The 72089-nt window shown below is 30.7% G+C and overlaps 4 protein-coding genes across 8 annotated transcripts in view; 2 read left to right on the forward strand and 2 right to left on the reverse strand.

Moving 5' to 3' along the window:
• Window positions 1-2796, forward strand: part of LOC114180322 (protein SPIRAL1-like 1) — a 2892-nt gene extending 96 nt beyond the window's left edge. The window contains exons 1-3 of the mRNA XM_028066617.1: window positions 1-16; window positions 1292-1605; window positions 2477-2796. The exon at window positions 1-16 is cut by the window's left edge and continues 96 nt beyond it. Of these exons, the coding sequence (XP_027922418.1) occupies window positions 1312-1605; window positions 2477-2560 (378 nt within the window). The 5' untranslated portion in view covers window positions 1-16; window positions 1292-1311 and the 3' untranslated portion in view covers window positions 2561-2796. The remainder of the gene's footprint in view (window positions 17-1291; window positions 1606-2476) is intronic.
• Window positions 2797-8877: 6081 nt separating this feature from the next.
• On the reverse strand, window positions 8878-16490 carry LOC114181577 (O-fucosyltransferase 30). Of its 5 annotated transcripts, XM_028068070.1 has the most exons (5): window positions 15733-16243; window positions 14932-15471; window positions 9970-11243; window positions 9303-9877; window positions 8878-9215 (listed from the first exon to the last, which is right to left on the reverse strand). In XM_028068070.1, the coding sequence occupies exons 1-3, from the start codon at window positions 15768-15770 to the stop codon at window positions 10184-10186; spliced, it is 1638 nt and encodes a 545-aa protein (XP_027923871.1). In that variant the 5' UTR covers window positions 15771-16243; the 3' UTR covers window positions 8878-9215; window positions 9303-9877; window positions 9970-10183. The 5 variants fall into 5 exon arrangements, with proteins under 5 accessions (XP_027923871.1, XP_027923870.1, XP_027923873.1 ...); XM_028068069.1 differs by lacking the exon at window positions 9303-9877; XM_028068072.1 differs by lacking the exon at window positions 15733-16243 and adding an exon at window positions 16303-16490 and having other exon boundaries at window positions 9022-9215; window positions 9303-11243.
• A 15068-nt stretch (window positions 16491-31558) lies between these two features.
• LOC114181429 (eukaryotic translation initiation factor 3 subunit M-like) lies at window positions 31559-36009 on the forward strand. Its single transcript, XM_028067881.1, is given in 11 exon segments — window positions 31559-31729; window positions 31732-31748; window positions 32773-32902; window positions 33277-33415; window positions 33518-33730; window positions 33919-34057; window positions 34507-34657; window positions 34752-34861; window positions 34936-35033; window positions 35202-35271; window positions 35755-36009. Coding segments are annotated over 11 exon segments (1230 nt in total). The 5' UTR covers window positions 31559-31656; the 3' UTR covers window positions 35845-36009.
• A 21708-nt stretch (window positions 36010-57717) lies between these two features.
• On the reverse strand, window positions 57718-58361 carry LOC114181352. The gene has a single exon (XM_028067778.1). It carries the CDS (start codon window positions 58279-58281, stop codon window positions 57982-57984), a length of 300 nt encoding a protein of 99 aa, XP_027923579.1. The 5' UTR covers window positions 58282-58361; the 3' UTR covers window positions 57718-57981.
• Between the last annotated feature and the right edge of the window lie 13728 nt (window positions 58362-72089).

A 72089-nucleotide genomic window follows, 5' to 3' on the forward strand; every position in this document is an offset into this window, starting at 1 on the left:
CTCAGCATCAACAAAGGTACGAAAATTTCAGATCTCACTTCTTGCTTGGTTACCATTCATGTACTGTCTAATTTCCTTTCTGGGTTTCAATAATCTGTGTTTCATGTGCTGTTTAATACTGTACGATGATAATGTTTCGAGTTAACTCATGATGTTCTTTGAGAAAAAATGGTTTGGTGCTTTAATTCCTGGTACAGTTTTTTACTGCATGTATTTTGTTAGTGGTAATTTGGCTTTTTTTCTGGGTCATTTTTTCTAATGGTGGGGTTTTGCTTTTTTGTTACCACCAGGATTAGATTTGTTAGTTTTTTAATAGTTTGGACTGATGGGTTGTGACCTGGATTGTGAATCCTGTTCTGGGGTGTTCTAGTTTGTGTTTTTCGTGCTTGAATCGCTTAAAAATGGCTTCTTTAGCTCTGATTTGTTGATGGGTCATTTTTCATGAGATCTAGCATCTGATTTCACCGGTTTTCTTATTCAATTTTGGGCCTTTAAGTTTTTTGAGTCCATGCAATTTGAGCATGGCTAGATCAGGAGGGTCTGGCACGGGAATGGTTTTGGTTTTGCTTGATCTGTGCTGAGAGAAACGTCTTAAGGCAAAAACAAATTATGATTTCATTGTAGGGTAGAAGAAACAGGACTGAGTGCCCTTTTCATCTGATCCTCTTCAATAATTTTATGCTCTTGAAGAAGATATGTGCAGATGAAGGAAAAGGATATGGAGATCTATGTCTCTTTCAAAATAAAATGGCTATATAGTTTCAAAATAAAATGTGCACGAAATAAAGAATGAATTAGGAAAATAATAGTATTTATTTATCTCGGATTTACTCTTCTGAGTAAGACGTGAAAAACTTTTAAATCATTTGATGACCACTACATGCATAGATTTAAATTTTCCCAATTCTCAGTTTTCATTTTCCTATTCATTTCCTTTTTGACATCTGCATTTTCCATTCTACATGCTGATGATCATAAGCTTTCAATCCTGTGGTTTTATGATGAAAGATGCAGGAGTATTGAAATTGAAAGTTCATATGTTCTTCATCAATGTGAAATAATTATCAGTGTTCATTCAAAACCAATCACATTACTTACTTTGGGGGCACATAATAAATACTTCACTGATTTGAATACGGAATCAATTGCAAGTAGTTGTTGTTTTTTGTTGATCTCTGATGGCTCTTGGTTCTATCTGCTGCATCTGAGGCTGTTGTTTTGTTATTCTGTGAATTTTGGATGTAAAATTTCTTGTGACAAAAAGTGTGATGCTGCTATTTATGTTGTTTAGACTCAGCAAACAGAGGAAAAATGGGTCGTGGTGTGAGTGCTGGTGGTGGTCAGAGTTCCTTGGGTTACCTCTTCGGCAGTGGAGAGCCTGCCAGCAATGTTCAAAGTGCTAACCAGCCTGCAAGTGGTGCACGCACTCAAAATGCACCAGCACCGGCACCAGCACCAGCACCAGCAACTAGTGCTCCTTCACCACCAGTTGAAAAGCAGCTAAGTCCAGCACCAGTTGAAAAGCAAATTCCTGCTGGAATTCCTGGAAGTCTCAAAAACAATTACCATCGTGCTGATGGCCAAAACTGTGGCAACTTTCTCACTGTACTTCCCTTCCCAACTTATATATTATGATTGTTTTGATTTTAACCTGCCCTTTATTCAATTTTGCTTTATATGTTCTTGTTTATCTCCACTTGCATGAGTCTGGGAAGTACTACAAAGTTTCACAGTAAATTTGATGCATTTTGGAGTCTCCTCCTCTTGCATTTCCTAGTAATGTCCACCAGCTAAAAGTAGTGATGTTACAAGTTTAGTGTTGATAAAATTAAGGGGCCAAACAAACTCTGAAAGTAAAACATGATTTTTTTGATTGCAATAGTGTAATACATTGTGGGAGATCCTTTTAGCATAAAGTTCTAACGAAAAGCTTTCAAAACTTTAGGGACAGTTCATATCTCTTGCCTTGTTGGTTGGAATAGTGACATAAATTCTACCTCCTGTACTTGCTTATCTATAAGACATGATATGGATTTACAAATACTGTACTTTGTGCAACTTCTTAATATTTGCTAGGTTGCAGTACTGCACTAGTTTCCTCCTTGTTGAGTTAACACTCAACAATGATGTGCTTAGATGTTAAAATGTATTATAGTTTTATTTAGAATTTATTTTTCGAGATTTTTGAGACTTTTAGGACTACATAAAACTTTTTGAGGCCTTTTTTATTCCTTGGAGGTCTAAAGCAATGACTTTACCTGTCCCTGGATGTGCTATAATTTAAGCTTTCAGCATAGTGATGTGAAGTGATGTGAAATGATGAGAATTTGTAGAGGGAGAAAAAGAAGCAACATTTAAACATCTACTATTGTTTTTTACTCTGTTGAATTGGTGTGATGCTTTAGGAATGAAGATTGAAGTTGTTGTTAGGGAAGTGAGGAATTGTTGCTAAAGATGGTTTATTTTTGGGTTGCAGGATCGGCCATCTACCAAGGTTCATGCTGCTCCAGGTGGTGGATCTTCCTTGGGATACCTCTTTGGTGGTCCTCCAGGGAACTAATTAATTCATGGCTGTGGTTGAAATCTACCATGTGATGATGTATACTATCATGTGTAAAATAGATAGTGTTGTCATTGCTTTATGTTTAGACCAGTCAAAACTTTCTTCTTCTTCTTCTTCTCTTGACAATGTTGCTTTGTTGTTCTGTGCTATTGTGTGGGTTTCAATTAAGGAGTTTACTGTGCTAATGATCTAAAGTTCTATTATGAAATCAAGTTCAAATTTTATAGTGGTTTTTTATACTCTCTTTTGGGATTTTCAAAGAAAGTAACAGTATTTGTTTGAAAATTTTATGACAGAATAGAGTTAATGGAATCAATTTTTCATGGCAGTTCCATTTTTAAAACATTCAAAGTAACCCTATTTTTTCAAAAATTTATGAACAGATTAGAATTAGTATTTTTACTTTTATATTTTATTATGAAATCAAGTCTCTTTTACATCAGTTTCGGAGGATTGTTTTTTCTCAAAATGTTCAAAAACAAGTTAATTAGTTTAAAATTTTATATATAAGATATAGTTGTTCTTAATGTTAGAAAAAGAAAAAGCTTTTTCTTTCTTTGCCATTTTCTATTTTATCTCTTCTGTCTGTGTTCTCTCCTCTTCCAAATTCCTATTCTTTAAGAACTCATCGCTTTTAAGTTAAAAAATTATGAAAGACGTTTATTTTTTATATTAGAATCTTTTATTTTATAAACGTTAATTTTGAAGTAGTTTTAGAGCCAACGTTTGAACTAATGGTCTTCGTCAGGAGTAATTAACTAAGAAACATTCTCAAGGTTAATTGTTTCACGTTTTTCTATTATCAACAAGATATGATTGGTAACAAATATATGAATTGTATTACTTGAAAAAAAAATTATAAATTAAAAACTCGTGCATAAACTAGTTATTAATTTTTTTTTTGTAATATCTCTAATTTTTTATTTAATTTGTATGTAAATTAATTTTAACTTACGCAGAATAAAAAATAATTTCATATATTCTTTGATGATTTTTACTAGTCACTATATATTGCGTACGACTCTATTTTTCTGAGATTATTAGATTATTTATTATTTGTAAAATTTATGTCATCATTATATATTTTAAACTACATTCATTATTTCTCACTACATAAATTATTGAAAAAAATATATATAAATATTATAAAATTATAAAATATAAATATAAAAGGTCAAATGAAATTATATGTGAATACACAAATAAAACTTTCTAAAAAATTATACCATTAATATTGTGTATGAGATTGAAGATTTGTCCAAAGCTTGGAACTAAGAACATAGAGAAACTCTTTTTGTGTTACTAGGGGAATTAAATAGACACAAACAATTCATAATTCTAGAGTGAATAACAAACAAAGTTTAGCTTTGGAAATGCATGTGGGCAGGTGCGGTTTAGGTTATTTAGAAACAGAGAAATAAAATCATCTTTAAAAATGTTAAGGTAGATGCAATAGATAGATGTTTATTTTAGCTCAAGTAATAACTAACAAATATTTAAAGACAAGATTTTTGTTAAGTTTATGGAGGGAGTTTCACTAAGAAGACAGAATATTACACTCTTAACCCAAAATTTTTAAGACAATGAGTTTTTATTCTTATATAGTGTTGTATTTACTCAATTCTAGTCAATATGAGACTTAGACTCCTACTAAAATTTTTAACAATTTTCATATTTGAATGATGTATTTATGTCTTAAATCAATATGATATAGAGTTGGAGCGTCTGGATACCTTCTAAAATTCTTTATGTACATTGATTTGCTCATTTGAATATATTGAATGTAATTATATATATATATATATATATATATATATATATATATATATTTTGAGTGTAAGAAAAAAAATGGAAAATATGAATAAGAATGTGTGCTATATTGTTTCTGTGAAAAAAAAAATACAAAAGTACGAAATTGAAACAAAACACTAAACAGTACAGTACAATTAAAGATATGAAGGTTGGAAGCTTATGTATATGAAACGGTAGGAATGACAACACCAAAGTGAGGCCTTTTATTTTTATAGCTGGGTATAGATGATTCTAAAGTTGAATCCTTATTTATGGAGATAACTTGTTATTGTCACTTTCTTTTCTTTATCTATTCAACAACTTGTATTTTTTATGTATCCAACACGCAAAGTTAGCATTTTTGAAGTTATTTTTTTTATTGGTACATTTCTATTGTAACATCTAGAACAAAGAGTTTGAACTTTGCACTTGGTCCAAGGATCATCTTTTAGCCTTAAAGTGTGTTTGGATAGAGTATTTTAATGAAGTAATTCATTTTTTTGAAGAATTTAGATTTCTTTGTAATGAAATGCTTTGTTTGGATAGAGAAATTAAAAAGCATTTCAAATGCAAGCATTTTTTTGAAGGATTTCAATTTGCTAAATTAGTAGAAATTCAAATACCCTTAAAATAGGTGGAATTTGAGATTCTTCTCACTCAACCTCACATTGTAGACGATATGGATGGGCACGACGACTCGGACGTACATGACGACCTGGATGGGCCAGACGACCAGAACGTGCCCGATGACCGGACAGGCTCGACTACCCGAACGGGCCCGACGACCCGGACGAACTCGACAACCCGGATGGACCCGACAACCCAGATGGGCCCGATGACCCAGACATGCCCGACGACCCAGACGGGCTCGACGAACCAGACGGGCCCAGCGACCCAAACGGGCCCGATGACCCAGACAGGTATGATGATCCAAACGGGCCCGATGACCCGAACGAGCCTGACCTAGACAGGCTAGACAACCCGGACGAGCCCGACAACCTGGACAAACCCGACGATCCAAACAAGCATGACGACCCAAACTAGCCCTTCCAAATCATTGGGCCCGATAACCCGGACGAGCCCGACGACTCGAACGTGCCTGACGACCCGGAAGTGCGGGACAACGCGGACAGGCCCGACGACCCAGACGAGAACAATGACCCAGACGGGCCCGATGATCCAAACGAGCCCGACGACTCGTACGAGCCAGACTATCCGGACGATCCCGACGACCCGGACGGACCTGACGGTTTGAATGGGCCCGTACGAGTTGTCGGGCCCGTCTAGGTCGTCGGGCCTGTCCGGGTCGTCGAACATGTCCAAGTCATTGGGCCCATCTGAGTTGTCTTGCCACCCAACCTGTTTGGGCTTCCTAGCCTGTCCGGGTCGTCGAACGTGTGCAGTATGGGCCATCAGGCCTCTAGATCATCGGGCCACCCAGCCTGTCTGGGCTTTCCAGTCGGTCCAGCTCGGGTGGGTCGTCGGGTCTAACCAATCCGGTTGCGTAGTTGGGACTGCCCGACCCATATGGGTTGTCGAGCATGTTTCCAAATTTATCATGAACTCAAAACATAATTAAGCGTAAAATAAATATTGTTAGAATTAAATTTTATCTAACAATAAATTCAATTTGTTTTTTCCAAACAAGAAATTGAAATGTCAGGTATTTTAATGTCCTTATCCAAACAACTTATTTAAAAACTGAATGGAATTTAATTACAAGCAATTCAAATACAAAGCATTTCAATTTCTAAGCATTGTTGAAATGCTCCATCCAAACACAAGGTTATGATGTATTTGGATGAGGCAATTCAAGAGGGTGATTCATTTATTTGGAGAATTTAAAATTCTTTGTAATGAAATACTTTGTTTGGATAGAGAAATTAAAAAGCATTTAAAATACATCCATTTTTTTGAAGTATTTCAATTAGCTAAATTAGAAGGAATTCAAATATCCTCAAAAAAGGTGGAATTTGAAATTCTTCTCACTCAACCTCATACTCTAGACTCAACCCTAAACGGACCCGACAAACCCGACAACCATGACAGGCTGAGCGGGCCCGACGACCTAAACGGACCAAGGTGACCTGATGACACATACGGGTTGGGCGAGCTTGACAAATCAAACAGGTCGGCGGGTCTAATGGCCCAAGTAGGACGAGCGAGCTCGACGACCCACACTAGTTTGACGGGCCAAATGACCTAGAGGTGTCAGGCAGGCCTAACGATCCAGACCTGTCGGGCAGGCCCAACAACCTGACCGACCTGTTGACCCGACAAGCCTAATCGACCTGATAATCTAGTCAATCCTGACCGACCCGACAACCTAGACGGGCTAGACGACCCGGGCGATACCGACCAGCTCGACAACCTTGCTAGGTTGGATCGGCCCAACAACACAGACTTGTTGGGTGTGCCCGATGACACAAACAAGCCCGACAACCCAAATGGGTCAACAGGCTTGACGATTTAGTGGGTCCAAGTCGGGCCAACGACCTAGACTGGTTGGGTCGACAAACTTGACAAGCATGACCAACCCAAAGACTGATCATGCTTGTCTAGATCGTCGAGCCAACCCAACCTAGCCCGTCTGGGTTTCCCGGCCCGACTGAGTCGTCAGGGCGACCCGACCCATCTAGGTCGTCGAGCCCATTTCCAAATTTATCATGAACTCAAAACATAATTAAGCTTAAAATAAATATTTTTAAAATGAAATTTTATCTCACAAGAAATTCAATTTCTTTATCCAAACAAGTTATTTAGAAAATGACGGAATTTTAATTGCAAACAATTCAAATACAATACATTTCAATTTCTCAGCATTGTTGAAATGCTTCATCCAAACACAAGGTTAATGTATTTCTTTTTATCTTATATAGAGGATTGTCAAAATGAGTCAATCCTACCACATATAAGGCTAAAAACAAGTCAACTTAATTTAACTAACTTTTTTATGAGTCAAAAATTTTGTAACCCAACTTGACCCATTATGGGTTAGTGGGTTAGTAAATAGGTTAACCCACTTAAAGATATTTTGTTCTTCTAAATTATTTTATATATTTACTATAGTACAATCATAGTGAATTGACTCGACTCATTATTTTATAACAAATACAATCAAAATATTCACTAATTTTACCAAACATTATTATAAAAATAGTTGAAAATTAAAGTTCTAACTTACATGACTTGACAAATTAATAAATTAATATCCAAACTATTCAAACATTATTGTCAACCGACATAATTATAAGTACTAAATAATTATTAAAAATACTTGTAAAAAATAATAAAAACTAAAAAAAAAAATTATTGTTGATGGATTGTGTGTCAACCAATCTTATCTTTTATCTGTTTCGAATCCATTTAACTCGTACATTAAATAAATTAGGTCCAGTTTGATCAATATTTATATATTTTTTTAATCAAATTTAGTTCAGACCCGTAAAAAATCAAATTAACTTAAGAATTGAAACTTATTTTAATATCTATACTTATAGGAACGTATACGAGGATCACAAGTACTCAAGTATATATTCTTTTGCCGATAGAAGAAACAATATATATTGTACTTCATAATCATGTTCTGTGTGTTTTTTGTTCAGAGTAGTTTTAGAACCGTTATGCACCTTTTGTTTGGTGTCTCGATGGAATAAAAAGTAATGAAGAAACTTGACAACAAATTGCCAAATGGGTTTTGTTTTTCTCGAATGATGCAACTCTTCAGAACTTGAAATATAATCTATCTTTACACTTTTTCATTTACATTTTTATTTCAATTTACAGTTTCACTTTTAAAAAAAATTGAAAAAAAATACTACAATATATATATTATTTTGGATTCTTTAATCCGTTCCATTGGATGAATTTTTTGGTGAATGGAAATTGAATGAAAATCAGCGGTGTGTTGATTTTCTATTATTGCCAAAAAAAAATTATCTTCTCCAATTTTCACCTAAGAATATTGAAAGTTCATAATTTCTTGAAAAAAAAAAACAAGCAAACGTAAATCAAGCTATATTTAATACACTTTCAGTTTAATTATTCTTTTAATTCTTGTTTTTTTTTTAAATATCAAGTTAATTTTCTAAACTTTTTTAATTTTAATTTGGTTCTAACTTTTAAAACAAAAAATTTAGTTATTTTAATTAAATTTATTGAAGCAAATGAAAGATAATTGAAATTAAGATTATATTAATTACACCAACAAAACAATTCATTTTTATTACAAGTTTCAGTTTTAAAAATTTTAACAAAAAAACATTAATTTTTTCAAGAATTAGAATCAAATTGAGGTTAAAAAAATGTGAAAAAACCAATTTAACATCTTTGAACAAAAATATAGACCAAATGAGTAATTAAATTTTCAAAGTAAATACTTTTACAATTAAGTTCAACTGAACTTCTAAACTATAGTACAAACACATGCTATAAGTAATATCTGGGTTAATCTCCATTTAGAACTAGTTTTATCTGTTGCTACAAATTGATATTTAATAACAAAAATTACTATAAAAATTATCGAAATAAGAGTATAATTGAAAATGTATCTCTTATAATGCACTGCATTTGTGTTTTTTTCCGATGAGAGAGTGAAACACTATAAAATTACTTGGTTCATACTAGGTTTCTTACACTCTCAGCCAATTACTGTTGGATAAAGGATATGTTCTAGGATGCTATATTTTAATGTGGTTTTCTAATACATGAGATGCTAAAACACCCTTAAGAGGAAATTAATTAAAAGATGTAGCATTTATTAAGCATTCGTTCCTTTTTGTCATAGCATCCTCTTGCAGAATATTGAACTGAGTTGATGCCATAAACATTGTCAAGAAACTATCACATGCTGTGCTCCAATCTGCACAATATCGTGTAAAGTTGGTCATATTCTGCAACTTTTATATCTTTTAATAATTGGCAAATGGTGATCCATAAGGGCACTCACTTTAAGCACCTTGTAGCTTAGGCAAGTGCCTACACCAAACGGGGCACAATGATCTGAACAATTATAATATAAACTAATTTCTTAAAGTGTAAAAAGAGAGTAGCATGCTGTTGAGGTGGTGTAATACAAAAAGTACGCAACTTAAATCAAACTGGCATGGTTACACTCGTGATCTATTTAGAAGACAAAATTTTCCTTATATACTTTTAGAAGGAAATAAGAAAGAAAAATAAGTATCCACACAAATCCTTAGTCACTATTTATAGTTCGGAAGGGACTACACATTCATACTTTTGTAAATTAGCATATGCCTCAAGCACACTACACCTTGATGTGGAAATAATTTAGGAGTGTTCTTGTCTTGCACGAAGTAGCAATTCAACTTCCTCCTTCTTTCATACTTCTGGTTATGGGTATATCAAACAAGAATGGTCACTCTGAATTAACAATTTATGTAAAAAACCAGGAGCGCTGTTGGCATCAAGAGAGTATGCTTGGAAAGGTTAACGCTTTCAGTTTTTGGTAAAAAGAAATTCTGAGGTGCTTTCCAAAAGTGTTTTGTGAAGGAATTACTACTGTTATAGGAAAAAAAATGTTCTTTTCATTAGGCAACAAAATTAACACTCCTTAACCTTTGGGGAAAAAACAAGAGTGGCAGAGTTCATACCTAAAATAATAACAATGCTCTTGACTGTAGAGTGTGTATCTCCTAACAAATGACTGTTGCCTCGCAAAGCTGACGAATCATCAAAATTTGAGGAAAGAACAGATATCTCCGAACATGGCGCGTATTCAACAATCTTCTAGTACAAACATGATTGAACTCTCACCTCATCAATCCTAAAAAGCCTATCAGCATTAACTGCTTTTCCACAAAACCATCAACATTTCTGAGAACTTGAGCCAAATTTTCTCATGAGTTCTATGTTTTCAGCAATTGTTGACCCAGGTGTTCCAACAAAACCCAGAGATGCGCAGCTGCATACAGTCTGCTCAACATAAAGAAGTAAATCTGGCAATCTCTGACTGGAACAATACTTTTTACCAATTGTACTATATGAATTTGAGAGGAACCTCTGGCCATGACCAGCTGTCATGAGTTTTATAGCTGCTCGCTTAATCAGCTTATCATTCTCTTTCAAAAAATATAACATATACTTGTCATTCTCTCTAACTAAATCACCTAAATAAGTATTAGTCCAATTATCTCCCGGAAGATCAGTCATTATAAAAATATGAATTGGTAGAGTACCTTCCTTCCTCAAAGATTCTAGTTTTTGCTTTAATCCTTGAAATGTAGCCTTTTGATGATTCTTAAACTGCCCATCCAACAATCTAAGTTGAGCGCAAAGAAATGGAGCCCTTATGGTTTGCTTAGCAAACTCCTTTCCAGCTATCAAGATTTCTGGGACAAAGGAAAGAAGTTTAGTCTCCTCCTTCAGAGATAGAAATCTCTGATTCTGATTAGACTCACGGATATCCACATATAATTCAGAACCTTTGTATGGGGCAGAGAAAAGGGTTCCAAATGCCAGCAGCGAGGCTGATTCAGCTTCAGAACCGGGTCCTAGAGTCTTAAATACATCCTTCCGTGTCCTAACATATGATATTTTCTTTTTCTGCTTCAGTTTTTCATCGGGTTGAAAAGAATCTAACATGCCGTCTCCATGCCCATCTTCATTGTAAGTCCAAACTGTAGTTCTGCAATCGTCATTGACAGCATATATACACTTTTCAATACTACCATGGAGCCCAGCTAGCAGAGATCCACATTGGTTAAGGCTTTTAGAAACAGGGGAATGCAATTTTGTATCTGTTACGCAAGCCAAATCTAAGCTGATGCCACACCATATCGACACAAAATCCCTAAGATCAATCACTCGAACAAGAGAGGAAGAAACTAATGATGAGATGTCAATAATTTCAGCAATGGATATATACCTGCAAGAAAAATGACTAATTAATTTACACAGAAAATAAAGTGAAATGGGATCTCAAATAAAATTTCAACGATACAGAAACCATGCAAGAAAGGTATTCATGCCCTTAAATTTTACTTCCATTGTTACAGCCAATGATATTATTATGATATAATAGGAAACGTTTTTAGCAATCAAATACGAAATCAACAAGCCAACAACTATTAGAAACATTTTTGCAACGTGAAAATCATGGAACTGTAAAGAACGAAGTGGTCCGTATCTGATTTCGTGGAAATAGCTTAAAATATCACCATTTTTCCCAGGTCCCACAGCAAAGAGAGACATAATTTCTTATAATATCCTACAAACATAGGCAGGAATAGGGTAAGGGGAGAGATTTATCTTGACGGCAACATGAGTATTAATAATGTTTATAATGCTAAAACAATGCTAAACAAATCATAGAAAAACAAAAAGAGGGCTTAGTAATAATAAATATGGTTGATGCATTGGATGGACGCGAAGTGGTTAATATTATACCTCTAAGACCACAGCCTTAACTTTCCTCAAATTTATGCTCAATGAATAATGACCTCTGTCTGTTAATCATTTATTAAGACTTAAGAGAACACAGCAAACTTATTTTTCTTGTTTCTTTTTTCTGTTCTTTTGTTAATTAGAGAGACTGATTTATATTTTATTGATATGCTCATTTATAGAGCTTGAAAGTAAGTACATAAACTGGATATCATGATATCCCATAGTTTTAGGCATAGATATTGGTAAATCATAATTATACCATAATATACCATATTTTTTGGGACAAATATTGGTAAATCATGATAAGATCTCCAACCTAAAAAATCTAAACAACCGAATATAAAACCAAAGCAACTGAGCAAAAAACAACTTAAATAAAAAATATCTATGTTGTGGTTATTCTAGGAACAATTCCAACAAATCTGATTTTTGCAAGTCTCCATGCGGAACTTCTTCTGTATTTCTATAAAGACTTCATCTTTTTCTTGCTCCAATCTTTTTCACATATAATGTAGCTTCACATGGACTTTTAATAAATCCAAGTTTTGAAGATAATCATCAATTATGTCATACCACGCCCTTGGAGCCTCTTTAAGATTATACAAGGCTTTCTTTAGCTTGTAAACCTTGTCTTCTTGTTCCTTGACTTGAAATCCCTTTGGTAGCTCCACAACAATCTCCTCTTGCAAATAACCGTTTAAAAATGGAGATTTTACATCTAAATGGTAAATTTTCCAACCTTTGTGTGGAGCCAAAGCAACATTCTGATTGTATCAACAGAGCAAACGTTTACGAAAATCTACTACAAACACTTGAGCATAGCCTTTCACCACTAATCTTTCCTTGTGTTTACTTATACAACCATTTGCATTTAGTTTAGTTCTATAAACCCATTTCACTCAATGGGTTGTTTGTGTTGTGGTCAATCCAATAACTCTCAAATGTCATTTTTTTCAATCATATTTATTTCTTCCTTCATAGCATTAATCCACTTCTCATCTTTTTCCGCTCCTTCAAATTCGGCAGGCTCTAAGGCAGCAACATTACACCTTTGATAAGTATCAAATAGAGATCTTGTCCCTGTGACAAGAATTTCATCAACTTCATCAAATAGTTGTGGAGTTTATGGAAGTTGTTTTCTTACGGTCTCCTCTCAATTCCATTGATGATCTTCCATGAACTTTACATCTTAGTCATAATAATTTTTCCATTTTGTGTTTGGAAAATTTTGTAAGCTTTAGACATGCTACTTCTCCTCAACTAGATAGCATAGCTTTTAGATCTCATCTTCACCCTGAACACATCTTTGCCCTGAGTGCATCTTTGATCAAACACCCAATTATGTTCAAATATGACTTTGAAGCTTTTCTCCACAAGTTCTGCAACACTCAGCAAATTTTGGTCAATGTTAAGCACATAAAAAATTAGAGATATACTTCAAACCTAACAAGCTTTCAGTAGCAATAGCCCATTTCCCTTTAATTGAGATGAAATCACCATTACCAATTTTCACTCTAGAGGTGATGGTTTTGTCAAGCTCTCTAAAAGGTTTCTAGTCGTTGGTCACATAGTTTGTGCAACCACTCTCTATTAACCATGAGTAGCTAGAAGTGTTGGTTGTAACCAAACATGTTGCAACAAAGAGTTGCTCCTCTTCTTGCTCCTCCAAAGTCACCTATGCCTCTTATGATTTAGACTTGCATATTCTCTGTACATGTCCCAAATACCACATTTTCTACACTTGACATCTGGCCTCCAACATTTTTCCTTTGGACGATTTGTATTTTTGCAATGTGGATAAGGGGAAAGTTCTCACCTTGATGATTGTTGGAGCCTTCGTTCATTTCATTCTTCTATGCCTCTTTAAGATTTAGACTTGCATATTCTCTCTACATGTCCCAAATACCACATTTTCTACCCTTGACATCTGGCCTCCACCAACATTTTTCCTTTGGACGATTTGTCTTTTTGCAATGTGGACAAGGGGAAAGTCTCACCTTGATGATTGTTGGAGCCTTCGTTCTTTTCATTCTTCCATTTATTGTTCTTCTTGTCTTTTCCACCTCTAGAACTGTGCTTTTACATGAAAAACACACTTGTCACATCATTTTTCTCTGCTCTTGAACTTGTAAAGCATTTACCAATTCTTCTAAGGTGATAGTTGACCAGTCTTTTGCCTCATCCAAAGCTGAGATTTTTACTCATTTTTTTTTTTTGGAACAGTAACCAAAATTTTTTGAACAATTTTTTAATCTAGAAAGGGCTTCCCACGAAGTTGTATTTTTTTTGTTATACTCATCAACCGATGAACATAGCTTTTAATTCTTTTTGTCTCCTTGATGCTCTGCTTCTTTAATTCTCTAGCGAAGTTGGACAGTTGAATGCCTTTAGTTCTTTCACAGCCAAAGTATTCTTTCTTCAGATAATCCCAAATCTCTGACAGATTTGAAATTCATAATTCTTTCAGAAATAATTTTTTACAAGGATGAAAAACAACAATTGTTTGCCTTATCTCACCATGATATCACATATTGGACCAAATATAATTTGTAGGCACAAATAGTGTTAAATCATGATAAAATCTTCAACAACTAAACAATGTAAACTGAAAATAAAAACAAAACAACTAAATTCAAAAATAAAAAATATCTATGTTGCATTCTATGCACTATTCTGACACTTTTATTTAAAAGAAGCTATAGTAGGAAATTTTAATTGATCCAGTCAATCTCATCTTAATCATATAGACAAATATATACCCAAAGCATCACTTCCAGCTTTCTTCACAAAAATACCAACTATTTAAATCTTGAATAACGGCACTTAGTGGCTGGCTCGAAAAGTGCTTTAGCACTAGCAGGATAGACACTACTTTGAAAACCCTTTGGTTAATATAATGTATAGCAAATGCAACAAAACTTTCAAAACTGACATTAAATTACTCAAAAGTTTGGACTCTTAAACAAAATATATGTAAAAACCAATAAAAGTCAAGAACAAGTTTCATATATAGGAATTTGTTTGGTCCACTGCACTAAACTGATCTGCTACAGCAGTGCTTGTACAGGGCCAGGTGTACTCTGCATTGTTACATAACTATAACAGCGCTATTTAAAACCCAGAAAATCACAATTCATTAATTGCAATGCATGACAAAATTTACTAACCTTCGACTTTGGACAAGCTCAATCACATGATCCCAAACAGATTTCCGAATATCCTCTGGATCTACAACCCGAAACTTTGGACAGCTACCTAAAGCAACAGCATGGTGATCCAGAATAGGAGGAACCACCAAAGTTCGATTCAGTATACCAGCCATTAGGATAGCATTCTTGAACTCTGAAAGTTGGTTGCTGAACCCGCTGTGAGGTGCATACCACATGAATTTCTCCCCTAAGGTGAGGGCTTGGCTGGAGCATTGAGGGGTATGGGATGTTGAAATATTGGAAAATCTAGAGATCTGAGAACTAGGTTTCACATAATAATGATACAAAAACAAGAAGGATAGGCATATGAGAAGGACAGACACAGGAATGAACGGGAATCTGTAAAGTGGCTTTCTTTTAGACAACATTCTGGTTGTTGTGTTAGGATTCAAAGTGTTTATGGATGAGTACTGGTAACACACATTGATAAAACCCCCACATTCAAGTAAGTTTGCAGAGAACAATTGAGCACAAAAATAATCTGAAACTTTCCCATTCCTGAAACAAATTCAGAATAAAAGTATAAAAAAAGAGTCTGTAAGCAACAATACCTATGACAAGATCAAATTAAAAAAAAAAAAAAAAAAAACTAATGTTATCACTAATGGTTAAACTACTCAGAATTTACAATCTGAAACTACCCTATTCATGAACTAAATTCCAAATAAAAATAGCAAAAGAATGTCCGCAAGCAACAATATCTACAACAAGATGAAATTTTGAAAAATAAACTGATGTTATGACTGATGACTAAACTACCTAGAATTTATAGTCTGAAACTTTTCCCCTCCTGACATTCCAAATTTAAATAAGAGAAAAGAGTCCACAAGCAGCAACACCTAGAAAAGATCAAATATTGAAACATAAATGGATTTTGTCACTTATGTCTAAACTACCCAGAATGTATACTCTGAAACTTTTCCATTCCTGAAACAAACTCTTAACAAAAATAAGAAAAAAGAGTCCACAAGCTACAGTTCCAGCCAAGGATATCGAACTCGCGGGTTGACTCGTAAACCCGTACGAGTCTGCGAGTCATGACACTGTTGACGAGTTAACTCGCATATAAACTCGTTATTTTTCAAACTCGAAGTTAACTCGCTGACTCGTACCAGACTCGCGAGTTTGAGACCGAGTTACCGAGTTCGAAAAACGGGATGAAATGACAGAAAAACATGTCGTTGGCATTCAGATTTTAAGCCCAAATTCAAACCCCAACGACCCAAATCGAAAATCCAATTGTAAGCAGAGATCGAAGCCCAAATCCCAAATGGAAAACCCTAATCGAACATTGACCTATTTCGTGATCTGGATTCTGATCTTCATCACCTTCGACGCCGTAGCTCCGCTCGTCCACGTCGCAGTTCCGGTCGCTTCGCGTCGCAGCTCCGTCGGGTCTCTGGTTCAGCGGCGTCACTGTTCCCTTCTTTTCTTTTCCCTCTTTCGTTGTTCCCTCGTGCGTACGTATTCCCTTCTTCTTCTCTTTCTCCTTTTACTAAACATTATATCTTGCTTTTATTTTTTCATTTCAATTTTTTTTATTTTTCTGACTTTCGTTTGCTGCTGTTACGCGTGTGTGTATATATATAGTTTTGTTTTTTTACTAAACATTATGTAGTTTTGTTTTTTTATTTTATTTATTGTATTTCTGATTTTTTAGAAAAATAAATTATTTTAGTTTAGTCGATTGAAACTGGTTTACAATGTCTGGAAGTGAGATTGGAACTCGGAATAATTTCAAATTCTTGTGATCCCAATGTTAATTCATCTTCACTTTCTATACCTTCTAGACCTATAAATAAAAATGTTATTGGAGCCAAAAATTAAGTTATCTATGTTTTGTAATTTGTATTAACTAATGTATTTGTTGTAATTTGAATTTATATAACAATCATGAGTGTTGAACTAAGTTATTTTATAATTATTGAACTACTATTTACTATTTGCATTAATATGTGGTGATTAAATTTTAAATTGATATGACTTATAGTTTCAAAATTTAAATCACCATAAATATCCAATTCACATGAGAAGTAAAGGTTATCATAATTAGAGCAAAGTTAAAACAAGTATCCCAAAATTTAGATGGGTATTTCATAACAAATACTAAAAATTATTTATTTATCTGACAAAATATGAAACTGAATCAAAATATTTAAGTTTCAAGAGGAACAATTACAAAAAGGAAATGAAATTTCTATTTGAAACTAAGATGCTAGTTTTACTTTATTTAAAATATTAAATATGCTTTTAAATATTGAATTTAAATATAAAATTACGATTCTTTCATATTTAAAACTTTAATATATTTTAATTTTTAAATTTAAAAATTAAATCGATATATATCCTTTTAAACTAATTATATTAATATTTTTTTTAAATAACAAACCTGTTTCATACTAACATTAGATCGTCAATTGATATCAATTCCAATACGAAAAAAAGAACAAATTACTTGAATATTAATGTTAACTTTTAAAACACATGATTATTATTGAAAACTAAACACGTGTTTAATTATTCTTACTATTAATGTCCAAAGCTGTGGTACTTACTATTTCCGTAAATATTTGGTAAGACAAGAAAAAGAAAATCACAAACAAAAGGAGTGCATGTTGGACTTGAAGACTCAAATGCTTTTGACTATGATTGAAGATGTTGTTAATGAACATGTGTCTTAGAGTTTAACTTTTTTTATTGTGTCCTTTACATAATGTATTCATAAGGTTTTTTCATTTAACATACAACCTAAAATAAAAGAAATTTAAAAGAATGTTTTTATAAAGTTAAAACAAAGTATAGCAGGTTTTTTAATATTGTTCGTAAGAGGTTTAGAAAAACAAAATTAATTGTTAGTTTTTATAATCAATTAAATCACAATTTTTTTTAAGTGTTTTCTGATGGGAAAAACAACAACAAACAATATACCAGAGAATGCAGCGGATATAATTTCCCCTAACTTGCAAGAATCTACGAGGAGCAATAATCAAAGAGCAGCAATAATAAATCACCAAAAGCACAAATAAAGACACCAAGATTTTTAACATGGAAAACCCCTCAAATCAAGGGTAAAAACCACGAGTCGTCCAGACCAAAGAAATAGCTTCACTATGATCAACAAGAGTACAAAAGAGTCTCAATCAATAACACAAATTAGTGCCAACACCCAACCAAATAACAAAACAACAAAGCTTTCAAATAGAGAAGAACAAGAGAGGAAAACCTCTACGAATCACTGCTGCAGTGCGAAATTAATATCTCCCAATTCAGACATCGTATCAAAGATCTGACCGATCAGAATGAAGAGCAATGAGTTCCGAACCTGCTGTAAAAATTTCAGCCCGATCCAACGATGAATGAATCCGCAGCGCCGAATTTACTGTGACAGCTCTATGAAAAACGTGAACAAAATTTTCCCTCTACCTCTCCCTCTATGTGTTAGGGCTTTCAGTGTATTCTGACTCTATTGTTCTGCCTCTCTCTTTATTTTATAGCCTCCTCTCCACTAGGTTAAGTGAGACATGAGCTTCTCAAATTTTGGGCCTTTTCTCCACATAGGAAGGGAGCCCAATACCCAACAAATCTCCCTCTCACAACTATGTGGAGATAACCGCCAAACCGACGATCTCACAACAAACTTCCAACTTCCCTCTTGGCAATGCTTTAGTCATCATATCAGCACCATTATCATTTGTATTAACCTTTTCCAACTCCAACAACTTAGCATCCAAAGCATCACGTATCCAATGATACCTCACATCAATATGTTTGGATCTAGAATGAAAAGTTGGATTCTTACCAAGATGGATAGCACTTTGGCTATCAACGAACAATGAATAGTTATCTTGCCTAAAACCAAGTTCCTGCAAGAATTTCTTCAACCATAACAACTCCTTGCATGCTTCAGTAATAGCAATGAACTCTGCCTCTGTAGTAGACAACGTTACACACCTCTGTAGTCTTGATTGCCAAGCCACAGCTCCCCCTGCAAACTTTATCAAATAGCCCGAAGTGGACTTTCTGGAATCAATATCCCCAGCCATATCTGAGTCTGAGTAACCCATCAAAGTAGGTTTATCACCTCCAAAACAAAGCTTCACATCAACTGTACCATGAAGATACCTCAAAATCCATTTCACAGCATTCCAATGCTCTATACCTGGGTTTGACAAAAATCGACTAACTGTACCAACAACATGTGCAATATCTGGTCTTGTACACACCATCACATACATCAAACTGCCCACCACAGATGCATAAGGAACTCTACTCATATTGGTCTTCTCAACTTCATTTGAAGGACTCTGTTTAACACTCAGTTTAAAATGAGTAGCAAGAGGAGTACTCACAGCTTTAGCATTTTCCATCTGGAATCTCTGCAACACCTTCCTAATGTATTGCTCTTGTGATAGATAAATCTTCTTTTCTCTCCTATCACGTGAGATATGTATGTCAAGAATCCTTTTAGCAGCTCCTAAGTCTTTCATGGCAAAAGACTCACCAAGTGTCTTCTTTAACCTGTTAATTCTGGAAATATCTTTCCCAACAATAAGCATGTCATCAACATATAATAACAGGATAATAAAGTCATCATTAGAAAAACTTTTAATAAAGACACAATGATCAGAAGTAGTCTTCTTGTAACCCTGCTCACACATAAAAGACTCAAACTTCTTATACAATTGCCTTGGAGCTTGCTTCAAACCGTATAGACTCTTCCTTAGCCTACACACATAATCTTCCTTACCTTCAACAAGAAAACCATCAGGTTGCTTCATGTACATCTCTTCCTCCAAATTACCATGAAGGAAAGTTGTCTTCACATCCATCTGCTCAACCTCCAAATCAAGAGTAGTAGCTAAACTTAGCACAGTTCTGATGGATGACATTTTCACCACAGGTGAGAAAATCTCATTGAAATCAACACCCTTTTTCTGTCTGAAACCTTTCACCACTAATCTGGCCTTGTACCTTGGAAGCGTAGAATTTGAATCTTGTTTCACCCTGAAAATCCACCTAGTTTCCAATGCCCTTTTGCCCTTAGGCAATTTCACCAAGTCATAAGTGTGATTATCATGCAAAGATTTCATCTCATCTTGCATTGCATCCAGCCACTGTTTCTTCTCTTCACTATCCAAAGCCTCTTCAAAACACTCAGGTTCTCCACCGTTAGTCAAGGTTATGTACTCATCACAGGAATACCTTGTAGAAGGTTGTTTCTGTCTATTAGACCTCTTGAGTTGAACTTGAGGTGATTCAGGTATATCACCAAGATCGTCATCATTATCATGTTCCTCTTGAGCATCATCAATTGGAACCTCTACTCCACTTCCAAACTGTTGATCATCAACATCACCATGTTGCTCATTGTCTTGAGCTTCCGTTTCAACATTCTCCAAATTGTGAGCGGGCAACCTCATCGAATTATCATCAGTGAGATTACTATCTTTCTCGGGTGTGGTCTTCTCCACCTTATCAATGTCTTCAATGGTCTGGTCTTCCATGAATTGTACATCACAGCTTCTAACAAGCTTCTTCTCAACAGGATCATAAAACCTGTAGCCAAATTCATCCTCACTATAGCTAATAAAGATACATTGCCTTGTCTTTTTATCTAACTTGGATCTTTCATCATTAGGAACATGAACAAATGCCCTGCAACCAAAGACACGCAAATGATCATAGCTAACATTCTTACCAAACCAAATTTTGTCTGGCACCTCAGTATTCAAAGCAACTGCAATCAATGCCTCTCCCCAAAAGTGCTTAGGCAACTTTGCTTCCAAAAGCATACATGTAACCCTTTCAACCAAGGTCCTGTTCATCCTTTCCGCTAGACCATTCAACTGAGGAGTTTTAGGAGGAGTCTTCTCGTGTCTAATACCATGCTGCCTGCAATAAACATCAAAAGGTCCACGGTACTCACCACCATTATCACTACGGATGCATTTCAGCTTCTTGCCTGATTGCCTATCAACCATAGCATGAAATTCCTTGAACTTTTCAAGTACTTGACCTTTTCGCTGAAGAGCATAGACCCATAGCTTCCTAGAACAGTCATCAATAAAAGTAACAAAGTAAAGTGCACCACTAAATGATTTTACCTTTAATGGGCCACAAACGTCAGAATGCACCAATTCAAGCAATTCTGACTTCCTTGAGGGTGGATGCTTCTTAAAAGATACTCTGGTTTGTTTACCAGCCATGCAATGAGAACATTTCTCCAATTCTGCATTTCTCAATCCCAAAAGCACATCCTTTTTAGCTAAGCAGTTAAGCCCTTTCTCACTTATATGACCAAGCCTCCGGTGCCACAAAGATGCCTCCATATACATAGCATTCACATTGTCTTTAGCAACCAAAGCTTTAGTCCAATACAATTTAGATTATTTCTCCCCTCTGGCCATAACTAAGTTACCTTTAGTGAGCTTCCATTTACTAGAACCAAAGTGATTGTCATAACCACAATCATCAAGCAACTGCACAAAGATTAAATTAAAACGAACATCTGGAGCATGTTTGACTCCTTTAAGCAACAACTGCACTCCCATGTTGGTTTGCAGGCAAACATCACCAACACCAATCACTTTAGACTCACCATCATTACCTATCTTCAACACTCCAAAATCACCAGAAGTGTAAGATGTGAATAACTCCTTACTAGGTGTAACATGCAATGTAGCACCACTATCAATAATCCACATGCTCTCATCAGATACAAGATTAACAGACTTAAAGTCACGAAGAAGAAAAAGATCACCATCTGTAGCAGTAGTGACACGATCATCATCATCATGGTCATTCTCTCTCTGTTTGCCCTTCTTGTCTTTGTTCTCTTTTTTCCACTTAAAACAATATTTCTGAATGTGCCCATTTTTATGATAAAAATGGCACTCTAAATTCTTGTATCTTGACTTGGACTTGCTCTCTACCACCTTTATGTTCCTTTTTCTGACTTCTCCCCCTAACTTCTGTAATAAGCATCTCAGACTGAGATGAAGAACCATGTGCCTTCCTTCTCATCTCTTCATTAAGAGCACCGCTTTTTGCCATGTGAAAAAAAACAACGCCATTCGAGGCAGAGTTCGTAATTGAAACCCGAAATACCTCCCAAGACTCAGGTAGAGTATTAAGCAACCATAATCTCATAACTTCGTCATCAAACTTTATGCCCATTCCTGACAATTGATCTAGGAGCCCTTGAAACTCATTTAAGTGATCAGAAATAGAAGAATTCTCCCTATACCTCAAATTCATCAAGCAATTTAACAAATACAATTTATTATTGCCCAACTTAGAAGCATACAAAGACTCAATCTTCTCCCACAAAGCTCTGGCATGTGTCTCATTAGCAATATGATTATAAACATTATCTTCAACATATTGCCGAATAAAACCACATACCTGTTGGTGCTCAAAGTCCCATTCTTCTTCAGACATAGAATCTGGCTTCTGTGTAGTAAAGACCGGAAGATGCAATTTTTTGACAACTAATAAATATTTCATCTTGCCCTTCCACAAATGATAATTTGTACCATTCAAAGCAACCATCTTTGCATTTGCCTCCATCATTCAAGCAAGTAAATATAGCCCAACCAAGAGCTCTGATACCACTTGTCAGGTTTTACAGAGGGGGTTTCACTGGGGAGAACAATACCAATGAGATCTGAGCCTAACCACATAAGACACTGACACCACTCTCAACCCAAAACCTTAAGGCAATGGGTTTATGGGCCTTGATCCTTATATGGTGCTCTACTCTCTCAATTCTGGTCAATGTGGGACTTAGACTCACACTTGGATTCCTAACAATCTCTCCCTCAAGGGTGAGTCCCTTCAACCACATTGGTACACTCCCCCTCCAGCGGAAGCATTCCCAACCACGAGTACCCCTTCTCGTACCACCGTTCATCTTAACGGGACACGCTTACCTGGAACCCTTGCCAGGAAGACTTTCGATACAGGGACCTGCACTCGTCTGAGCCAGTTTTTAACCATCGGCTCTGATACCACTCTGATGGGGAAAACAACAACAAACAATATACCAGAGAATGCAGCGGATATAATTTCCCCTAACTTGCAAGAATCTATGAGGAGCAATAATCAAAGAGCAACAATAATAAATCACCAAAAGCACAAATAAAGGCACCAAGATTTTTAACGTGGAAAACCCCTCAAATCAAGGGTAAAAACCACGAGTCGTCCAGACCAAAGAAATAGCTCCACTATGATCAACAAGAGTACAAAAGAGTCTCAATCAATAGCACAAATTAATGCCAACACTCAACCAAATAACAAAACAAAAAAGCTTTCAAATAGAGAAGAACAAGAGAGAAAAACCTCTATGAATCACTGCTGCAGTGCGAAATTAATATCTCCCAACTCAGACCTCGTATCAAAGATCAACCAGTCAGAATGAAGAGCAATGAGTTCCGAACCTGTTGTAAAAATTTCAGCCCGATCCAACGGTGAACGAATCCGCAGCGCCGAATTTACTGCGACAGCTCTATGAAAAACGTGAACATAATTTTCTCTCTACCTCTCCCTCTATGTGTTAGGGCTTTCAGTGTATTCTGACTCTATTATTCTGCCTCTCTCTTTATTTTATAGCCTCCTCTCCACTAGGTTAAGTGAGACATGAACTTCTCAAATTTTGGGCCTTTTCTCCACATAGGAAGGGAGCCCAATACCCAACATTTTCAAGGTTCTCAATATCAAAATCAATTAAAATATTTTATAATTGATTAAATATGTTTTTGCAATTGATGAGAAATGTGTTTAATCCTTTAACATGTGTCATAATTGGAATTATTTCAGAGAGACATTGTAACTAGTTTTACAAATTCAATTAGAATAATTGATTAATACTTTGGTTTAATTTATTATTGTTGGGAATCCAAATGTAAGTCTAAGTTTCATATTGGATAGAAATGAGCATATTGGGGAGAAATGAGAAAGTGAAGTACCATATAAGGACGAAGACCCATAAATCCATTGCCTTAAGGTTTTGGGTTGAGAGTGGTGTGAATGTCTTATGTGGTTGGGCTCAGGTCTCATTAGTGTTGTATCTCCCTAGTGAATCTCCTCCCTCGAAAAATCCAACAAGTGGTATTAGAGCTCCGGTTAGGGGCTTTGTTTTGTACTTTGAAAATGGAAGATAATGATGGTGCAGGAACCATGATTAAATTGGATTCTACAAATTATTCAATATGGAAATCTCGCGTAGAAGATTTATCATTTTGCAAGGACCTGTATGATCCTATTGAGAGGAAGATGGTGTTAAACCAACAGATAAATCTGATGGAGATTGAAAGAAAATAGATAGGAAGACTATTTGTGTGATCAGACAATGGATAGATCAATTTATTTGTCATCATGTGTCAAGTGAGACTCTTGCTTACAATTTATGGAAAAAATTAAGTGAGTTGTTTGAGTCTAAAAATTCCTTAAACAAGACATTCCTTATTAGGAAGCTAGTAAACTTGAAATACAATTAATATGGTGAACCAGTTGACCACAATGGAGATTGTATGATGATGAACTATTAGCATTGTTGTTGCTTAACTCATTGACAGTTGAGAGACTTTGGTGGTATCTTTGAGTAACTTTGCTCCCAATGGAAAATTGACTTTGACATGGTTCAAAATAGCCTCTTAAATGAAGAAACTAGAAGGAAGGGTAGCAATAATGTTATCTTCTCTTCTAAAAATGAAGCTTTAGTTATGGAGTCAAGAGAAAGAAATATGTACATAAAATCTCATAAATTTAGTATTAGAGATATAATGATCATTCTCAAAGATTTAATGATCGTAATAAGTAAAGGGGGAGTGTACCAATGTGGTGGAAGGGACTTAACCTTGAGGGGGAGATTGTTGGGAATCAAAGTGTGAGTCTAAGTCCCACATTGGGTAGAAATGAGAAAGTGGAGCATCGTATAAGGATGAAGACCCATAAACCCATAATTATGTGGTTGGGCTTAAGTCTCATTGGTATTTTCATTATAATTTTCAAACTCAAACATTTTTTTTAAACTAACTTTAAGAAAGAATTCACTCACATTTCATTTATTTATTTTTCTTACAATGCAGTCGCTCTTTAATTAATTTATTTTTCTCATTCTATCTAGTTTTAAAGTGTTTTATTTTTCATAGATTTTAAAGATTATATATTTGAAAAAAATAAAATAAATTCAATATAAAATTGACTTAATTAGTATTTTGGTCTCAATATTTGTAGGGTCCATTCAATTTGATCCCTTATTTTCTTTGTTGTGAATTCCATTCCATTTATTTAAATAAATTCAATGTGGTATCTTTCATTAGTTTGGTGTTAACACCATTTAAAAGGTGACAACATGTGAGTCCAAATCCCTTTCTCCCATTGGAAATCCTTTTTCTTCAACACAACCCTATCTCGAACCCCACTCTTAGTGTTGTCGCCATAGTCCACCTTCTCCTCCAATCCCTTTAATCACCATAACCATCACTTCCTCCTTTTGCTTCAACATGCGACATATAAGCCTCGTTCGTTTCAACTAGATCACCACCATTGTCATTTCAACAATGGAAGATTCTCACCATTGTCACTACCCTAATGACACTCACCCATCTTCCTCCTCCCTTCCCACTGACATACATATTGAAGGTCAACAACAGAAAGTACCCAAGAAAACAAAAGTAACCTTTTATGAAGGAGTTACCTTAGTGGTGAAGAGAATCTTCCATTACTGCAACGACGATAGTGATGGAATGAAGGAGGCTTATGCATCATAGGAGTTGAAAGGGCGATAATGTGGCGATTAAAGGCGTTGTAGTAGGAAGACTGTGATGACAACGACAATGGAAGGAGTATGGCTAAGGATGGGATTGTTCACTAGAGAAAAAGGGTTTCAAAGAGAGATTGAGTTTTAATTAACACATGGTCACATTTTAAAGAGTGTTAATACTAAACTAATATAAGGGACCATATTAAATTATTTTAAATAAAATGAGAACAAAATGAAAAATAAATAAATAATCAAGTTGAAAAAACTATACAAATATTGAAACTAAAATACTATTTAAGCATATATATATATATATATATATATATATATATATATATATATATGAAAAGATATATTTTTTCTTACACAATTTCATTCCCATTGTAATATAATTATTAACTGAATTTCTAAAAATTATATTTATTAACTATGTTTTAAAAAATAATTGCTATTTTAAAATATTTTGTATAAGTATACTTTTTATTATTATCATTATTTTTCTCTATTATATTACCCTATAATACATCGATATTTCAATTTAGGTTAAGTATTTGTTTCTCACACGTATTTGTGTCCGATACTTTAGAATACTTTATTGATATTTATCAATGAAGTATCTAATCTATAAAATCATAGTACACTACAAGAAAATCTTTGAATAATGATCAATTTGAGTGCTAAAAATAATTAGTCACTATACAGTGACTAATTTAGGTATCAATTTAAAAACTAAAAATTATTGGCAACTAAAATAGTTCCAAAAATTTATAATTGGTCATTGATAATTTAAATAGTTTCTATTGTGAATTGATTTATATATTTGTCACTAACATTAACTACCTTTACTACAAACATAATTGGTTTCTAAATTGGTCAATAACATTAGCTACACAATTTATTAGTCTCTAATTAAGATATTGATCTCTAAAAATTTGTTACTGTTATGAATTAATGATTGTCCATTGATTTGATACATTTACTCATATGATTGATACTCATATGATTCATTACTCTTTATGTAAATATTTGTATTAACTAAGTTAATTTGTTTCTTTTATGGATTACATGTTTATTTATAAATAAGACTTTTCCTATCAATAATAATACATAGATGAGTTGCTCCCTATTCTCTCATTCTTTATTCTCTATTGTTTCTTCTCTTCTCTTTTATCTAATATTTTCTCTGTTATTCGCTTTATTTCGTAACACGTTATCAACACGATGCTCAAACCAACTAAGGACTAGTGAAAGCTTTTTTTATCTAACGACAATGCTTTGCGTGTCTCAATCCAGGCTCTTTCTAATCCTTTCTCAATTTATAATTTTACCTTATATTTTTTCTCTTGTGCCAAGAATTGTTCAACTTTATCAATTTTCATCTTCATCTTTTTATTTTTTTTTTATTATGCTGGTGATTATTATTATTATTTTGATGATGATTGTTATTATTAATATTATTATTTTATGTGCTGGTTCTAAACATGCGAAACGTTGCAAAATTTGGATTTGTGACCCTTGATATTACAAGGAAGAATTTCTTATATTGGATTTTAAATGTTGAAATACATTTAGATGCAATGGATATTGGGATACCATTAAATAAAGAAATAAAACATATAAGCAACTAATTTGCTCCTGCGAAAAAAATATTGTGAAAAGAGATTTCACAAATATTATGAATTTATTTCATGCCTATGTATGGCTGGCTAGACAAAGCAATATAGCTTTTGATGAAAAATCATGACATCCGCCTAATCTGCTCCATTCCCAGAAGTGAATGCAGCAATAAATATTAGGTTAAAATACTCCGTTGGTCCTCGTTTTTGTTGCAGAATCTCAATTTGGTCCTCGTATTTTTATTAGTCTCAATTAGGTCCTCATTTTTGTAAATTAGTATCAATTAGGTCCTTTCCGTTAGTAGAGAACTAACACCGTTAAGTAGGTGCCACGTGTCAACTCCTCGTTTTTTTGAATTTTTTGAATTTTTTTTGAATTTTTTTTTTGAATTTTTTGAATTTTTTTTTGAATTTTTTAAAATTTTTTAAAAAAATATTTATGCCACGTGTCACTTCTGTAATTGGCCACGTGTCAATCTAATATGGTGACACGTGTCAAATTAATATATGAATCTCAATTTGGTCCTCATATTTGTTAAATTGATTTGATTTGAGTCCCAATTTTTTTTTTTTAAATTTTCAATTTCAGGCACTCCAAATTTAAACCAAATTTTACTTTTATATAATGTTATGATTATTTTTATGAAAATTGATATTTTTATTAAATATTTTAATAATATTAATTATATTTAATATTAAAATTTTAAATATATTTATTTTAATTTTTTATAAAATTATTTTAAAATTTTAAATTTGAATTTATAAAATTGTTATTTTTAAGCCAACTCTAAAATATTGTTGATATTGAATATTATACAAATATTTCGAATATAAATTTATTAATCTATATATTTATAATTTTAAAATAAAATTTAAATAAAGTTTAATGTAAAATATAAATTTAAATAAATTAAATGTTGTTAAAAATATGTAATAGAAATATCACTTGTAATAAAAGTATCATCATTACATTTATAAAAAAATTAAATTTGTTCTAAATTTGGAGCATATGAAATTAAAATTATTTTAAAAAAAATTGGGACTGAAATCAAATCAAATTAACAAATATGAGGACCAAATTGAGATTCATACATTAATTTGACACGTGTCACCATATTAGATTGACACGTGGCACATTATAGAAGTGACACGTGACATAAATATTTTTTTTAAAAAATTAAAAAAAATTTAAAAAAAAATTTAAAAAAATTAAAAAAAATTAAAAGAAAATTCAAAAAAATTCAAAAAATTCAAAAAAACGAGAAGCTGACACGTGACACCTACTTAACGTTGTTAGTTATCTACGGAAAGGACCCAATTGATACTAATTTACAAAAATGAGGACCTAATTGAGACTAATAAAAATACGAGGACCAAATTGAGATTTTGCTACAAAAACGAGGACCAACGGAGTATTTTAACCTAAATATTATGAATTTATTTCATGTCTTTGTATGGCTGAACAAAGTAATGAACTTTTGATAAAAAATCATGAAACCTGTCCAAATTGGTTCTGCTCCATTCCCAGAAGTGAATGCAACAACATTTGATTTATATTTTCATGATCGTGATCGTGATATTGATTATGGACATGATTATAAAGAAAATTTCAAAGACACATTTTGTCACCAAAAGTGGCACAATAATGAGAAAAAGGGAAAATGAAAATGTGAAAATATTGACGAAAAAGATGAAAGTATATATTATCATTACGGTGATAAAGGTCATTTGAGTTGTACTTATTGTACACCAAAGCATCTTACAAATAATGAGAATAACATAAAAACACATTCTGATTATGGCCATATGGATGCTACTCATATTAAGATCTCATCATTTTCAACAATTCCAGGTACTTGAGGTTCTTCTGGAACCGAACCATTAATTATGTCATGAATCATATAATATGGAACCAAAATAAAGTTAACATTGACGAAACTGTTATTTATAACATAGCGATGAATGTTATTAATGACAATGAGGATCAATAAGAAGTGACCATTGAAGATTGTCGATAAAGAAAAGATTGACCAAAACGAAAATATGCAAAGAAGCATAATTATATTTGCTTGCTAAACGATAGGTTTTTGGACGTATAGTTCGCACACCTAAAGTTGTGAAACCCGTTGGGTATATATGGATTTTTACGCAAAAATCAAATTAAGAATGATGAAATTGTTAGATACAAAGCACAATTAGTTACTCAAGATTGTTCACAAAACCTTGTATTGATTTGTGAAAAAACATATTCACTAGTATTGGATGCAACAACATTGCAATATTCGATTATCCTAGTTGCACAACAAGGTTTGCATTTACATATAATGGATGATGTCACAACCTATTTGTATGGTTCTTTTAAGAATGAAAATCATATTTATATGAAAATCCATGAAGGATTTTATTTGCTCAACAAGACAAATTCTAAAGAGGGTTATTCAATAAAATTGAACATGCTCTTTTATTGATTAAAACAATCAGGACGTGTGTGACATAACTGTCTTATTGAGTACTTATTAAAATAAGGATATAGAAATGATCTTATTTGTTCTTGTATTTATATGAAAAGATCCAAAAATGAATTGCCATAATTATTGTTTATGTAGATGACATAAACATCGTTCGAACTCCTAATGAGCTCACAAGGCAATTGATTACTCAAAGAAATAATTTGAGATAAATGATCTTTGAAGGGCAAAGTCTTATTTGAAATTAGAAATTGGGTATTTAAATAAAGATGTTTTTATACGTCAATAGACTTATATAATTAAGGTGCTTAAAATGTTCTAAATGGACAAATCATGTCCATTATGCACTCCAATAGTTGTGAGGTTGTTATATGTTAATAAATACTCTTCTTAAACCTCATCTTAGTGTCATAGAAACACTAATGTATCTTGGTAATTATACTCGATCTAATATTGCATTTGCTGTAAATTTGTTAAGCAAGATATAGTTCTTCAACTACAAGAAGAAAATTGTTTGGAGTAAAACATATACTTCGTTACTTTAAGGGTACTATGAATATGAGCTTATTCCATCCAGATGATTCAGATTCAGACGAATGGGTTATGTATATGTATGTTATTTTACATATTCTCACAATGTCACAATGGTTGATCACAAACAAGATGTTTGTTCACATGTGGTAGCACAATGGTTTCATGGAGGTATATGAAACAACCATAGTAGCAACATCGTCTAATCATAAATAATTACGAGGAAAGTTGTGAATATGTTTGGCCAAGGTCTATAATTCAACATGTGCAAGAAACTTGTGACTATCCCCGACAAAGATGGAATCAACAACCATATATGAAGACAATAGTGTATTGTTCAATTGAAAGGATGATATAGATATCCAAAAATTCATTCATGTGAAAATATGTCAAGTCTATTTATGAAGTTTTTGCTAAGAAGAACTTTTGAGCAAATGATTCACAAGTTCGGATTTCGTCACCTTAATGATGTAAGTTTACATGAGGGGAAGAAATAGAATATGTGATGAATAATATTGTATTAAAGAATGCAGAATGTTGCACTCTTTTTTCCTTCACTGGTATTTTATCCAAAGAGTTTTTTCCTAGTAAGGTTTTAAGGAGGCACATTCTTTTATCAATGGACACTCAAGGGGAAAGAGTGTTATGAATTAATGATTGTTCATTGATTTGATACATTTACTCATATGATTGATATTCATATGATTCATTACTCTTTATGTAAATATTTGTATTAACTAAGTTTGATTTGTTTCCTTTATGGATTAGATGTTGTATTTATAAATCAGACTCTTCCTATCAATAATAATACACATATAACTTGCTGTCTATTCTCTAATGTTTCTTCTCTATTATCTATTATTCTCTTTGTTATTCGCTTTATTTAATAACAGTTACAAACATTTGTCATTATTCTAAAAATTTTCTTATAATGGTACTTTTATAATGATAATAATTTAAATTTTTTTATGTTGACGACTTTAATATATATAATTTTAATTTAGATTCACACAACAATAATAATTTTATATTTTTTTAAATTTTTAAGAATTATCATATATTTTCAATATTTATTTATTATATATCTATTATATTATTTTATCATTTTGAAAATAGAATTATCGATGTATCGTATATAATATCAGCATCATGATATTACCTTAATTTCCGTTCGTGTTTGGTCTTTATTCTTAATTATTATTAATTAACGCAAGAGTGAACAAAGCAGGAGATTTTGGTTACTCACACCTTCTGTGTCGCGCGCGTTCGTTTGGAACCTCTCAGAGTCTCATCAACAGACACAATGACGACCGTTGTGCCAACCTCAGAAGAAGACGCGGCGCTCTCCGTCGTTCGATTCGCTTCTGAACTCGCTTGGCCGATGCCGGTCCTGAGGTATTTCCCTTCCTCTCCCCCAAACCCTTATTATTTGTTTTCCTTCTTTGTTGTAATTGTAAACGGTTCGGTGTTATGCTTCGGTATGATATTATGGCAAATGTGAACTGTTTGTGGGACTTGAAATTGAATCTGAGTTTGTGAGACACGGTGACTTCAGATGGCGAATTAAAGTATTTGGGGTGTGTGAGAACGCGTTCCGTATTGTCATTTTATGTTGTGGAAGTTTCCGAAATTCGTGTCCATGTTAAATGAAAGGGTGGGAATGGTTAAGTAATTGTTAGATTCGTTTGATAGGTTGAATGGAAAAGAGGATGTATATGTGTTCACACAAGAAAAGATAGAATAAGAAATAATTGTGTCTGTGGAGGTATTATTGATGGGATTCTGGTTGAACAAACGATAACAGAAAATCGGTTACTTTGATTGCATGCTTTTAGTATAGTAAGAAAAGGGGTGACAGGGACCATGAAGGACACTGGAGGAAGTTGTTCAGAGGGATCACATGGTAAATGATATCTCTAAAGATTTGGTTTAATATGTAAACTGGTGTCGACTGATTTACGTTGCTAACCTCACCTAATGGGATAAAAGTTTTGTTATTAATGTTAATGTGGTTTATATTGAGGAGTACTAGGAACACACACTCTCTTGTTGGTTAAACTGCAAAATCAGGAGAGGCACTGTACTGAGCTCAGATATTAATTGAGATAGAGCAACCTATTTTGTAATTTGGAATATGAAATTTTCATATAATGAGGAAATGGTGAAAATAACAATTGTCAAATCATTACAAGCATTCCCGAACTGTAGAAATAACAGAATTGGCAGAAGAATATCCCAAAAGGGTCAAGAGAGAGGAAGAGACAATTCATATAATCCCCCCTTTCTCTTGTAGCCAAATCCGTTTTTATAATCACGTAGTGCCCCACAAGAAATCATTCAATACATGTGTTTTGTGTTGTTGTTAAGTTGGTGCTTGTATTATTTGGTAAATTTAGTGTTTCCCATATTGGTTGGTCAGGTTACTGAGCCACAAGTTAGTAGACTCTGCATGGAGGCTCAAGAGTTCATTGTTATGGGAAAGTGGTTGGAGCTAGCATCATTGATGATTACCTCTGCTGAATTGATTTTCTCAAAGGTTTCTGAAAAAGGTAGAATGCTCTGTTTTGCTACTTCTAGTATTGTATTCATCTTCCATTTTGTCTTGATTTTAGTTCCACCAGTGTTCAAATTTCAGCCATGGCAGCGCATATGGCATGCATGTGTTATGCAATCATCTGAGCTGAATCTTTTGCCAACTTGGCTACTTTGGTTTATTATGGCACTGTTGATGCGTGATCCTCAAATCCTTTTTTCTTGATCATGTTGCATTTGTGGCTTCCTTTTTTGGGCGTTGCATTTCTCATTTTCTTGTTTAGAATCAAATTTTTTGTTGCACAGAGAACTGCTCAAGGTGATAGGATGCCATTAATTTTACCAGCCCAATATGAGTGTGTTAACAAGTTCTGTTATTTCTTAATAGCAGATATAGAGTCCATCTTCACTATAATCTGCAATCTTGTTACAAAGACTGAGAATACAGATGAAGCTATGGAGATTGTAAAATTTATAACGGCAAAAATAGTTCAGCAGCCAAACGAAAAGCCTGCTGTGCGATTGAAGATGTAATATCAGATGCTATATGGTTTAACAGTTTTGGTAATGCATGCTATTGTAACTATTTATTATTATTGATTTAAAATGTATTATTTTTTTTTCTTTTACAGTTTGATCAATCTGTACAATCTTTTGGAGACTCCATACTGCCAGTTTTATGTCTACATGAAGGTATTGACTTTAGCTGTTGATGGGAAAGTCACAGAATACATTATACCTTCGTTCAAAAAGATAGACAGCTTCTTGAAAGACTGGAAAATTGGGATACCTGAACAGAGAGAGCTCTTTCTCATTATCTCTAATATTTTGAAGGAAAATAAAGGGTACAGCTGTAATGAATTCCTATCAAGCTCAATTTTATGTGTTCTCCTTATCTCTCTTTGGAGAGGGAGTACTACTTAAGTTTCTTCCCGTCTGTAGTACTGTTATGTTTTGAGACAGCAATCTTCTATCCATCTCTCAATCTCCATTTTTTAATATAAATAATTAATATTGCATCATTTTATCTCAGCATGTCCAAGGATGCTTTTAAGTTCCTGACCAATTATCTTGCGACCTTTTTGGGAGAAGATGTGCACGTTCTGAGTGAAGCCAAGGAGGTGGCCGCACGTGCAATTGTGGAATTTGTGAGGATACCTGACATATTTCAGGTACTTTTTTCATTGTAATTAAGAAATTGTGATATTTGTAAGGTTTAATGATCTTACTCCTTCAGCTTGCTTACCTACATTGTTCAATTATTTTTAGGAGTTACTATTGCCAGTAGTAATATCCTCACTTGTGTTTTCAGTTGTTTCCTATTCTTAGGTGCTTGACTTTCCAGTCTTTGTGTTTAAGTCTATAATTAGACATAGAGGTATGAAACAGGGAACCATGGTAATTTATTGCTTTGTACTAAATCATGTAAGGTGATAAGAATATTTTCTTCTTGTTATAGGCATATGGATCTTCTGTTTTTCTTTGGGTTGCTTTCTATTATACCCCTCATCATTATTCATTGTACTCTAGATATCTACGCCCACTATTTTCAATGCAATTTTTGTCTTAGACTGCTGTAAGTTCTGGAAGAGCATTCACTAAGTTGATTGTCATGTTGTAGTGCGATTTTCTGGACTTGCCTGCAGTTGGGCAACTGGAGAAGGATGAAAAATATGCTCCATTATATCAGCTTCTTAAGATTTTTCTTACTGAGAGGCTAGATGCATACATAGACTATTATGCTGCAAATTCCACCTTGTTGAAAAACTATGGTAAACACCATTCATAAATCATTAATATTCATCAATAGTCACATGTGTAGGGCTCTGCTCTACTTAATTTTACTGTTACCATGTTGTGTTTTAGGCCTTGTACATGAAGAATGCATTACCAAAATGAGGCTGGTCTCATTGGTGGATCTTAGCTCTGATGGTTCTTGCCAAATTCCATACGAACTTATTAGGGACACACTTCAGGTAAAATTGTATTTGATTTCAATGTTTGTATGGGTCCTTTCTAGCATAACTGAATGTTGCAACTTCCTTTTCAGATCAATGACGATGAGGTGGAACTATGGGTGGTTAAAGCAATAACTTCCAAGTTAATTGACTGTAAGATGGACCAAATGAATCAAGTAATAGTTGTTAGGTATGTTCTACCTCAAATTCTCGTCTCTCTCTGCACCTAACTTGCTTACCCTACTCTGGGGGCAGATGGACATGTTAGCCTTGATGTTTTTTATTCAGTCAGCATCATATTCCCCTCAATTTGAAGATGTATTTAATACATGATTTAATGCAAGTGTTAAATGTGCAGTCATCCTAGTGATCGTGTGTTTGATCAGCACGAATGGCATGCACTGAGAACTAAGCTAGGATCATGGAGGGTAAAAAATTTCTTGTCTATAATTTTTAGTCATCCTACTTTTGTACATCCATTCACATAATGAGTATTGCCTTCAATTTATGATCTGTAATATCATGAGCAATATTTGATTTTAAGATTTTGAAAAGCCTGTCAATTTGAATTATGCTGCAAACGGGAAAGTTTGACTGTTCTGTAAATAAAAATATCCCTGAAGGTATTTTTAATTCATTCCACATATGTTAATTATCCATGTATGGAATATTGGTGGCGCATGCAATTTTAATTATTATTTCACTAGAGTTGTTTTTTTCTGGATTATGTTTGTTTATGCTTAAACTAATATTTTCACAAAATATTGTTATGATGCGATTTGTTCTTGATGATGGGCAGTGCAGTTGATGACATTTTGATTGTTGAGTAATTGGATGAAATGTCATTGCTTCCACACGCATAACAGGTTTCTGATTGGCTATATTGTGTGATTACTTGTTTCCTTTTTCAGGGAAATATTGCAAATGTTATCAGTACCATTCAAGCCAACAAGATAACGGAGGATGGGTCTCAGACAGCCCAAGGTTTGGTAGTTCGGTGAGGATGTTTTCAACCGAAACAATAGTCTTATCCAGGTGGGACTTTTTTTAATTTTAAACGGAGGAAATTGTAATTTTTGTTACATGTTTTTCCGTTTGTTTTAGTTTAGTTGGTAGTGATTCTAATTGTAGTACCCAACTTTGATATAGAAGTCATTTTGATTGAAGTTTTTTTTTTTTTTTCATTTATATGTTATGTTGATCACCTCAAAATATATTATACCTGTTGATTGTGGTCCTAGAATCAAAATATGATCTTTGTGGACATATCTCCCCATAATATGAAAAACTAAGAAGGAAAAGTAAAAAAGAAAAAATAGTTTATATGTTAGTTAAAAATCAGTTATATGTGTTGATTATTGTGGTACTAGAATAAAAAATATGATCTTTGTAGATTAATAAACTGTGTATAATTTTTAAATTTATATGATTCAATGAATAAGAATAAAAGTTCAATGACGAAATTGGTAGCAGTGCCAAAATTCAGTGGTAAAAATGGAAATTAAACCTCGAATCAATGAAATATTAGTGTACGAGAATTTATTTATTTTAAAAGATTTCTTAAAAATAAATGAAGACTTGTTATGAGAAATACTCTATTTACTCAACAATTGTTTATAATGTAACAATAGCTCAAACTTATAAAGACTTGTCAATCTATATTTCTTAACTGAAGAGTTTATTGTGTGGTTTAAACTTGTTTCATGATATATCACTTAAACTTTATGCTTTTACTTTCTTTAATTTTCTCTTTAGTTTTGAATTGATGAGTCATTTTAGCTAAATTTGGGCTTAGCCACCAAAATACTATTTATCAAGAATAAATTTTATTTCATAAGCTTGATTTTAATATAGGTTACTATCTTAACAATCCCTCTAATAGATGCTTATGTATAAATAAGTGAACTACATATTTCAGTTTTTAGTGTATTATTTTTAGGCTTAAATAGTCATTTGGTCCTAGTTTTGGTCAATTTTTTTCACTTTGGTCGTACTTTTGAAATTGTTTTCAATTTGGTCCTACCTTTTGTTAAATGTTTTCAATTAAATCTTTTTCCTTAACTCCGTTTAAATGGTTAACGGAACAGTGGCCAACTTAGTTTTTTTCTGTGACGCGGAGCACTGTTCAGTGATGTGTCTATTAATTTACTGTGCTGACCATTTAATTGTAATTGCAGCATTTAGGGTTTAAGGTTAATTGAATTGAGTTTAGGGTTCTGTTTGTGGAATTGGGGATTTGGTGTTGAATTGGGGATTTGTTCGTCGATTTGGGGATATCCTTCAATTGTCCCTTTTAGATCAATTTCTACCCTCCAATATTGACGCCGATATTTGAAGAATCGTTCGCGGAGGGTTGAAGGTGTTCATTGCGGAGGTAGGTTTTGGTTTAGGGTTTGATTTTTGCTGACTATTGTTTGGAATTAGTGTTAATGATTAGGGTTAATGATTGCGCACCACTGCAATGTCTCTGCAATCGCAAATTGGGGGTGAGCCTGAAACCCTAGAACCACCATGGCATGAATTGTAAGTTCGGTGAACCCAACTACTGTAAGAAGATGAAGATGCCCCACGAGATATTCCTATTCAGTTGAAAATAGATGGAAGACAACCACATTTCAAAATCACACAAACCCTAACTTTCAATTATAACATCTGGTCTATGCATACAGTGGAAACGAACACGTCACTAAACAACAATCCACGTTGTAGAAAAGGACCACGCTGGCCACTGTTTCGGTAACAATTTAGATGAAATTAAGAAAAAGGAGTTAATTGAAAAATTTTAACGAAAATAATGACCAAATTGAAAACAATTTCAAAAGTAAGACTATAATAAAAAAATTGACAAAAACTAGGATAAATAATTATTTAAGCCTTATTTTTATTACAAGGACTCGAACTTAGCATCTAACCTTATCTTTCTTTTTTACTTTTATATTTCCATTGGTGAGCCACATTTAATGTAGACATTATTTATTATCTAAAAGTATAAGTATACGAAAAGAGTTGTTTTTCTGCGATCTGTGTATGACATTATTAATTAAGACTCTCATAAATCTCAATATTATAAGAATATTTAAAATCTGGACGTAAGTCTGACTCATGTGAAATTAGAACTCAAGCTTTTAATTTCAATTATTTTATTTTATTTTATATATATATATATATATATATATATATATATATATATATATTAAAATTAATGCAAATCTATAGAATTGATAAATCATTAGTTTATATCAAACTTAAATTCAGATCCAAAAAGCATAATCAAGACAATTAAATTTAATACTTCACACTTTATTATAGAACAGCTACCTCTTTACATAAAGAGCATTTGCATTTCTCTTGCAACTTTTATCAATTCATGCAATAAGTTACATACAGAGTTAGACTTCAACAATTTGCAGATTTATCAAACAGGCATGAAAACAGAGTTCCAGAAATTCCTGCGGTTAATCCATATTTATTTCTCAGAAACTTTTCCATCTCACATGAATTATTCTATATATCAACATTTGACAAACTTGTAGTACAAATGATACACCATAATACAATCACCATCTAAGCATTAGTTATATTACATACATACAACATCAGACATCATGACAACAAAATAAAATACAGAATTTAAATTCTTTACTGAATTTCTGTGTTGTTTTTCTGCTTTGTCTTTGAAATACACTAATAGATATTGATCTTGATGTTTTAAAATATAATATATTTTTTTAAAGTATCAATATCAGTGTATTTTTAGTGTCTAGCAGAAGACAGTACCAGAAAACTCAGTAGAGAATCTGAACTCGATAAAACAACACTTGATATTAATTCCATATGATAAAGATTAACACATGTTCTTAGCAACCTCTGGTGTAGTCAGCACAAAAACGTCTAGGGCCACCTCCATTTGGTTCCGGCAAGCAGCTACGATAACTGAATAATTCTGGACAAAACACAGCTTTGTTGTTGTTGTTGCCTGTTTTGCCACACACAGATAAACTCACATCATACAGCATTCTGTTCACATGGGAATCAAATGAAAACTCTGATTCCGAGTTATTGTTGCCTATGAAACCCTCATACTTGGCGTTCACAACGTAATAGCTGTGGATCAGAATCATCACCAACACCATTGAGAGACCCTTCATTTTCTTCTGCCCTCTTTTCTTTTCTCACTCACAAAAATAAAAGACTTCGTGTGTGCTCTTTGCAATGTAAGCCTGGGTCCCTTTATAAGTTTGTTAGTAAAAAAAGTTTGTATAGATAACCAATAAGAAGTTATTGTTGTCATTTTTTAAATTATTATAAAAGTAAGTATAGTCATTGTTGTATAATTTTGAAAGTAACTCCTTTTCGATATAAATAGTACTGTGCTGATTATTCTTAATTATATAGGAGGGTTTCGTTCGAAATATAGTTTAAAAAATATAATTTAAAATCAAATAAATAGTTGCTTTTTTAGATATTTTTGCCTTTTTGAACTGGTGAGCTTTGCATTTATTTCTACTTGTGAATGCACGTGTGTTGTCCATCCTTCAAAATCTTTTATCTCGTAATCCATGCATGTGAGTTCAACTAATTTCTATCATTTGGGTCTTTCACTTCCTATTTAATTTCTCCTTAAAAGTGATTTTTGGATTATATATTACGGAAGTTTTCCGATACAATCTTTTCAAAAAAAATTGAATAAAATTTATGGAACAAAATTTCCAGAATGCGCATCTTTTAATAGTTTCAGCGATCATAAACCGAGCGGAGGTGTTAAATTGGTTTTTCAAAAAAATTTAGTATATTCAAAACAATTTTTAAAACATCTTTAATCAATTAACATAATGTATAATAATGTACAGTAGAATGCTTAATTTTTTAAAACTTTGTAATTATCAAGATATTAAAAAATGATAAAAGAATAACAGGAATCACCAAATTTTATACTGATTTGATTTTTTAAGAATTTACATCGATTCAGTTTCTAGTAACTTAAAGCAAGAATTTTACTAAAATATTAAGAATAAGGATTACAAAGATTTACGTATATAAAACTTATTATCTAGATGTACAAAAACTTTAAATAGACTTCAAGATTTTTAATCAAGGTCACAATCGCCCTAACTAGAGATGGCAAATAAACCCGTGCCCGTGGGTATCACCCGAACCCGTCCCCGTTTTGACGGGGAATCCCCGCTTTGACTGGGTATGGGTATGGGTATGGGTAATACCCGAAATTTTCAACTGGGGATGGGGATATATATATACCCGCCCAAATACCCGTCCCCGCTTAAATTACTAAACTATTTATAATTTATTAAATAATCTAAAAAATATATATAAATAAATAATATATTTACACATAAAATATAATATAATATAATATAATATAATATAATATAATATAGTATATATACATATAAATAAAATATACTTTTATATATATATATATATATATATATATATATTTACACATATACATGTAATATAATATAATATAATATAATATAATATACATATAATATATATACATAATAATATAATATAATATATATAATATATACGTATAAAACAAATTAATCATTTAACTAATGAGATCTTTTATAAACAAATTTATAAAAATTTAAAAGAAATATATATATATATATATATATATATATATATATATATAAAAGCATAAAATATCTACGCATATACATATAATATATATACATAATAATATAATATATATTATTATATTTATATTATTATATAATATAATATAATATATACTTAAAATAAATATATATCTATAAATATATATATATATATATATATATATATAAACATAAGATATCCACACATATAATATATATACATAGTAATAATAATATAATATATAATATAATATAATATATATAAACATAAGATATCCACACATATAATATATATATACATAGTAATATAATATATAATATAATATAATATATATATATATATATAACATATTTCTCATTCTCTTTGTTTTTTGTTATACACTTTGTTTACTCTCTCAATTGTCTGGTTTGTTTTTCAAGATTTAATTTTGAAGGTAATTTTTCTTCTTCTTATTACATAATTTTTACTCTCTGTACATGGTTATGTTCAAATAGGTGTTCCTCAATTTCATTCTATGAAATAATTTTTAGGTTACACATTTGATTATCTTTATTTATTTATTTATTTTCATGAAAATGTTTGACTCTTATTTTGTAGCTCTTCTTTTTGTTACTTTGGTTATACACTTTTTTACTCTCTTTTAATTGTTTGGCTTGTTCTTTAAGGTTTAAGCAGATCTTCAAGGTACTTTTCCTTTTATCATAATCTTAATTATACATTTTTTTTTCCGTTATGTTATGTTCAAATGGATATTCTCAAATTTGGGTCACACATTTAATTATCTTTACTCCTTTATGATAATTTTATTTATTATTTATTTTTTGTTTCATGATAATGTTTAATTCTCAATTTTAAGTGCTCAATTGCATAAATCCTTAATTTAATTCAAGATCAAAAGATGAAGAATCTATGTTTAAATTTGAATTATTATTAATTTAATTTTGTTATTTGTGCTATTTCGTTTAAGTGGTATAATATAAATTTTTAATAGTATAAAAAATATTTGAAATATTTTTAAACTTGATTATTGGTTTTCCTTTTATATTTTGTTAAAAAAGAAATTAACCTTTTATACTTTGTTTAATGACATCACAGAAATCATTTCTGGCTCCAAATACCCAACTGCCAACATCTTTTTCCCAAAGATTTGTGAGATCAAGATTGCAATAAATGATTGGGTTAAATCTCTTGAGATAACCATTCAAAATATGGCAATACAAATGTTAAAGAAATTTGAAAGTTACTGGAGTGTTATTCATGATATATTGGCAATTGCTTCAGTTTTAGATCCAAGGTACAAGATGGACATGTTAGAATATTATTTTTATAAATTGTATGGTAATGATTTTGATCTGAAACTTAGTAGGATTCGTCAAATGTGCTATGATTTGGTTTTGGAATATCAATCAAAAAAGAATGAAACTTCTTCTTATAGAGCTACATCATTGGAGTTGGGAAAGGATGTTGATAATGATGCGAATGAATTTTTAGAGTTTATGGCAAAAAAGAAAAAATCTAGAACTACAGTTATGAAAACAGAGTTGGATTATTACTTGAAAGAAGATAATTTGCCGGTTACACAAGAATTTGATATCCTATCATGGTGGAAAACAAATGGGTTAAAGTTTCCAACCCTTCAAGCAATTGCAAGGGATGTTTTAGCTATTCCAATAACAACTGTAGCTTCTGAATCTGCTTTTAGTACTGGTGGTCAGATATTAACTTCTCACCGTAGTTGACTTCATCATATTACTATAGAGGCTTTGATGTGTACAAGAAGTTGGATATGGAACTCAAACCATCTAGGTAAGTTACTCAAATTTATTAATATTTTTTGTTAGTATTTTTTGTGAATTCTCATCTAATATTCTACATTTGGTGTTTGTAGGTGTTAAAAAATTAAAAGGAAAAGATGTTCTCATGAGTGAAAATGAATCTGATGAAGAAGGTACATTATATTCTAGTAATTAAAATTTTCAATTTCAATTATTATATCATATCTAATTTTTCATTTTTTTTCTATGTGTAGGTGGATCGAATGCAAATGAAACCACTGATCATTTGTAAAATTAATAAATATTTTGGTTATTATAAAATTTTAGTAATGTGTAATTTTTTAGCTTTTATATAATTATTTGAATTTTATTTAGTTGTTATTTGATACTTTAATTTGAGATTTATACTATTATAATATTTTTCTTAATATTTGACATCATGAAAATCAAAAAGAGTATGTTATTTTAATATTGAATATTTTGATAGTATCATGATTCCGTTGGTGTGATTTTTAAATTTTTTTTATAAAAAATATTTAATTGATATATGGAACAATAAAAAAATGGGTATGGGTATGGGTATAAGAAAATACCCATTACCCGGTGGGGATGGGGATGGGTCAAAAGTTGTATACCCGTTGGGTTTGGGGATGGGGATGAGGATGAATTTTTATTATGGGGATGGAGATGGGATCATGATACCCGTACCCGCCCCGCCCCGTTGCTATCCCTAGCCCTAACCTATCACTTACACAGTTAAGGAAATATAGAAAAAAAATAAAAATGAAATGAATACACCTGTGCAGATTTTACAATTTAATCCTAGGCCAAACAAGAAAACATTATAACTAATTCAATCTTGTTTGAATCTTCATAATAGAAACTAAAAAAAATTGTACCAATAACACTTAGATATTTTTTTTTCTTATTTTTTCTTTATTTAAAAAATGTATCAGGTAAGAAAGAAATACAAGTTTTAAACAAAAGTAATTTTCTGACAAGATTAATCGAATATGTTATTAACCTAATTAATTAATTAATTAACCTATTTGCATATTCAAAGTTCATTCTCCACACTTAACTTAATCGATTACCTTAATAACCTAATTGATTAATCGATTAATGTGACAATTTTAACAATTTTAGCACTTATATATATTTAAAAATATCTAGTTCGTATCATAACTATTTCTAATCAATTATATTTAAATTAATTTTAAGAATAATTTAGTTGGCTTACAACATATCTAAACTCAATTGATCTAGACTCTAACTATGACAACAATATAATAGCTTGTTCGAACATCATCAAAAACATAAATTTGAGGCTTTAAGTCCATTTGAATAACAAAATTTTGTACGATATATCGAGTTATTTTCTAAACACTATTTTTTTTTTAAATTCTAAATTTTTAAAAAGAATTTGGAAGGTAACTGGAGTTATCCCAAGAGTTTCACGAACAAAAACATAATTAAATTTACATTATAAAATATACTCAAATTACTGTTATTTTTTTAAAATTTCATATTTATAAATAACATTACTAATTTCACATGTTAATTTTCCATTGTCCATAAAAGATGAGATCCAGATCAAAACTTTGATTCCAAGACATTTTATACCAATGAGAGTTTTCATTTAGGTCTTCTTATTGTCGATGGATGTACACAATTTTTCCTTTCATATAAACCCTAGTTAATAAAGTCATTAATGTGTTAATTAAAGTTATTATTAATGTGTTAATGAAAGTTACTATTAATGTGTTAACGAAAGTCATTATTGTGTTAATGAAGGAAGAGGTGATACAACATTCTAATAAGCTGAGCTGAATTTTTGTAAATGTTATTTTCTCTTTTACCTTTGAACTCTTACATCTTACTTTCCATAACCATCACAATTCCATATTGAAAATGTTTTTTTTTTGCTATAGTTATCATAATTAATATAAAGTAACTTATTTTATAATTATTTTTTACGTACATATTTTATTATAATTATACTCTTTAGATTATTTTTCATCTATAACAAATAATAGTGGTAGATTGATCTTTTAACTTCTTTTTATGTTCACGTCTTTCACCTCTATTACTCTTGTCATCCTTCAATCTCTCAACTAATTTTTTAATTTCTATAATCTGAAAAATTGTAAAATTGAAAAAAATTAAGCAGTGAGAAAAAAAAATTGAGAGTATTTTATTGTATACTTATGGTTTTTAATAAAAAATAAATTATACATATAATTGAACTCTTTATATTGTGATAATTACTTTTATTACCATAACAGTTATACCTCAAATCTAAATTATATTTATTATATCTTTTTATCATAAAAGAATGTGAACATATAATGTCGCTTAAAAGCAAGGTTAGATGCACTTTAAAAAAAAAGTAAAAATATCATTATCTCTTTTATTTTTTCAAAAAAAAAAAGTGAAAGAGGGAGACGAAAAGAAAAAGAAAAAAGAAAAAAATGGAACTATATGGGTTACATTAACCAACCAAAGAAGGTTTGTAGTTCATTCAATTTTACCAATTAGTAATTTCATCCCTAAAATTTTTAAAATGCCATTATATTCCTTATAATTGTTACTTTGAATTGCCTGATAATTTTTTTTATAATAAACTTTCTGAATTTTTTATAATAGAAAATTTGAAACAAGATTCCAAAGTATATAAAATTCAATTAGAAATGAGCTTTTCAGAATATATTTTTTTGAAATATATATATATATATATATATATATATATATATATATATAGATATATATATATATTAAATGAGTGTTCCGAAACACATTACTACTAATTTAGATTTTTTGGCGAGTTATTAATAACTTCTAAATTATATAATATGGAAATCAAATATATTATAGATTGTGTAGTTAAGAAGTTAAGCATTATATTTTATTACTAAATTATATAATTTTAAGTAAAATATAATTTCTAAATTCAGAAGTCATTTTTATCTTCTGCATTGTACACTAAGAAAAAGGAAAATGAGAGATTCTTTTTATATAGGTGCAAGAAAAAAAAATGTGAAGATACAACAAGAGACTCGGTCCAGGCCTGTATAGTAAAACCCAAATAAAGAAAATATTTGAAAAGAAAAATATTTTTTTTTACTCTGCATCACTTGACAACCTATTTCTAGAGATATTTTGGTCATTAAAAATATAAATTTTATATTTGTAAAGTAAAATAGTGAATATAAAATATGTTTAAAATATACGTGAATGATAGTTTGTCATCTCTTACCCATGGCTAATGCCTTTTCGTATCAATTATAAAATTAAATGATGAATTATGTATTTTTATTAAAAAATTAAAATATATTTTTAGGTTTCTAAATTGCGTATTTCATAAATATATTTTAAACTATGTAATTTGAAATATATTTTTATATTGTTTAATTATGAAATCCAAAAATATATTATTAATTACATAATTTTAAATATATTTTTAATTTTTTGAATTATATATATATTTTAGATAATAGATTGTATAGTTTGAAATGTATTATTAACTTACTCAAGGTAATCTAGAACACGTTTTTAAAATAAATTTTTAAATTACACAATTTATAATATTTCTAACTAATGGATAATATGGACTTTTTTCACACATGTGGTGCAGGAAGAAGATATGGAGGTACTAAAAGAAATACCTATGTTGGACTCTTGTTCTCTATTTAAATGTGTTGAACCCAAATTGGTAGAATACACCGAAGCTCAATTTTTCCTGTTAACTCCTATAGGAACTGTGTAACCATTGTTTCATTCTATACATTCTATAATAGAACAAAAAAATGGATTAACACAATGCTTATCAATGCTTTGAAAAGAGTTCTTATATGCATTGTTATATATATATATATATATATATATATATATATATATATATATTAAATTTAATAATACTATAATCATATAACTAATGAAAATATCATTTATTGAGTGATTATCCAATGGTGTAATATAAATATTAAGTTGAAATATATGAATGGAATGAAAATACGTGTGCAGGGTGTATCTTGGGTGTACCTTGAGATAGGTTTGGGCTTTACTATTGTGATCAAATTTTTTGTTAAGTTTATCCATAACTTTTTGTGAAAAAAAAAAGAACATTTTTATTATACAAATTACCCTATGTATTTTTAACATTACAATAATGATATGAAATGGTTTCTCTTATGTATTGTGTAGCACATTTTCTATTTATTTGTTGTGTATTTAATTGTATATACTAGTTAATATTTAAACAAATTTCCTTTCAAATTTAATTAATTATAAACAAGTTACGTTTTCTCTTACTAATAGTAATCAAATTCATTTGCTACAATTTTCTTTTCGAATTGAATTTGAACTAAATAACACATGTTGTCATTTTTAGAAGTAATTGAATTAATTATGATATAAATTAATATCATAACTAAATTATTAAAAATAAAATATAATTTTGTTCAATAGTTAAATTAATTATTGTTATTATTGTAAATAGTAAATTTTGTTGTAATTAATTAATTTAATTTTACAATTATTTTTATACTCACATACACATTTCTCTTCTCAAGCACTAAGAATTCTCTCTTACTATATCACACACACCTCTCTGTTGAGAATTCCCAAAATATTATACACACATATTTCTCCGTTGAGAATTCCCAAAATATTATATACTCCTCAGTAATAATATACTATAATTTTAAATTAAAGAAACCCACGTAAACATACACTAAAAAAATTTAGTGTTTTAAAATTTGACATATATGCATATATTAAATCAAAAATTAAAATTTTATAATTTATGCATTTCGGTCAAATCTCATCCATACATTTAAAAGGATACACATTTCATAAATTCATTAACATTATTTCATAATCAAGTGTTAAACTTTAAACACAACTAGCTATCTTTCATGTCATAACTCAAAAATGACATTTTCCGAAGACATGTGTGTTAAATTAGACTCAAAGATCTACTATGTTATATTACTTCACTAAGTTGCATTACAACAAAGTTACATAATAGAAACACAATCCACTTATATGATAGAGTAAATCCTAATGACCTACTAAACTCACTTTTCTTTCCCACAAAAACCATATATTAAGTTGTAGGAACCTCCTTTGCCTCTTACCACCTAATATAGTATGAGGAACATAGGTTCATTTCACCTTTCTTTTTTGTCTAACCCAACTTCTTCTTTCCTCTACCATGACGTCTGCTTCCTCCAACCCAACCTCTGATCTTTCCTCCACCACAACTTCATCCTTTCTTCCCCAAACCTTCAACACTCCCATTTCTCACAAACTCACCGATGATAACTATCTCATATGGCAACAATAAGTTCTGGCAACACGTTTTCTCTTTGCACCCATGAAGCCAGTGACACTTTCAACCCTCTCTTTCTCAACCATGACCGATATGATCAATTGATTATAGCATGGTTGCTAGACTCCATGACCACTCCAATACTCACCAAGATGGTGGGTCTTGACACATCTTTTCAAATTTGGTCCAAGTTGAAAACTATCATTTTTTCCAAGTGTGTGTGCAAGTCAAGAAACTCAAGCTCCAACTTTGTCACATGTCCTTACAATCACAATAAGGTTTCTTTCAGGTTTGAGATATGTTTGTTTCTTGAATATATAGCTCTCAGCACAAAGGATACGTCTATCTATATCCTTCTCATAAACAATATATCTCCCGCCATTTTTATTTTCAATGAACAAATGTTTCCATACGCCCTTCTTAACAACCATTTAAACCACAATTTGTGTACACTTCTGTTACACCTAACTAATCTACCACTATCACCATTCTTATCGCCACACATCCTAATCAATCAATCTTTAACTTCATTTTCCAATCATACACCTCTTCATGCATCTCCTACCGCTCGATCTTTCTCTCCCTATCCTGATTTAAACGATAACCCTTCTCCCATAACAGATCACACTCCTCCATCCAACTCTTCTCCTTCTATCACAGCAAACCCCACTCCATCACCAACTCCTCTCTCGCTAATAAGCATCCCATGGTAACACAAGCTATAATAGATGTTTTGAAACCTAAAACATTTAACGTTATTTTTTCTACTGAACCAAAAACTTATAAAAAGGCTGTGAAAGATCTGGGTTGGTTAACTGCCATGCAAAATGAATATAATGTGTTACTTGTAAATAAAACTTGGATCTTAACTCCTTTACCTAATGGTGCGACTATCATTGGATATAAATGGATCTTTTGTGACAAGTTTAATGCAAATGGAAGTTTTGAAAGTCACAAAGCTATGTTGGTTGTGAAATGCTTCCAACAAGTTGCAGGACATGATTACCTTGACACATTCAACCCAATTATCAAAGCTAACACCATTGAAGTAATTCTTGCACATGTTGTCCTGCAAAAATGGCGTATTCATCAACTATAGTTAAATGATGCCTTCATAGATGGTGATCTTGTTGAAGACGTTTACATGAATCAACCTCCATGCTTCACTACCTTTGATCCACAACTTGTTTGCAAATTTTACGGAGCTCTCTATGGGCTTAAACGAGCTCCCAGATCTTGGTTCTGTAGGCTAAGTTCCATCCTTTATCAACTAAAAGCGGTACATTTCATTTTGTTAAATTTTCACCTACTTATTCAATCTTTGTTCTTGTATAAGTTGACGATATCCTTATCATAGGTACCTTAACCACTGTCATACACTTTCTTATCAACCTTATAAGCAACACATTTGTCTTCAAAGATCTTAGACGCTTACATTATTTTCTTGACGTTGAAGTGACGTGGGATACTTATGGAAACCTTTATCTTACTAAGTCATAATACATTAAGGATATTTTATAGATGACAAATTCCAAGTCTCAACCAACACCTAGGAGATCTTCCTACGCCTTACACAAGATGGTTCAACAATTGTTTAAGACCCAACCATATATCGCTCCATTGTTGATGCCCTTCAATACTTAACTCTCACTCGTCCTGAACTAACGTTCTTTGTCAACAAGATCTTTTAGTTTATGCATAATCAATAGGAACACCATTGGCGTGCCATAAGGCATATACTTCATTATCTAGTTGGAACTATCCATCATGGTCTTGACATTCGTCCCAATAATCAATCACAATACTTCATAATTGTCTTCAACGATGTAGATTCTGTTGTGGATCTCGACGATCGTAAATCTACAACAAGTTATTGTGTCTACTTTAGGAATAATGTTATTTGTTAGGCTTCAAAGAAACAAAAAGTTTGTCTATATAAGCACCATCGAAGCTGAGTAGAGAAGCATCATTGTGGTCATTATTGAAATCCTACGATTATGCACCCTTCTTTAGGAGCTTTATATTAATCACATCACACCCAAAGTTTATTTAAAAAATATCAATTTTGTTCATCTTGCATCAAATCTCGTGTTGCATTTATAGACCCATGCATTTTGAAATCTACAACATTTTGAGATCGATGTTCACTTAGTGTATGATCATATTCAACAACATTGTTTACAACTTGTTCATATCTCGACCCAGTTTCAAATCGCAAACTCTCTTACCAAACCTCTTTCTGTCTTGTCTTTTCTGCACTTTAAAAGAAAATATTTTACACTTCATCATGTGTGTATATATATATATATATATATATATATATATATATATATATATATATATAGGTTAAATAACGCATGTGTTCCCTATTTTCGTTTAGTTTTGTCAATTTAGTCCTAATATTGTTTTTTTGTTCAATCAGGTCATAATTTTTGCCAATTTTGTTCAATTTGGTCTTTTGCTGCTAACTCCGTGTAATGATTAATGGTAATGAATAATGAATATTTTGTTTCAATTTGGTCCTTTTTTATTTTGGTTAAATTATGTCTTTGGTCCCCATTTTCGTAGCAAAATATCAATTTGGTCCCTTTATTTTTTTTATCTCAATTTGGTCCCTATTTTAGGAAGTTTGATGCAATCAAGTCCTTTCCGTTAATGGTGTAGTAACGATGTTAAATGGGGTGTCACGTGTTAGTTCCTGGATTTTTTGATTTTTTTTTGATTTTTTTGATTTTTTTTAAAAAATTATAAATTTGCCACGTGTTAAGCTGACATCGTGCCACATGGCAGTGACAGTGTCACGTGTCACTATTATGCTAGGTATCATTTTCTCATTCTCAATTTGGTCTCTGTATTTTAATTTTTGTCTCAATTTAGTCCCAATTTTTTTAATAATTGTGCAATTTCGTCCCCCTCCAAATTAAAACAACAATTAACTTTTATATAAATGTTATACAAATATTTTCATTAAATTTGATATTTTTATTTAAATTGATATTTTTATTATGTATTTTCAACAAAATTAAGTTTATTTAAATTTGTTTCACGTTCAATTTTACTTAAAATTGTTTTCAAATTTTTAATTTATTTGTTTTTGATTGTTACATAAACTAGTTAATTTTTTTAAATTTATATAATTGTTATTTTTACACCAACTAAAACATTTGCACAGAAATTGTTGAATTTTACACATTTTAAAAATATGTAATTATTTAAAATATAAATTCATATAAAAACAATATTAAAGCATGATGTAATAAAATATCAATATAATTTATGAATTTCTTTTTTGTTATTAGAATTATTTTCTATTAAAACAATTTTAAATAAAGTTTAATGTAAAATATAAATTAAAATAAACTTAATCTTGTTAAAAATATTTACTTGAAATATCAATTTTGATAGAAATATTTGTGTACATTTATGTTGAAATTAAATTTGGTTTCAATTTGGAGAGGGACAAAATTGCACAATTTTTACAAAAATTGGGACTAAATTGAGACAAAAATTAAAATATTGGGACCAAATTGAGAATAAGAAAATGACACCTAACATAATAGTGACATGTGGTACTATCACTTCCACATGGCATGATGTTAGTTTGACACATGACAATTTTTTTAACTTTTAAAAAAAATAAATAAATAATCAAAAAATTCAAAAAAAGATTCAAAAAAAAATTCAAAAAATTCAAGAATTGACACGTGACACCCCATTTAACACCGTTACTACACTACTAACGGAAAGGACTTGATTGCATCAAACTTCCCAAAATAGGAACCAAATTGAGATAAAAAAAAATAAAGGGACCAAATTGATATTTTGCTACGAAAATGGGGACCAAATGCATAATTTAACCTTTTATTTTTTATTTTTTATTTAATTTATTTTAATTTTTGAAAAAAATGTCAATGTGTTAACTCAATAGTGTGCCACATGTCAGAGTCAATATTTTATATTCAATGTGGTCTTTATATTTGTTACTTTTTTTCATTTAGTTCTATTTTTTTTAAATGGAGCAATTTTGTCTCTCCAAATTGAGACAATTTAATTTTTATATAAATGTTATAATGATGTTTTTATTAATATTCAAATTTTTATTAAATATTTTTGGTTTAGGGTTACAATTAGTTTAAAATTTTAGGTCAATTTTACTAGGGACAAAATTGTCTCATTTTAAAAGAAATGGGACTAAATTGAACAAAAGTAAGGAATATAAGGACCAAATGGAATATAAAACATTGACTCTGACACGTGACATACTGCTAGATTGACATGTAGACATTTTTCAAAAATTAAAAAACCAAAAAACCACGAAATGACACATTGTAGTCACTGTTTGCTAATATTAATAATTTAATCAAATTAGTAAAAAAAGACTAAATTGAACAAAATTGACAAAAAATTGGACTTGATTAAACAAAAAAAAAATATTAGGACTGAATTCACAAAACTAAATGAAAATAAGACTAAATGCGTAATTTAACTATATATATATATATATATATATATATAATCAATATTCCATTTACATATGTAATTAACTTTCACATTCAAATAAAATTTGTGTTTAATAATGCTAATCTAAGTCAAATAGGATTTACAACATTCTCTCGAATAAAGGTGTCAATTTGACTCAGCTCACAGGACTTGACTCTAACCTATGTGGACTAAGACAAAAAAAGTCCACATTAAAGAGAGTCTCCATAAAAAAGTCTATAGGACCAATAAAACCCACAAAAGTCGGGACTAGCTTATAGATTTTCTTTTTAAACATTAAAATTATATTATTTTTCAAAATTTATTAAATTTTGCAACGACCTAAATGTGCTGACGATCGAGATGATATGTGTGTGTTGATTCCTTGCGGTGAAAAATAACGTATTTACACTTCCAACGCTTGTTAGCAAAATCTGTGTAAAATGAAGTCCTTATGTATTAAGGTTGATAAGTGCTTCACTCGTATTAATAATATTAATGAATACACACATATTATTCATTATTCGTATTTATATCATTATTACAAATTATCTCACTTTATACATGTTTGATTTTTGTTTGAATATTTTAAAAGTGGTCTTATAACCCTAAAACCAAATAATAAATGATAATATATAAGGCTTAGTTTTTATACACACACTAGTAATTATGCAACTTTACATTAGGATGTGACGTGCCAACAACAGTCCATCATCCACAATTAAAAGATTAATTAGCACTAAAATAAAATATCTAATGTCGGTTTTGTCGTTTGCTAGTGAAGATTGGATTTATTAAAGCTGACAAGTTATTGGGAAAGTTTTACCAACAAAACTTGAATTTAATGAAGCATCACTAAATATTCTCTGATAACACCAAGGTAACTCCTTAACAAATATCTATGTTGCTTCTTTAACACTGAAGGACATAAATTCAAAATTAAAAAAATATATAAAAATTATCTAAGCGAAATATACTCATCTAATAAATACAAAAGTTGAACCCTTAGCATGGGTTTAAAATGAGAATTCTATAATTTCTAAAATATTTAAATATATTACATTTGTGTTTATCTTATTTCAAATTATTTTTTAAATATTTTATTTGTATAAGACAATTTAAATTTATTAAATTTAATTTATTAATTTAAATGAAATATTTCTGTTATCATTAAATGTAAAAGTTATTTAAATATTAAATAACTATTAAAATTAAAAGATATCAATATTAATGATTTTTAGTCAATCTTATTTAATATTTTTCAATTGTTAATATATTTTATCAACTATTATTTGATAAGTTTGTTGACCATAATTATTTACACTAACATCAATCAAGATTATTTATTTTTACACAATGTTGTTGGTTAAAGTTTTTTTCTTTTTTCAATTGATGGCAAGCTAAACATATTAATAAAAAAAACAATCATAGTTAATGTTGATTGAGTATGTTGCAATCATACATATATATGTTTTTTTGAACCTTAGAGCTTTAAGGTTTCGCACTAGTCACTGTAGGAAATTCCCTAAATAGAGATTGATTTAGGGACACAAATATTTGATTATTATATAGGTTTGATTTGTATAAATCATTTTAGAAATTGAGGATTACTAGTTTTTAAATTATTTGTTGTCATTGAATAGGTTTTTCCAACTGCTCATTACTGAAATTAATGACTAAGATTAGGTACTCTGAATTTACATTCTAATTAAACTCTAATTATTTTATAGTGATGAATTTTTTAAATTTAAAAACCATTAGTTCAATTTTAAAAAATATTTTCTTAATGTAAGAAGGGTTATTTGGTAGAGTTCTTAAATTTATTTTTAATTCATTAGGTTCGTGAAGAGATATCACTTTTAATTTAATTTATACATCTTCAGTTTTAAAATCCGTGGGAAGTAGTTTTTGGGCATCTATAATTTTTTTTAGAAAATAGTGCATGAGAAACACTACTTTCCATGGAACAAAAATTGTGAAAAACATGGTACATTCATGCAAAATATATCAAAACACATCGAATAAAAATAATACTAATTTATTATATATAAGTGAAACGTAAACCTCTTTATAATTTAATTTTGTGAATTAGGTTATAAAATTCATTTCTAATAAAATATTTATTTTATAAAAAAGAATTATGTGAAAAGTAATGCATAAAAAATAATTGTATTATTATCCGTGAAAAATAGTACTTGAGAAATAACCTTTTTATCCAGACAGAAATATTTGTGGAAAAAGTTTCATGAAAGGTATTCTTTTTATCTATGAAAAATAATGCAGGGCAATGCAAATTTCTGCTACTTTTCTAGATTTTTCTTTCTTAAACGTGAAGAGAAAATGCTGTGAAGAAATTTACTTAATTGAGAAAGTAATCAAAATTATGACAACAATAACATTAAAAGACTACGAAAAAAAAAGATGAACTCTTAAGTTTTTCTAAAATGTGACACACTTAATAGAAAAATAATATTTATGGTTGATTTTTCTTAAATTTTTTCATATTTTAAAATAAAAGTATGATATGACTGTGTTGGAGGGTTTACTAAAACAAAAATTATAGTTTGACAATTTTTTTCTTACAAACTTGATAAAGTTTGCTTTTTACACTAAGATATTGAAGTTTTAATTTTAATTTTAATTTTTTTAAAAGTTTTTCACTTTGGTTGGGAAAAGGACAAAAGTTTGTTAAAATTTTCTTTGCTAAAAAACATCGTTCCCTTGTCAAAATTTGTAAGATAAAATATATTATTTAAGATAAATATCTGTTTCAAAGTGTTTTTGTGGTTAATAAAGTGCAAGATGAGACTAAGAAGAAGAGAAAAACACGTTGTATTATATAGTTATTTATAGGAAGATATACAATAAGATAAATTAAAAATATATATTCTACATATTAGGGAAAGACTATATTTTTAATATAAATGAATTATTTAGATTAAGGGATGTTACAATAAGGAGTTGGGAGATAGTCATAGATTATGTATAGTGAATTTCACTGATTTTTCTCTTGTTATTATACAAAGATTATAGTAATAGAAGTTTATTAGTCAAATTTATGTAATCAAATGCATTTGTGGAACCATGAAATAAGAAACATAATACAAAAGATAAAATGAAGTTATTCATCATAAATGTTTATGGAAAATGAGTGAAGTAATGATCTTTATTTATAATCTTATGTCTTTTGTTAAAGCTAATTAAAGAAATTTAATTTTAATTTTTATAATTTATTTATTGCACAAAAGCAAAATTTAATTTAGAATGTATTACAATTGATTATACAAAAGAGCTTATTATAAGGATAAATTTGAAAAAAGAAGACCCTCTTGCCCCTTTACTTTTTATAATGGTAAGAGAACGATTGAGTGGGTTGGTAAGATAAACTTCAAAAAAAAAAATTGTTCTCTAGGTTTAAGGTAGGTGATAGAAAAATGAAATCAACACATTTTGAAGTGTTTTTAAGGGACAAACAAAAATTCAAATGAGTAGACACAAGTCTCTACGAATTTTGTCTAAAATATTAATAATTTTGTTTATAATTAACAAATAATATCATGGTTTAGTTGTATAATGAAATCACTTAGTGTACAACAACTTACAAAATCTTTATAATTGAATGATCAAACTTACATTCTATACACAATACAAATCACTAAATATATATACAATTTAGATGAAGTCAATTTAGAAGAAGTCTTTACAAAAAGCTGTAGATGTTATGTTATTGCAAGAGTAAATAAAAATATTTTAAGAGACTTTACGTACACAAAGAATAGATACAAGTCTAATTAAACACTACAAACTTGGAAAGACAAAAAAAAATAAATAAATAAACTATTGGAAATATATTTTTAATATAATTTTAAAAATAAATAATATAAAATTCTATACTAATATTTTTCATAAACTTTTAATTTTATGGGTTAATGTTATTTATGGTTAACGATTATATTCTTATTTTAATTTACTCATTTGGCTCCATTCCTACCTAAAAATATCAACTTAGGTGCATGTGGAAAGACATAACAAACACCATAGTTCTCTCAGTAGTGTTCTTCTTTTTCTTCTCTATACTATTTCTTAACACAATGATGTTTATAAAGATTTAGAGATCCTTCGATGCACTTGATTTATCTGACAGGTTGTTGTATCTTGGAAGAGAAGTGTACATGTTCTTGTTTTTCCCTGTGTATGCAATAGAAGTGTTTTTCTATAAAGATAACATTATATATTTCTCAACTCAAACTATTTCTACTCAAATTATTTCTACTCCTTACCTTATCTATTTTTCATCTATTATTTATTATTGTTATAAGAATTATTGAAATATCGATTAATATTCTTTGATTCATATACATGTCAGTATTATTATTAATAATAATTATTATAATAATTTTATTATTAATAATTATATCATAAAAGAAAAATGAATTAATTTTTTTTAATTGTGATATCCAGATAAAGCAGGAATATAAATATTGGTTGGATTAAGAAATTGGGTGTTAAAGAAGAAGGTCTTAGGTGAAGAAGCATAACGTGTTGAAGTAGTCAAATAAAGAGGGGTAGTGGAGAGTATTGTTGGCAACGAAGATTGTCAAAATATTAAAGTGATCGAAAGAATTTGATGATTGACAATGGTTGCTTTCGTATCAGCAAATATCTAACACCAAACCAATTTTCTTCAACCTCATTATTTCTTTATCCTGGGATAATACATATTCTATATAATATTATTATCTTCTTAAACTTAATATACTATCACTATATGTAGTCATGAAGATAATCAACAATAAATATTATTAAATTCAATTTTGCCTTAATTACGCTTCTACAAATCTAAACTAAAATAATCCATTTATTTTATAATATGTCATCGGTGCAAAATCATTATCGGTTTCGCTTATGATTAATTTTAATTAAGACTTAATTTACCCCTGAATCTCTCTTAAAACGCTGTTTAACTCAAAATCCAACGTAAAATCAGACAACCCACTTGTTAATATCAAAAACATTTTATTCCAATTCCATTGCGATCTTAATTAATTTCACATGCCATACTAACGATACCTTAAAACATCCCATACTACAGAGATTCAGTTTATACCTAAAAGATATGTAGAATTTCTTTTTTCACTTTATTAATTGATATCACGTTAGTAAAATAAATTTTAAGTTTAACTTAATTTTACAAAATTGATTTATAGGATGGATTTGTAATTTACTTGTATATTATGAAATTGTCTTATTTCTAATCGATGTGAAAATTAAAATTTATTTTATATATGAGAAATCTCACGTCGATTAGAAATAAAATAATTTTATAATATATAAATGAGATGTAAATTTCGACTTGTAAAACTAATTTTATGGAATTAAATTAAACTTAAATTTCACGTCTCAAAGCTAAATTATAATCTATCTTAATAAATTTTGTTAGACATTGATCTAGAAACTATTATTAAACCACTAGCGGATCATCCATTTGTAGCTCCACTTTACACACAGGTTTGAAGTTAATTAAATTTAACTTGACTTTTCATAAAAGCAATTGTTCTTAATTTTGACAGTTAGTTTCTTCTTCGTTTCTTCCTCTCAAAACTTCACTTTTCCAGAACAATAGACCACTGAGAATATGCAAAAATTTATGAAAAACAAAAATATGAAGAAACCCTCTGAAGAGGTAGTAATTTATTTCATGCAATCTTACATAGAATTATTCTTAAACACAAATCGATAAACCGAGAGTACAGATGATATCACAATAATACAGAGACAGTAACAGTACAACAGCAGAATTGAAGAATGAAGAAACAAACAAGACACAGGGAAATTAAATTAGACTAAAGAGTCGAGAGAAGCTGGAAACAAGAAATGAAAGTTTAAACAGTTAACCTGAAAAGAAGAAACGAAATGGGAAGATGTTCTTAGCAGTTTCTGGTATAATCAGCACATTTTTTGTTGGGGCCACCGCCGTTTTGGGAAGGGACGCAGGAGCGGTAAGCTTCTTTTTGTGGACAATCGACGGCTTTGTTGTTGCCGTTGCCTGTTTTGCCGGTCACCGATTGGCTGACATCGTAGAGCATTCTTGCGGCATGAGAGCCAAATGAGAATTCTGATTCCAAATCGTTGGCGATGAGGCAATCCTCTGTGACGCAGCTGTCGGCGTTGAGAAGGTTGTGGTGGAGGAGAAGGATGAGGAGCACAAGGGAGAGGCCCTTCATCATCTTTTCGGAACTCTCTCTTCTCACTGGACAAACCAGATTATGGTTCACACTCAACACCTTTGTCGCTTTTGTACTGTTGGCTTATGCTAAAATAATTCAGGAATCTTCTTCTAACTTAAGGGCCGATATCATTTTAATTACCCGCACCTAAAATTTGAACTCCTTTTTCCTTCAAATTTTAATATATTTTACTTTTCTAACTCAGAAAAGATAGAAATAGTTTTTTTTATATATTAGTATGATGATTTTTTTATGTATTAAATCATGTTTTAGACTACTATTTAAAATGCATATATTTGTTTTAATTATTAGAATGCATGATTGTTAGGATCAATCACCGTATTTCTGAAATATTATATATTTTGAAACATAAAATTTTATCACTGTTTTATTTTTAAAAGACGTTCCAAAAAATATAACAAAGAATAAATATTTAAACTATATCTCATTTTGATTCCTAAACTATGTAAGACTATTAAGTGTACCGAAATTATACCATTTAACAAATTTAAGCTAAAATGTTAATTTGAAATATCATTCAACACATAAAATTTTTTGATGTCATTGGATTAAAATGACTAGTTCATTAATTTTTTGAGTTTAAAGATAAAAATATATTAAAGTTTAAAATATACATGGATTTTAATTCTTTTTATATAAATTTAGAAATTAAAACCATATTTACCATTAACGCAATTGATTTGAAATTTTTTTAAAGTACACCGATTTTGATTAATTGATTTTAAAAGAAATATGTAGTAGATTTATATTTATTTTTATTAACAATTTATATATGACTCTCATTAGAATAATTCTACTTTTTTTCTTGACACTTTTCTAAATTTTCTTTCACTTTTTAGATAAACATTATCCTTTCTTCGATCAACTTTATTTATGGAAATCGTCATTATAAGCCTATTATTTATAAGTAGACAATAAAGACTAAATTTGATCGAACATAATTTGTTTTTTTTAGCTAAATATGATTTCTCTAGTGTATTGAGATTAATGAAATTTGAGTTGTCTGTCTTTTTGGAAAGGGAATAAAATTAAATAGAGCATATTAAATTATTGTTTAGAAGAAAACATTAAACGATAATCTTTTTGTACTCATTAAAAAAAATTCTCTTCCAAATTCACACTAAATGTTAGGGGGTATTTTAAAAAACAAAATTGAAAGTTAAATATTTATTAAAGCATAGTTAAAAAAATGTTAAAATATAATAACAATAATAATTTTATATAAGTGCACAAATATCTGTATATCACTTATTTATTTATGTAAATTCCTTTTTACTCATCCAAATAAAAATAACTTTTTATTTTCATTTTGTTCTTCTCCTTCTTCTATCTTTCTCTTCTTCTTTTGTTTCAATCCTAATATAATGAAACACATGCAAAGTAAAAGTACATCTAATGGCAAATGAAGATAATTAAGTTTATGGAACACTTTCATTTCAAAAAGAAGATATATAAATAATGTGTTCTCTTATTATTTTTACATAAATCTGTAGTAAAGTACACATAAAAAAATCTGCAGTCAAAATATCGTAAAATTAGGTTAAAATTATATACACATATTTATTTTGGAATCTTAGAGACATTTATTTTAGTTTTTTCTTTTAATTGAGGAGAGTTGACTTGACGCAAAGATGACCCATGCTTTTGTACTATGAAAAGACTTATCCTCACTTAATTTTTTAAAATATTTTGTTACTATATACTCTATAGAGTAGAGTTTTCTTTAAACTATTTTCCACCTTGCTAATTTTTTTATATTATTTTTCATATAACCAAGAGATATATATTTTGTTTTTATTGCCCAGATTTTTTTAAATCCACTGGTGGCTCACACGCTAACACAAGTCTATTCGAAAAAGCTTTCCACTCAAATTTGTTTGCTCTTCTTAAACAATTTTGAAAGGAATAATCACTGACAAGGAAATAACTATAGCAGTTTTCCTTATCGTGTGTATGGTTTGGAAAAACCTAAATAACCTTAAAAAGTATCTTATTCATTTTAAATACTTAGAAAAAGATGAAATTATTTTAAAAATTACATTCAAAATAGTTTTCATCTTCTTCCACTCTAGCAACTAAATGTGAATTGTTAAACAGACTTTTCATATATAACTCCTACTTATAAAAAGGTTTTAGTATAAATTATTTCTTTGACCCATTAGTTAGATAAAAAAAAATCTTTTAAAATTATTCTTAGAATAATTTGGTTGGTGAGATATTAGGATGTTTCTTTATTGTTTTTGCTCATAAAAAAAAATGAAGAGATTAAGGAGTTTCTGTGTTTTTTTTATCCATATGTCTGATTTAATTTGATAAAAACTAATCAATAGGAGTGAAACATGTAGGGACTTGATTGTGAGTTCCTTCCGAAAAGATGATAAGGTTTCCAGCTGTTTTTTTTTTTTTTTTATAATTTTTTCTGATTTCTTTTTCCTTTTTCGTACAATTTTCACAAACCTTTTATTCTATCATGGTGGTATTAGGAGGAATTTAAACCTGAAATCACTTAGTTAAAGACATAAATCCTCATCACTTAGATTAACTAATGTCTTTTTAATACAAAATATGAATTAAATTATTTGATTATGTTATTATGTTGTTATTATTGTATTTTATTTTATATCGTTAATGGTATGAAAGTACTTAAAAGTATATTTATTAATCCGCATGCATCAATGTTGTTAAAATACTTCTAAAATTAATTTTGTACTATATAAATTAAAACACATTTAAAATCAAATTCTTATTACGGTCAAAAATACAACTTTTGATAGAGTTCCAATTTTGATTTTTAATAAAGGGTTATTTGTGTATTTATTTCCTAAATTTTGGTTTTGTTCAGATTTCAAACTTTGATCACCCTACTGATAATTCACTATGAGAAAATCTTTAAATAATAATTAATTTTAGTGACAAAAGTAATTAGTTGTTACAATAACTAATTTAAATATTAATATTTATAAACTAAAAATTATTGTCAATTAAAATATTTTTAAAAAATTATAATTGGTCTCTAATTTTTTTTAACTAAAATCATTTCTATTATGTATTGGTTTCTAAATTGGTAACTAATATTAGTTAGAAGATCTTGTTTACTAAAGGAATTGATACCTAAATTAGAAAAATGGTATCTAAATTATCCTTTAAACATATTTTTTGTCATTAAAATTGGTCATTATTTAAGACTTTTCTTGTACTGATTATTTTTTGACTTGACAAACAACAAATCATGTTGGATGCAATCCACAAGTTTCTCTCATGTCAACATCTTAAAAGGTCAACATGATTCGTCGTTCTTCCTACCTATACAAGGTTCTCCAGAACAAGAACAAACACAGTGCATCAGTTGTGCACTTAGTGGCAGTTTCAAGGTATAACCTTAACCATAAACACTTCCTCTTCTATTATCTTTCTAGTATGTTAAATGCACCGAGACTACTTATCTTTTTATATTACAAGGGTAGCTCAAGGTTTGGGAGACATAAAATAAACTTAAGAATGAGACCTTTCTATTTACTAATAAACTAATTTATATTATGTACCGATACAGCTGGTAACATCTCGCCCATTTGTATCCCTCTCTCCTCAATCAGTACGACTTTGCTATTTTAGTGGTTGGTTCCTCTCGAGTTTCTACAATAACATGTCAAGTTCTAAAAGATCACACACTAGAAGAAGACTTATATCTATGCTAACCCTTCACCCTCAATAGAATAAGACATGATAGATCTACTAGAGGACATACTTAGTACTACTTGGCACTAGAACACTGGGAATTCTTGCGGAGATATCGACAATAGAAGGAAGAATGAAAGAGTATGGTCTAGAAATGAGACAAATGTATCTTTGTTATGAAATTTATGGATGTCCATTGAGTTCCTAGTAGTTACCTATGATTGATTATAATTGATGTTATCATTAGTATTGTAACCATTGAGTTGTATCCCTTAGGTTGCCTTTTTGTATCTATAAACAGGGACTTCTCCTATTGATAATGACACACAGAAAATTAGTTTGTACTCTCTATTCTCTTTTTCTCCTTTATTTTTTAACAATCTTCTATTTATAGTAAATTCATGGTGCCTCTTCACCTCCACCTTTTTAATCTCAACTGTTAAATCTCTTCAAATCCAATGATTAGGGATCACAACAATTGGACTTTCCAACGTCACATCGATCTTTGCATACCTCACATCTATCATTCAAACCTCTTCGTCTACATGCATCTCGAGGTTGGGGATACTATACCTATAAGGTAAAATAACCAAAGAAATATAAATTTTCTTTACATATATAAGCCAAAACGATACTAACATTTTGGCAAAAATTTGAAAACTTAAACACTCATATATTAGCCAAACCGATACTCAACTGTATTTTTTAATTCATTTTTCTTATTCATTTTTATAAATTTATCCATAACTCCTTTCTATGATGCAATTCAAGCATAAACTCTTCTCTTTTTCTAAAGTTTTGAATAGCTAGATTCATATTTTCTTTTTGACATATCTATATATTTTTATATGAAATAAAAAAATTAGAATATATAAAACACTACTAAAGATAAGTATAAAAAAAAGAATGAGTTAAAAAAAATAAAATCTAGTTCTAGTTATCAAAGAAATAAACTCGATCATAGACTGATAGTATCTTGAAGCCTCTTTCTCTTCTTTAGTAAGTACTCAAATTTAATTTTCAAATTTCAACTTTTTCATTAACTGCACTATTTATTATGAGATTAATCATTAATAATGATATATATAAAATTTATTTGTACGATGAAAAACTATCATTGTTTAGATTTAAGATTACTAAATTAAGACTCTTTTAATAGAAAATACAATTATAATTTGATAAAGAAGATATGATACGTATTTACAAAAGACAAATAAAGTGAATAACACTACAACAAGTGCAAGTGTTAATTTTTGGCTTTTAGTCTTTTACGTGATACGATGCACTATCACACAGAAAAGGAAGATATGTGAATTAGTTCTCTCTATCACTTGAAATATAAAGAGTGAGACTCATTCACATAACATGAGAGATGAGAATAAGCTAATGGATATTGAATAATGTATCAAATTGAACTATTGAACAAGTGTCATAAAGAGAGAAATGAAAAATATTGGAATCAAAATTAATTAGTAAGTTAATAGAAATAATTATTATTTTTTCCTAAACAAAAGTAATAATTTGTTGAAAAAAAATGTTTGCTCATTAAAAATCATTTTTAGTACCAATACAAATTAATAGTCACTCGTAATATTTTAATTAAATTTTATTCCTAAACATAATTTTACAATTAAAGATATATTAGTATTAAAAAACTATTTTTGGGAACCTTTTTCTTAAAGGGCCTAAATGATTATTTGTTTGGACTTTAAGTCGATCCCGAAGTTAATGTCCCAATTAAATTGTGCAAAATCTTGATATAAAAGGATTAAATTTTGTTCACCTTTTGATGTTGTTGTTTATTCATACAATTCACAATATAATAACTTATAGACTCAATTTTTAGTCTGTTGTATTCATAACAGTTATAAACCGTTAACTCATTAACTTTTTCGACTCTAAGAGCTAGTGCATTAATTACTCACAACGGTTAATTATCCACAACGGCTAATACATTTAAGTTTATTAAAAACCCAATATTAAAAGTATCTAGTGATATGTTTAAGAAATTTTTTTCTTGGTTTTATTTTCTCTGGGTTTTATATAGATCGCAAGGAGAATTTCTTCCTTCACCCCCAATATTTTCTAAAATTCTAATTAGACCCTACTAAAATTAATAAGAGTGTAAGATAAGCTTTTCTTTTTCGTTTTTCAATTATAGTTTAGAATTGTGAAATCTGTAAATATTTCAGATTACAGATTCTGAAATTCAAAAATATTAATTTCACACATTCTATAGTCCAATATCCGTGTAGCCAACCTTAATAAAACAAGTTTGGTTAACTTTTTATCATCAGTACTTATATGGGTGACCGATCAAGATGACTTTTAGATTTATTTAGCATTGATGATAATGAGTCCTGCAAAGTTACCAATGAAAACGTCGAACCCCAATGTGAATGATCCTTCAAAAAATGATAATGTGAATTATCCCCATTGATGGAGGAAATGAGCTGCAAGGATGAAGTGGGTGCAATTGGCACTCTGCAGAGGAACGTGGGAGATGAATTCATTTTACATTTCTCTATTAAATTTTTAATTGAGGTAATGAGATCATTTCATAAGGGCTATGGTGTACAGGAAGAAAACATGGATGTGCAAGAAGAAATGCCTGCAATTTTCCAATTATTATGGGCTTTTTTTTTTCGTTTTAACACACGTACACACACAAGATGTTTCTTCCTTTCATTAGATGTAGGGTTTAATTACTCGATTGTTATCCACTTTAGTACAAATATATCAATTTGGTACATATTTATAAAAAGTGTCAACTGCATCTAATTTTTGAAAAAGTGTTTCAATTAGGTTCCTACAGATGGAGTTGACTAACGGTGTTCACGATATGCCACATGACATTCTTATTTTATTTTTTTCAAAAAAATTAAAAAAATTAAAAAAATCACATGCTGACACGTGACACGTCGTTAATGCCATTAGTCAACTAATTAAAACATTTTTACAAAAGTTGGAATACAATTGACACCTTTTAAAAAACGGGTACCAGATTGACACACTTGTACTAAAGTGGGTACCATGTGAGTAATTAAACCTAAATGTAGAATTCCCAAACTTCATTCATTGAAATTATAATAAAAATTTCTCCTTCCTTTGTTTTATATTTTCCGGATTAAATATTTCAGAAATACATTTCGTAATACTCGATCAGAAAAATATAAAAAATACATTTTGAAACGAGTGTTTCAAAAAAAAAAATTAAAATTCGATAATATCTCCTAAAATACTCATTCCAATTTTTTTTTATATTCTAAATTCTTTATTTCAAAGATATTTCTAAATCGAGAATAATGTAAAAAACAAAAACTCCGAACAAGTATTCCAACAAGTATTTTTAGATTCACAAAATGTCTTCCAGAGCATATGTTTCAATTTTTTCTTTTAAATATTTTAGAATGAACCGTTTGGAAAATATTTTTAGATCTAAAATATCTTTCATAACAGTCATCCATATATATATATATATAAGGCTTTTAAGTTATTTAATAAATTATAAATTATTTTTTATATAGAATTTCTTTAAAATAAAATTTTTAGTAATACTTTCTTTTAAACAAACCTATCCAATAAAATTCTTAATTAAGCTATATTCCCTCCTTCGAATACAATAATCTATAAATCAACATATAAATACAATACCTCATAAATATTACTTGGACAAAAATTAGTTTTTCCTGTATGTACTTTTTTCCGTGCTTCAATCATAAATAACCTTGTATTTGCAGTTATTATTTAAATTTATTGTGATATTAATAGAAAACATCTAGATTTATTATTAAAATAAGATAAAAAATAAAAATTAAAGCAAATAAAATATCATATAAATAATCATTTATTATAAATAAACACATTTTCCCTTTTAGATCTCACATAGCAACAAAGAAATTATAATTACATAGACTTTAATACCTTAATAATGTAATAGTAATTTAAAATAAAAGTAAATATAAGTAAAACGAGCCAAAAGAGAAATGATTATACTAGACGGTTTACTATCGAATAGACTTTTGGTGAAAATGTAACTTTTAGTTTTAGTTTTAGTTTTGTTGTTGTTATTCTAAGATCTGACAAAGTCAATGGATATTTTAGACAGAAGAAATATGTGTTGTTAAGATGTGTTGTTAAGATGTGAAATGGGTACAAACTTAATTTTAACCAAAAGTAATTGAAACAAAAAAATGTGATTATTCTTTTAAGTTTTAAGATAAACCGGTTGGACATAGAGAAATGTGACAATCAAAAGTAATATAATCAAAAGTAATATATTATAAGTATAATTTCTCCGCAACTTTAGTTGATCGTCTTTATGCTAACAAATTAAAGACACGTGACTATTATATACTTGTTGACATGACTAAAAGTCTGGTAAAATTGACAAACATATTGCTTACATTCAAGGAAAAAAAATGAATACAATGTCACAACAATAAAATGTTACAACAATAAAGGAGTTGTGTATTTGAGAGGGTGCATAAAGAAAATAAATGGGGGTGCAGGAAGTAGCAACCCTAAACGACTAAAACCCAATGACCTAACCAATCATCGAGACATTAAAGTCAAATTCACATTATCTCGTTCACCAACCCGTGATTTTAATATTTTCAAGCAACAAAACCCTATTTTATGCTTTCTGTCAAACTCTACAATTTCAATACATCTTTAATCAAAAGTGAAAAACAAACTCCAGAATTTACCTTCAGCTAACGACGGAGATGTCACCTATAAGAGGTAAGACTAAATTATAATATATAATATTAAAGATTTTATATATCAATTATAAATAAATAAATGAAACAAACTTCAATTTATTGAATCGTTTCTGAACATTATTTGAATTAAGCTTATTCTTGTCAACATCCAATAACAGTGCTTCACAGATGATACAGAAGAATACAACAGCAACATAGGTAACAACAGAAAGCATTAACTATCTTACAACATGGAAAAACATATGGAGATCAAAGACGAAGTTGATATTCCACACGACAACCTCGAAATACCAGAGATGAAGTTGTAAAGATCGAAACATGTTCTCAGCAATTCCTGGTGTAATCAGCACAGCGTTTGTTAGCGCCGCCACCGTTTTGGGAGGGCACGCAGGTACGATAACCATTGCTCTGTGGACAATCGACAGCTTGGTTGTTGCTGTTGCCTGTTTGGCCAGACACAGATTGGCTTACATCGTACAGCATTCTTGCCACGTGTGAACCGAATAAGAACTCTGATTCCACGTGGCTGCTGATGGAGTCGATCTCTTTCCACGGTGTTGCCATGCTCAGATGAAAGTGGATCACCGTGATCACCAGCACAAGGTACAAACCCTTGTTCTTCATTTTCTTCTTCTCTCTTCTTTGAAATTGTTTTCGCGCAGACTAAAGGATTTGGTTCATCTTTGTGAAGGTCCTTGGCGTTTTGTACCAGTTGTGTTGCACTAAAATAATGGAGGAATCTTCAACAACTGCTTCTCTCAGGTATAATTTATTCTCCCAAGTACTTAACTAGTAGCATTTTTCAAATATGAGTTTATTTATTTTCATTTTAGTATATTGAAATTATTGGATTTAACTTCACATGGAAAAAAACATGACGTAAGAGATAAAGGTACAATAAATATATATATATATATATATATATATATATATATATATATATATATATATATATATATATATATGTACATGTATATGTGTGTGAAAGGATCAAATGATGATTGCTATGTAACTTGAACCATTAATAATTTTATTCAATCCAATAATTCAATTTTGACTGTATGTTACCTTTATTAATTTTATTAGATTTTAAAAAAATAGCAACAATAAAGTAATAATCACATATTGTTCATATTCTTATATATTTTAAGAAGTGTATATTATCAATTTTGATGTGAATAGATAACATATATCAACTTTAGTATATTGACTAAGATAATTATTATTAGTATGACTTTGGGGATTTTAACTTTGAAATAACAGAAATCGTAAATACTATTATCCAAGTTTAACATTCAAATTAAAAAATCGTATCCACTATAAAATAATAGCTTTTTTTTTTCTTTAACTTCAAACTATTTATTAAGGAACGTCGGGAGTGTAATTGTAGAGTATTTAAAAAAATGTAGAAGCCAAAAGAAAATCTATTAATTTTAGAAGTTAAAAATCATAAACCAAAATCTAGAGTTTTTTGGAACTGAAAACAACATTAATCCTTTATTTTAATAATAAAAATACATAAATAATAAAAAAAATTGCTACAGTATCCTTGTAACATTTGGTCAGAATAGACTCTCCCATCATTGTAGCATAATTCACTTCAACTTGTACTAGTTTATAATAGATGTGAGAATTAATGTCCTTGTTATTAGTCAGCATATCCAAACAAAACTTGTTGATTTAATTAATTAAGTATACTTGAACAATTAATTATACTTAATTAAGTTGGTCACGGGTCTCTAGCATTAAATTGGAAGTTGTGTTATAATAGCCAACAATGCAGACCCAAAAGGTTTTACGTTCATGGAATATTAATAGTTTTTTTATAAATAGTTTCTTGAATAAATTAATTTAGAAGAATTAAGTTAAGATAATATCTATAAGACAATAAAGAGATATGAAAGACGAAGATGATATAAAAGTTTTTAAAACTAATTTAAATATTTCTGATTCTACATGAAATTACCATCACTTATGGGAGATTGGTTCCACTATTTTGATAATATAATTTTGTAATCTTACTTGTGAACTGTGCAATTCCCAAAAATGAACTAAAACTGTTGAAAACATATAAAGAGATACAGACTAATAGAAATCTAGTGCAAAAGAACATTTACTAGGTAAGTATAGAAAGAATAATAGAAGAGTTTGACTCCTAATATTCCAAATGATTAAGAGAAATTAAATTATGTATCAAAGTTAACACAACCTTTAAAGAAAATGTGACAGAAGAGAATGAGCTCAATGAGAATGAGTATAGGAGCCCATTAATTCAGCAGACAAGAACTAAGAGAATTAGATAAAGCTTAAGTGGATGAAAGATTTTGTGATGTAATAATTGAGAATAGAATAGGATTTTACATGTTGATTCCTTAAGAATGACAGCTAATTGATGATTGATTACATAACCGTAAGAATAGGAAATTTGTTAGAAGGATCCTTTATGTATTGTTGACATGATTCTTTTTTGGGGCATTGAGAATTAATGAACCTTCTATTCCTTTCTATTTTCTGTTTTTCTCTCTTTAATGTTCTGAAGGTACTCGCCTCAAAGTGAGTTTATTACAGCTGGTGCTTTCATTGAGAGTGTGTTATTCTTTAACCTAACCATGTCTTCTTCACAAAATTCTTACGACTCCCTTGCTTCTGCCATCCGAAACCTCATAGCCTCCCAAACCACCTTCCAACGTGACATTACAACAAAAATAGCAGCCCTGGAAACCAGATCCATACTATATCCCCCTCCACCACCCAAAACTCCACTTCACCCAACCCATCATTGAAGGTCCTTCCCACATCCCTCAAGCCCGATTTACCCTGGTTCAATGGAGATATCCTGTTGGTTGGATCTTCAAGATCAATCACTTTTTCGACTTCCACAACACCACTAGAGATCAACGTCTGCAGTTGGTAGCCTTTGCCTTAGATGGTGGAGGTTAAATTGGTTCCAGTGGGTACATGCCAACAATCAGGTGTCGTCGTGACCGATTTTCACCCACATTCTCCAGTCCCATTTTTCAACCTCCACCTTAAACGATCCTCGTGGGGCGTTGTTCAAGCTCACAAAATCAGGCTCGGTTCGTGAGTATCAATCGCAATTCGAAGCATTAGCAAACCGTATCACGGGTCTCTCACACCAATTCTACTTGAGTTGCTTCATCTCCGATCTTAAGCCCGAGATATGCCGAGAGGTGTAAGCGTTTCGACCAAGTTCACTCAACCATGCCATCGATCTTCAAAGCTCTAGGAAGACAAGTTTGGTGACCTCCATTTTCACTCTCCCACCTCACAACCCAAATGTCTATCCTTTCCACCTCCATAGTCAAACCCACAATCGAACACCACCTCCTATAACACCTCAATAGCCACCATTGTTCCCCACACCACATCCTTCCAAGACTTCTTTACCACCCTACAAGCGAATGTCTCAAGTGGAACTTCAATCTCGCCATGAAAAGGGGTTGTGTTACACTTGTGACGAGAAGTATCACAAAAATCACAAATGCAAGGGTAAGTACATGGTGATCATTGCTAACCTAGATTTTTAGAACCTTCAGAGTCAGATCTCACTCAATTGCTACTCTCTCATGACACACTCGCACAATCTGAATCAATTTCCCCTTCAGACCCGAATGAAGCCCAAATTAGCTTACACGCCTTATTGGCCTATGCCATTCCTAAAACACTAAGATTTCCGGGTCGGTTTGGTAAGTTTATTGTCACAGTATTAATTAATAGTGGAAGCACCCACAATTTTGGGCAGGATCGAATTGCCAAGTTTTTGGGCCTCCCACTCCTTTTAAGTTATGGTGGGTAATGACCAACAAATTACTTGCTCCTTAGTGTGTTTAGCCGTGCCACTCCAATTTGGACCTCACAACCTCTTTGTGGATCTGTTTGTCCTCCCCCTTAATGATGTTGAAATAGTCTTGGGTATTTTGTGGCTTAAGACTCTTGGGCCAGTGTTGACTGACTATGAGGCCTTAACGATGAAATTTGTGAAAGATGGACAACTAGTGCAACTTGAAGGCTTACCAAAGCCCCTCCCATCTGAGGCAAGTCTTCATTAACTAAATAGGATGTTGCACACAAATTCGGTCTCCCAATTCTTCCATATTCAAATTTTCCTTTCATCTTCAACCATAACTCCTCTTGTGAGGACTCCAAATGAAGTTCAACAATTATTAGACTAGTTCACACCATTATTCCAACAACTGCAAACCTCTTCCTCCACCTCGTTCTTCAAATCATTGCATTCCGTTGTTGGATGACTCAATCTTGTTAATGTGCATCTGTATTGGTACCAATGGAACGCTTAATCCAGGAAATGTTAGATTTAGGTCTTATTCAGAATAGTTCAAGCCCTTTCTCTTCACCTGTACTTTTGGTTAAGAAACGTGATGGGAGTTGGCGATTTTGTGTAGATTACATAGCTCTTAATGCTATTACATGTAAGGATCAATTTCTTATACTGTCAATCGACGAATTGTTAGATGAACTGTTTGGCACCAAGTGTTTTTCTAAGTTGGATCTCCGCTTCGGGTACCATCAAATTTGTATGCATCCGGATGATGTCGACAAAATTACTTTTCGTACGCGTATAGACCACTATGAATTCATGGTTATGCTTTTTGGCTTGTGTAACGCTCCTGCGACATTTCAGTCAACCATGAACACCTTACTTTAACCATTTCTCAAGAAGTTTGTCATTGTTTTCTTTGACGAAATTTTAATTTACAGTAAATCATCTTTAGAACATACTACTCACCTTGAACTGGTATTTGAGTGTTTGTTATAGAATCATTTTTTTGAAGTTGTCTAAGTGCTCTTTTGCACAACCTATAATCGATTATCTTGGTCCTATTGTTTCAGAGCAGGGTGTTGGTCCTGATCTAGGAAAGGTGGAAGCTATGCTTGCTTGACCTTCACCTACTAACGTTAAACAACTTTGCGGATTCATGGGGCTCACGGGATTCTACCGCAAATTCGTTAAGCACTACACATCTATTGTCGCTCTACTCATGGAATTGCTAAAAAAGGACTCTTTTTCATGGACACATATTGCACATTTGGCTTTTGATAACCTCAAATATGCGATGTCTACTACCTTAGTACTTGCACTCCCTGATTTTGAGCAAGTCTTTATTCTAGAAACGGATGCTTCTGGAGTAGGGATGAGAGCAGTCTTAATGCAACACAATCACCCTATCAATTTCTTTAGCAAGAAATTCTGCCCAAAGCTTCTGTTAGCGTCCACGTATGTTCGTGAACTACATGCCATAATCATTGTAGTTAAAAAGTGGAGGACTTACTTGCTAGGCCGCAAATTCAGTATTCATACTGACCAACGAAGCCTTAAAGAGTTGATGACACAAGTAATTCAAACCT

The sequence above is a fragment of the Vigna unguiculata genome, chromosome 4, assembly GCF_004118075.2.
Source record: "Vigna unguiculata cultivar IT97K-499-35 chromosome 4, ASM411807v1, whole genome shotgun sequence".
NCBI classification, from domain to species: domain Eukaryota; kingdom Viridiplantae; phylum Streptophyta; class Magnoliopsida; order Fabales; family Fabaceae; genus Vigna; species Vigna unguiculata.

Bases quoted from the DNA above. Each gene is read 5' to 3' on its own strand.
- LOC114181577 (XM_028068069.1), bottom strand. From the start codon at position 15,770: ATGTCAGGAGGGGAAAAGTTTCAGACTATAAATTCTAG. The intron at 15,472-15,732 runs GTAGTTTAGTCA...AATTTGTTTCAG, and splicing joins TTTCAGACTATAAATTCTAG to GAATGGGAAAGTTTCAGATT. The intron at 11,244-14,931 runs GTTAGTAAATTT...TTTTTCTTGCAG, and splicing joins GAGCTTGTCCAAAGTCGAAG to GTATATATCCATTGCTGAAA.
- LOC114181352 (XM_028067778.1), bottom strand. From the start codon at position 58,281: ATGATGAAGGGCCTCTCCCTTGTGCTCCTCATCCTTCTCCTCCACCAC.